This window comes from Vulpes vulpes, chromosome 11 (genome assembly GCF_048418805.1).
Source record: "Vulpes vulpes isolate BD-2025 chromosome 11, VulVul3, whole genome shotgun sequence".
Classification (NCBI taxonomy): Eukaryota; Metazoa; Chordata; class Mammalia; order Carnivora; family Canidae; genus Vulpes; species Vulpes vulpes.
In genome coordinates, this window is record NC_132790.1 from 18,311,430 (window position 1) to 18,372,377 (window position 60,948).

Here is a 60,948-nt window from a genome sequence, read left to right on the forward strand (position 1 = left end):
TATTTTAATGGATGCATTATTATATATATTATTGTATCACTATTCCTTTATTAAGTCAATCTTTCATTGATTTATCCTTATATTGCTAGTAACATTTTACTGTTATAAACATCATTATAGTAAATTATAAAATGCACAGATTTTGTACATTTCTTGGAGTATTTTCATCAAATAAAGTCTTATCTGGGAAATTGCTGTATCAAAAAGGTATTTAAAACTTTTGGTGAAAATTGTCAAATTGCCCTCTGGAAATTTTATACCAACGTACACTCCCCAAAGTAGCCTATAAGCATGGCTCTTTGCCTACACTATCACCTGCTTATTGATATTCTTTAATATCTTTGCGAATCTGCTAGGTGACAATCTCATTATTATATTAATTTGTTTTTCCTTGATTACTGATGAAATAGAATATCTTTTGCATATTTTAGGCTATCTATAATTATTAGTTTTAAGTTGTCCATTCATATCCTATAACTATTCTTTATTGATTTGTCTGTATTAATTCTGTCATATATACATTACAAATATTTTCCCACTTTGTTTTTTGTGTTTACTGATTAGTGTAATATAAACTTAAAATTTTGGTTTCACCAAAACTGTCACATCTTTATTTACAATTTATGACTTTAGTTCTCTTCTTAGAAAGGCTTTTCCTATTTCCAGACTAGCAAATATTATTTATGTTTTATTCCAGTATTTCAAAGTTCCATTTATTGTATTAAAGTCAGACTGATACTGAATTTATGTTGATAAAGGGCATAAGACAAAAAAGTGTGTGTATGGCTTAATTTGCTCTAATTGATTGATAAATTCATCATTTCTCCAGTGGTCTGAAATGCTGATATTATCACTCACTAAACTCACACATATGTGAAGGGGCAATTAGAAGTAAAGACACATCTTTGTACAAATGGCAGGTACAAAGTAATGATAAGGGCAATATTAAGGATGAAAGGAATAAATGCATAATATAGGAATACTGCATAAATAAATACAGTATAAATCTTATCTGTTCTTTGAAATGTGAAGATAATAAGAAGAGGTCAAGAGTAACAATAATTTTTTTGACCAAGTAACTGGGAGAGAGTTCCATGCACAAAACTGTGAAAAGCAGAAGTTGGCTGTGAAGTAGAAGATGATGATTATTTGATCATTGATGATTAATAATCTTGATCGTTAAGATTTTGAGCTTGGTGGTGCCCATGGAGCATCTATGTGATGATGATGATGATGTGTACATGTGAGAGAGAAAGCGGAAGAGGGGGAAGGAGAGAGAGTAGATTAAACCAAGATTCAGTTAAATTTTATTGAGCATCTACTGTATTTCATAGGCAATGTGGCAAAATTCTGGATGATTTGTCAGCACTTGAAAGATTTTCCTCTCTTCCTCAGAGAAGTAAGGCAATGGCCAGTGCCACCATGGAGTCTGAGAAATGGCACATCCGTTTCTCCCTAACCCTTCCCTCCTGCCCAGCCTCAGAGCCTCACTGTCTCAGGTTCCTAATCACCCTCCATCTGGTGTGAAAGAAAAGAGAGAATTCTCATTCCAGCAGCTGACATGGAAGGTAGGGGGCACTGGAGGGGGAAATGGTAGGGAAAGAGGCTCCTGCAGGACCGGAACTCTGGGGCTATTTCCTTGAAACTTCTTCCAGGCCCACTGCTAGTCCAAGCAGAGGCAGAGGAAAGGGACCAGGAGAAAGTGAGTGAGAGCCCTGACACTGCCCCACCACAGCCTCCATCCCACAGCTCACCTCTAGTTGGTCTATCACAGGTTGGGGTGCAGCCAGAGCAGCTCAGGGCAGTCACCATCATGAGCATGAGAATGCTGCCTTCCACCAAGGTAACCATAACAAGTACAAGGGGAGTTCCTAGTGGCCCAATTTGGAATTTCAGACCTTTATTCTATGGGAACACGTGAGCAGGAGTGGCTCAGGGTCAAAGCAATGTTAGTGGAGGTTCATTATGAATCAAGAAGACTTTCATGGTCTGTTCCCACATGCAACTGCATTTGCATGGACAGTGTGTCTGTGTTCCAAGTCATTGGCTTGAGAACAGACATTAGAACTGAGGCTCCTGGAAATTGGAAATGGGCTGTATTAAGCTTTCAATCAGGTAGGTGAAATAAAAACAAAACAAAACATTATTGGAGACATTGCAAACTTTCATGCCTTTGTACAGACATTTTTTTTCAGGCAAGAACTTTCCAAAAGTTGCTTCAAATCAAAGATCCTTAAAATTGGACACAAGACAGAAGTGGGAGTCTGGTTATTAAAGATAAAAGCTTTATACTTTTAAATGTTTAAAATATGTCTTACATACCCTATACTATTTGATCTTGTAGTAACCCTGCAAGAGAGGATTTTCCCCATTTTCTAGATGAGAGCTTACGCTAGGATGGACCAGCCCACTTGACTGATGCTTTGGTTCAGAGCAGACCTGGGACTTAAGTGAGAATCTTGTGTTCCACCTCCATTCTTCTCCTTACTACCCCACCAGCAATGCTACAGGCTTTGAAGCTCTGCCTTTTGAGATCACTTTTTTTTTCTTTTTGATAAGCATACATTTTTTTCAGGACTCAGCATGATTTATTTTGCTTGTTTGGCATATAGGCATATGTCACATGTTCCCAAATGTGAATTTACAGGTGTGATCAGAAGTCTGTTACGGGTTTAACAAAGCGATCACACAGGCACAGCCTCCTTTTGATAAATTTAACAATGTAATGTCCTGGGAACATGAATAGACCAGGATGGAAAAGCTTAGCAGATAGTGTTTTAACACCTCATCAGTTAAAGGAGAACAGAGCACTGTACTCTTAGATTAAAGCCCATAGTGTTTTTTTGTGCCTATGGATGCTTTAGGAGCTACCTGCGATTTGAGGTAAATATGAGAAGGAAAGATAGTCCAACATTTATGGAAGATACTTTAACATTTTTTAATAAAAATGACTCCTCTCAACATAAATAGCATTAATTAGAGTTTCTTTTCAAGTTGCTACATTACAACTACATGCATTTTACCATTAATTTTACATTACATTAGTAATCATTAGTAATTTTATTACTAATTTAATTACTATATAATTTAATTACTATACTACTTTTATCATTAATTTAAGATCTCTAAATCTTAATCTGAAAGATCTCTAAGGAAAGCTACTCGCTAGTTTTGTGAAGGCAGATGATAAGTAAACATACTATTTATGATACCAGCTTCCAGATGAAAAAGGAGATGATAGGGATAAGGAGAGTTAAAAATAGGTTTAAGAGGAAAGACACGAAAGATGGAATAAAAGCCTGTGGGAAATCCAGAGATGAAACTAGGAGCTCTCTCTACTCTTGTCCAAGTATGAGAAACCTACAAGTGATGCGGTGCACTGAGCTGAAGTGACCCAGGCGGGGCTGGAGCAGGCAAGCCTGGCAGGCTCCTTGTCCTATCTCTTCTCCTTGTACCATGTCCCATATGGTCAGCAAACAGGATTGACTGAAAGGAGCAACAGAAGCTGTAGGTTGGTAGGTATCCAGGTGCCAGAGTGGTCAACACAGCCAAGCAAAGAAAGTGAGCTTGTAGGAATAAAACATTTTCTTTCAGGACACAGAAGCAAACCTTCTGGGAATTGTCTGTTAGGACAGGTCAGTTGTTGCAGTGATATAACAGATAATCATTTGATTTTTAAAAATAAAGATTACCTTTTCCTCGCTGTAATTTGCTTTATCTTACCCGAGATGGAAGTTCTAGTTATTTTTTAAATGTTTGTATTTTTACAGAAAAAAAAAAGGAGAGCTTGAAAGAATAGGGCTAAATCTGTCACTTCCCAGGAGCTTACTAACCACCCCAAGTTCTGACCTCAGTGGCTTCCTTCCTGTCTCTCTGGTGGTTGCTCCACTTAATTGTAGGCAGGCAGGAAGCACTCTTGAGCACCGAATTAACATTTTCTTTTCTACCTTACTCTCCAAAGAATGCTAGAATTGTACGTCCAGGACAGAGTTGAATATTTGGGGGCACACATTTGAGATTTTAAAACACTTTTAAGTTTTTGAAATACGTACTGTATATCAAATAATACAAAAGAAAATGAATAGTGTTTGCCTTCTCACATTTTCTTTTTTTCATGATCAACATCAAAAAAATCCTTTTGGCCTGTTTCAAAGCATGCCAAATCAGTAGCATACTAAACAAGGAGGAATAAGACATCCAAACTTAAGCTTATTAAAAATTCAGCATCTATATGCAAAGGAGTATGAATTTATATTTATACATGTTATTTATTTATGTTTTAGTTACATATTACACTTGTTAGTGGAAATTGTCTATGTGGTGAATGCTGTCAAATAACATCCATTTTTAGGATTATAATGAGGAAAATGGATTTACATTTTATTTATATGTAAGGACAGTTGTATGTTCACTTGCAATGAAATGTTGGACTCAGAAAATCAAATTAAGGTAAAACTTTTTTTTGGTAACATTACACATTAAGATATTTGTTTATTTGGGGCTGAAAAATTAGTATAATATTTATGAGTACTGATTGAAATAGCCTCACTTTATAAGCAAACAAAGATGCATATTCATGTTGGCTTCTCATATGGCTTAACCATTGTTGTTTTAATACTACATACATGTGCAGCACACTAGATATTTTTTTAAAATGTCAGTAGTTGATTGGAGAATTCTGCACCTGAGACTTTTCTTACCATAAGGCCCACATCAGGAAGTTAAAGTTGTAAGACTAAGGGAGCTCCACTGGGAAAGGAAATAGAAAATATTACCTCAAATTCAGCTAATTCAGACCCTTCCTCATAACTGACTCTTTGTTTTTTAAGGTCCTTGGGAAATTTATGAACCATGGGCCTAAATCCTTCATAATCCATGAATACAATATCCTTAATTTTCTACTTTGTTTTATAGATAATCAAGGAAGCACATTGAACAAAGTCCACAAATTCAACATCTGGGAAGGTATTATGGAGAAAGCATTATGGCATATTTTCTTCAGTTTTCTCTAAAAATAACAGAAGAACAGAAGAAATTTACTCTTAGACCAAATATTCCTTTAAAGACATAAGTATAATTCAGTTGCCAAGAGACATATATTAAAACATGATATCTACTTACTATTTTTTTTCTTTCTAAACTAAACTGACATGTAGGTAGTTCCAAAAATATTTAAGAAATAGGTATGGCTTGGGACACCTGGGTGACTCAGTTGGTTAAGTGTCCTCTTGATTTCGCTCATGTCATGATCTTAGGACCCTGAGATAGAACCCTGCCTCAGGTTTTGCACTGAGTATGCAGCCTGCTTAGGATTCTTTCTCTCTCTTTCCCTCTACTGCTCCCTCCCGCCCCCCACCCTGCCATCATGTGCTCATGCTCTGTTTCTAAAAAAAAAAAAAGACCTACCAGTGTTTTCTGGATATAATTATAAATAAAATTAACCATAATGTCAAAATAGAGAGAGAGAGAGAGAGAGAGAGAGAGAGAGAAATGGGTATGGCTTTTTATTGAAAACATAAATTTCTCATCTACGTGTTGGTACTTGCTCATCTTCTTTATCTCAACTAATGGCAACCTCTTCACAGATAGTAATGGTCCCTTGCCTGTCGTGGTCCATTGTCAACTCTAGCTATTACCATCTTCCCAACAAAGCAACTTCCCCGATGCTTCTCTTTGACTGCTCAGGTTGCAGTTGCATTCGTATTGTCTTCCTGCCTTAAAGATGTTAGTCTCCCTTGTGACACTTGGGTGGTGCAGTCAGGAGAGCCACCAACTCCTGGTTTTGGCTCAGGTTGTGATCTTAGGGTCGTGAGGTAGAGTCTCACGTTGGGCTCCATGCTCAGCTAGGAGTCTGCTTGGAACTCTCTTTCCCTCTGCTCCTCTGTCACTGCCCCCACACTTGCTCTCTCTCTCTCTCTCTCAAATAAATAAATAAATAAATAAATAAATCTTTTCTAAAAAGAAAAAAAGGTGTTAGCCTCCCTGGGGGGCGGGGCAGGGAGGGATATAGAAAAATGGTGTTCCTGCCATGACTGCAGTAACTTCCTTCCCTCTGTACTTCCCAGCCACAGGGCCATTGCTGGGTACCATGTCCACCCATCCATTGGAGTCAGGAAAAAATATAGAAGAATTCAGTTTGGTTCAGCAGTTAATGATGTTTCTGTTCTGTGCTGGGAATTGTGGTAGGTGTTGGGACGCAAAGGGAACACATAACCTAACCATTTTAGTCTCAAGGAGGTCATATTTCAATAATCTGTCTCAAACTATCCTTCAGCATTATCCTACCCAATCTTGCTTGCTCCTCTCTTGTTCGTTATCTGTCCAAGCTCTCCTACATCCTGCTCTTCCTTCACACCTTTCCTCACTTTGTTCTTTAATCTTGGTAATATCTTTCTTCTTAACCACGGCCAACACCCCATCCCCAAGTGTTTAGAAGTATAGCTTGCAATGTCAGTCTCTAGAAAGGCTTTCCGAGCTAAGTAAAGGAAGTTATAAACATTTAACTATTTTTATTTTTCTAAGTTACTAGATCATGAGCAGCAATAAAACAAAAGATTGCATCATGTTATCTGAAGTGTTAATCTGGGGGCAACAGGAACCCTTTCATTTCTTGATTAAATTTAAATTTCTATATAATTGGTGATATATGTTCTTAGCTACTTTTTAAAAGAATTCAAAACAATAATCACATTAGAAAACAACCAAGGGAGAAAATCTAATGGTTTATGGGAGATTGTACATCTTAAGAATTATTTTGGACAAAGGATTAAAACTGAGTCTTGGAAAGACCATAGCCTGCTCATATTCTTGCCTAAATAAAAAAATTAAAAGAAAATGTTCTTACTCCAATCCTGAACAATAACAAGAATTTATAGGTTTATATAGATTTTTTTTTGTTTATATAGATTTATCTCTAAGAAAATTCGGTGGTCAGATCTGAACTATCCAAAATAAAGAACATGGAAAATGTTGCAAACTAAATTATTTCTCTAGATGATTCCAATTATTTAAGACAATAATTTCATTTCTCAGAAACATACATACTCTGGCCTGTTTACCTTGGGAGACTCTCCCTTTTTCCCTTTCTTGAGATCAGATAGGACTCCTTTCCCCCTCCTTCCCACTAAACTGCACTGTAGCTGGGCTTTCCAGAGCCTAGAGAAATTAAGCCCTGGTTGTTGAATAAATGACCAGTTTTAGCATCTCTGAAAATAGCCTAAACCTTATCACTTCTAACTAAACAAACAAAATCTCCCCACATTCCACTGATTCATAGTTTTTCTGTTCTTTCCTCCCCTTATTCTTGCTATAATACTATTACCTCTATTGTTCATTTTAAACATGCAGTATTTCAGCTACATTAAGTAAGCTTTTGCAATCTGGTCTTGAAACTTAACCACCATCTATAGTAATATGTTATGAAGAAATATGTTTCAAGACTAACAAATGATTTGCTACAACATAGGCTGATTTAAACTGGAAAATGTTTCGAGTAACACAGATATTCATGTGTGGGTTTTGTACTCAGGTTCATTAATTTATACTTTTACCCAGAATTTTGCTTTTTAGGATTTTTTAAAATTTACAACTTGGGATCCCTGGGTGGCTCAGCGGTTTAGCGCCGCCTGTAGCCCAGGGCGTGATCCTGGAGTCCCGGGATTGAGTCCCATATTGGGCTCCTTGCATGGAGCCTGCTTCTCCCTCTGCCTGTGTCTCTGCCTCTCTCTCTCTCTCTCTCTGTGTGTGTGTGTGTCTCTCATGAATAAATAAATAAATAAAGTCTTTTAAAAAAATAAAATTTAGAACTCATGTTATTACCTAGTTGGTAGTAAGTGACTTCATTTTCAACACATGAAGGATGTAGCTTTTAACAGTGTCGGTTGTAAATCGATTCTGATTAACCAATGATAATTGGTTGGATTCAATATCATCAAGTCAAGCAAGTGGCCCCGGTATTTTTGGTCTTTAAAAAAATCCAAGCTGGCTTAACTGAACGGCAATGGACCTGCTAAATTTCAATCACGTTGGTTATGCTGTCTCAGCGTATTGTACTTTCCCAAAGCTACATTCTGACAACTCACTGGCTATGGCCCTCTGCCCTGTAGCATCTTTTTCAGGGTGTCCTTTACTTCTGTGTTCCTCAGGGTATAGATCAGGGGGTTGAGCAGGGGAATTACAAGACTATAAAACACAGAGACCACTTTGTTGTACTTCCACGAATCCCCTGCTTTAGGTTGCTGTAGATACATGAAAAACAACGTTCCATAGAAGATGATGACCACAGTGAGGTGAGAGGCACAGGTGGAAAAGGCTTTACATTTGCCTTCGGAAGACTGGATTTTTATAATGGCAAAGAGGATGCAAATGTAGGAGATGAGGACAGTCAGGAGGGATCCAGTAAGATTCACTGCAGAGAAGATCAAGAGCTGCTTTTCTTTGTTGCCGGTGTCAGAGCAGGAGAGGGCAAGGAGAGGAGGGTCAGCGCAGTAGAAGTGGTGGATGATGTTGGAGTCACAGAAAGACAACTGGAATGTCAGAACTGTTTGTATTACAGAGTTTAAGAAGCCGTAGGTGTAGACCCCTACCACCAACTCCTTGCAGACCCGCTGAGTCATAATGGCTGTGTAAATCAGCGGGTTGCAGATAGCCATGTAGCGGTCATAGGCCATCGTGGCCAAGAGGAAGCATTCAGTAGTGGCCAAAGCACTGGAAAAGTACAGTTGGGCAAAGCAGCCTGAGAAGGAGATGGTTTTTTTCTTCACCAATAAGTTTTGTAGCATCTTGGGCCCAATGGAAGATGAGTAACAGATATCGATGAATGCCAGGTGGCTGAGGAAATAGTACATGGGGGTATGGAGCCTCCAATCCACCTTGATGAGAAGAATCATGCCCAGGTTCCCCACCAAGGTGATGAGATACATTGCCAGGAACACCACAAAGAGGGGAAGCTGAAGCTCTGGGCGGTCTGTGAATCCCATAAGGACAAATTCTGTCACTGTGGTACGGTTGCCTCTTGCCATTTTGTTCTCTCTCATGTTGGAAAAAAGAAGAAATATGGCTTCAAAATGATTAGACCAAAAACAAAAGCTTCTTACCTCTTTGTTCCAGTACCTGATGACAGAAATTTGGCTTTACCATCCCAATGGTTAAAGACCATCATTAGCCATGGGGCTTTAATCTGCAATAACAGACTCAGAGAAGTTGGAGCTCATTCATTTTCTCTTTTGATGGAGACTGAACAATCGACCTCCAAGTAAGTTGCATCAAGTCACACTCCCAACAATACTGTACACAAATTCTGGTTTTCCCATAGACCCAAAATCTTATCAGATTTTAAACCTTTGTCACCATGATGGGCAACACATGTCCTCTTGATTTTTAAAAATTATGAGTAGGGGTTAGTATTTTTTCAAACAATTACTTACATGTGTATTTCTTTTTCACGACTGCTCAGTTCAGTCCCTTTGTTAATTGTCCTATTAGGTCGTTGGTCTTCTAAGCATTTTATATACAGGGTCTCTTTGTTAAGGAAATCAACTATTTGTTTAATATGTGTATTGCAAATTATTTCTTAGTCTGTCACTCAACATCGATGTAGTATTTTTTTCTTTGTGTCACGCAGTGTATTTTAAAGGGTTTGGTGTCAACTTTATCAATCTTCTTTTTGAATTCTGATCCTTGTGACATAGTTAGATAAACTTTCCTCAATTTAAAATTATATTTAAAATTGTCTCCTGAAAAAAAAATAAAATTGTCTCCTGGTCTATTCTAGGGCTTTACTGGATTTCATTTTTACATTATAATCTTTGCTCTCTCCAGAGTTTAATTTTGAATAAAGAATGAGGTAATCAACTCTTCACTTATTTATCCAAATAGCTAGCCAGGTGTTCTAATGCCATTTGTTAGTGAAACAATTTTCCAGCTGTTTCTGTTGATTTAAAACTCCAGCCTTATACTATAGTAAAACAGTCATAAGTATTTGGGTCAATTTCTGATTCTTTTTTTTTTTTTATAGTCTCTTCTAGAACAAAGACCAAACATTTAAATACAATACTGTAAAACTGATTTTAATATCTGGTAACAAAATATCTGGCTATTCTCACATGTATATTTACCAGATGAGTTTTGGCATTATTTTATCAAGTTCCAAAAAATAAAAATAATCCTATTTTCACTTAGAATGCTATTGTAATTGAATTAGTATATTAATTTGCTGAGAATTGACAGCTTTATAATCAAAACTTCTATAAGTAAGGTATGTATGCCACTTATCAACCACTTTCATAAGCAGTCTTAAAATTTTCTTTAAACTTTACAGATAAACATCTATTTACAAATGTTTTATCTTTTTGCAAGTACTGTAAATGAACCTTTTTTTCATTTTGTCATTTATTTGAGGATTGTTTACATACAGAAAAGCTGATTTTTATAAATTAATTTTATAATTATCTTCTTTACTACAGTTTCCTATCATTTAAAAATAACTCTTAGTCAAATCTTTTGGGTTTTTCAAATACAGATTCATATAATATGAAAAGGATATGAACTTCTTGCCTTACTTCGATCTCTCATTCGAAGAGATCTCTCATTCTTTTTTCTTTTCAATGTGTATTGGCTAGTTCTCCTGGGCTAATAGTAAAAATAATGACAAAGGTGGTAATTTTTGCCTTTCAACCTCTTAAAAAGCACAAGGGGACTCTCAGGCATTTAGACATACAGAATAACCTGTGCAATATAACTGATGTCTGAGAAAGACAAGGCTTTAAAGAACTGCACATATTTGGTGTGGTTAAAATACAGCAGGAGCAAGCCTGCTTTTGACACTGGGAGGGTCCAGGGCAAGAATAACAAATGGGGCCGCACATATCTGTGCCTTAAGAAGTAAGAGTTAAAAGTAAAGACAACAAATTAATAAGATACAGAATTCTAGCTTCCTCCTTGACAAATATACTTTATAATAAGCTGGAAAGCAGAATCCTTGGGGTTCCCATGCTGCAGTGAGGTGGCATGAGAACCTACCTCTAGCCCACATAAGTGGGCTGCACATGTATGAACATGCCAATCCATGTGTATGCATCTATTCACACCCTTGCAAATAGCCATCCCTTGGCTGCCCTTAAGCCCTCAGTATGTGAACATCAGCATTATGGTTTACCCTTATAAGGGTGATCGGGGAACGAGAACTTGTAGACTCTGAGAGCCATCTGGGCAAAGAATTTTAGGGTCTTGGTACCCAGAAGATGGTCTAGAAGAGAAGGATAGAATGAATGCCGTTTGGTGGGGGGGCGGTGGGGATGGGGTGGAGGCACACATCTATTTGGCCTTGTCCCATGGAGCGTGGTGTAGTAGGAAGAAGTCCAGAATCGCCCAAAAGAATGTGGCCAAGGTTGGGCCCCTTTCGTTCAGCCATAAGGGTAGTACTGCCTATAACTAACCACATGGCTGGGCTAGATCATTGAGGGCTCACCCATTTTGAGGAGTTTGGTCTGTATCTTATAGAGGGAGTAGGCAGCCTTTGGAATTAACTGGGATGGTCATTGGAAATTGGAAAGAACCTCAAAAGATGAAAGATGGGTTCAAGGAAAGCATTTTAGGAGGGAGGATTTGAGCAAGAAGTTATGTCAGAACAGCTCAGAGCATGTTTGGGGGACTGTGAGCATCCTTTCTGCTAAGAGCAAGGACATCTGAAAGAGATTGATGAGAAACAAACTGGATGGAGGAGGGGAACCAAATTGTGCAGAGCTTCCCATGTCAGGGAGGTTTTAATAACTAGATCAGTAGTAAACATGAACCCATTAAACATCAGAGCAGAATGACATGACTGGAGTTAAGCTTTCAGGGAGCTACTCAGGGTGGATTAAAGGAAGTGAGCTGTCAGTAGTGACACCGGCTAGGATGTTAGGAAGGAGAGATACTCCAAAGACAGAGTCTGTTGCTTGATAGTTTAATTAAATTTACCTTGTCTCTTTCTTCAGGATCTGACACAATTTGAATGCACACACACACACACACACACACACACACACACACACACACTAACAAAGTTGAGGACATATTGAGGGAAGATAAAGAAGCAGATTTCTCCCTGTATTTATGACAAAGAACCATGAGACAGTACTTGTAGTAGAAATAGAAAGTCTGGGCCAGGAGTGGAGTAGGAAAGAAGGGTGTTGAACTCAGTTTGAGGGGATAGTGGGCAGTTACACACAGGCACAGCTGGCGGTATTGATTTGGGAGTCATCAATGGAAGGAAGATGGTAAAAGCTGTGGGAATCAATGAGACCATTCAGGGACAAAAAATAGGTAACAGCAAGAGTTAAGGACACATGTTTGGGAAAATTGTATCTTTAAGGTCTGGGGACAGGCACAGAGGTCTTAGGTGCCCTAAGAGTTTCAGGCTAGCTCATATCAGGAAATGGCAAGGAGCCTTTTAAGTATGGGCCTTTCTAACACTCCTGGCTTATTGATGATAGTTGTGACCTCTTTTGCTGTGGTCTTATTTTTCTCAATAATAGCTTATAGAAAAACCAAACACAGATCTTCAGGAATTACACATAAGCAATCTTACTCAGTAAAATTGTTGTTCTGGATTCTGTGCCATCTGAAGGCAAGAAGACATTCTTTTGTATTTATTTCTAGAATGAGTCAGGACTGCCTACCTCCAAAGTATAATGGTTCTTATTTCAACTATGATGCAGAACAAGTTAGTAGCTCTAGAAGGACCCTAAAGGCCAGCAGCTGTCTAGCTGTATTATCAGCTATGACAGAGTATTTTTCCTATGTCAGCTCTTATTAACATAATTGCACATTCGCCTATTGCCAGTTTCTAAGTCATGATTAAAGCATTCTAATTTCTAGATTTTTATAAAATTTCTTTTTGAATAGCAAAATATTTATTCATTAGTAATCCTATGGAAATGCTTTATTTTTTTTTTGCATTAAAAAATCTTCTAATTGAATGTTCTTTCTTAATAGTTTTCAACCCAGTATGTACTCCGATTTTCTTCATGGGCAATTAAGTTTGAGGCTTCTGATAATATTAATGTTTAGTCTATTAATTCTTAGAGTATAACTAGACCTGATGATAAATTCCAGGAAGAACAAAATAATAAATTTCACAGAATAAATATTTGACTTGTAATTTTCTACTTAAGAGAAAACGTATGGTCCCTTTAAAAAATAAAATGCTGAGCATTCTGATTAATTACTCTCAAACTTAGTGATAATAACCAGTGATTATATAAATGCTTTTAATGTGCCAAAATTCATTCGTTCTATTTATACATTATTTTATTTAATAATTATTATTTCCCATTTTTTCTAATGGGGAAACAAACACAGAAATATTCAGTAGTTTTTTTCCAAATTCACAAAGAGGCAAAGTAGATGAGCCCGGATTTGAAACCAGGTAGGCTGATTCCAGAGCCCTCAGCCTAAACTATACTATACCACTATGATTCCTTTATGATATGACTTAAGCATGTAAATTAATATCTAGTTATTTGCAAATCTACATTTCTATGAAAAAAATTAAAATGATGTCAGTAATGTTTCTTCTTAGTTTTTTGCAGGTACTTTTAACATTTACTGTGTTTATCTAATATTCAATACTATTGAATATTAGTTTGAAGTATTGGTTTGTGTTTTACCACTCACTGTTTGAATAATTTGAACAACTTTGTTCAATCTAAGAAATCTTCCTAACCCCTGGGAAGGGAGGGGCACATGAACTACTTTGAGAATCTGCTAAAAACTAAGTATCCGTTTCTAGGTAAGTTTCACTCATACAACATTCTGAGTGTGATTTCATTGGTTTTTGAGTCTATCAGGCACATGCTATGGTTTCCTAATAGAATAATACACTGACAGGGATGCCTAGGTAGCTCAGTGGTTAAGTGTCTGCCTTCAGCTTAGAGTGTGATCCCAGAGTCCAGGAATCGAGTCCCACATCAGGCTCCCTGCATGGAGCCTGCTTCTTTCTTTGCTTATGTCTCTGCCTCTCTCTCTCTCTCTGTGTCTCTCATGAATAAGTAAATAAAATCTTAAAAAAAAATACACTGACAAAAAGATTCCAGCTTTTCCAAGTAAGAGTCAACCAATCCTTCCCCATTTATTTCTCTGATGGAAGCAAAGCATACCTGTCCTAAAGCCCTGTCCTTTTCACAATCCCAGAACTGAAACCCTTCTCTTGAATGCCTTGTCATTTTTACCATAGCAGCCTTGGAAAGGAATACAACTTACCAAGCACCTATCCAGCAGTCAGTCAGGATTTCCAACGTTCTGGAAGCATCCACTTCGAGTATTTCCAGTAAGACAAACAGACTTCCTCATGTCTGACTGGAAGACTTGGTTTCTGTGTTCCATACCGACAAACCTGTGAGTATTTATAAAATGTAATGAGTCTGTTATCTCTTGTTATTCCAGAGCTTCCTGGGTACCAAGGGAACAGTATATACAGAGTTTCTGTGAGATATTTTACATTTGATTTAAACCACCCTGGGGAATAAAATCCCTGAATCATCCTGGTAACTAATGATGACTTGCATTATAATGCTTTCGTGCATATACTCAGGATGATTCAGGATCACACAAGTCCAGAACCTTTGGTGTGATCCTTGGAACTGTCTTCTTGCCCTTGACAGGGCGTATGCAGTGGATGGCCTTGAAGTTGTGGCTGTGTTGGGGTGGGTGCCCAGGGAATGTTTTATAGAGGACAGGTAAGGTTATGCAAAGATTACACGACTAGGATACACATGTGGGACATTTTTGTTTGCAAAGAAAAGGTGGCCTTGGCTAGCATATTTATTACAATAGGCAATATTTCCTATGACTATATATTTCCTGTTGAACCTAATTAATGAATAAAATTATATTCAAAGCCAGGTCAGTGACTAAATATTCTAATAGTTCTGTAGGCCTCCATCCCTTTCTCTCTCCCTCCCCCAACCCCTCCAGATTGAAATTGGGGCAATCAGTATACCTGATATGGCTAGGGACAGTTCTCCAGTTTTTGGAACCTGGCCCTCTAGGCCATTAGTTGTAGTGATTTGACATATCCAGTAAAGGATTGCTTCAAAGAACACTGCCCTCAATGTTGGCCCTCAAAACAAGGCAGAGCTTAGGTAAGCATGGTCTTCAATTGAACAGTGCATTTGCCATCTCTCAGCATTTCCCAAGTTCATGAATTCACACCAAAGAGGAGGAAGCTGGAAGAGAAATGTGTTTGTGTCAGACCTAGAGATACGGTTCCTGTGGCCCTTCCTAGTCAATTTTGCCATTTTTAGTAATTTGTAGCAGGTAAATTAGGATTTTTCATTCTACTTAGCGGAAAGAATTTCTAGGCTATAGATGGCAAAGAGTGAAATGTAAGTTTAATTGGTTAAGTCGAAGAAGTCCGTCGTTTTGCAGATGCCGTATCTGATCACAAGCAGGTTACCCTAACGCTAAACAACAGGACTTCTATTTTGAGAGTCCCTAGGACTATAGGTCTTTTGTGAGTAGTGACCAAAAGGGCTGGAGTAAGGGACAAAGGAGTCAGCTGAACTACTGCCTTCCTGTCACATCTCATGTCTAGTCCCAAGTCAGATGATAATCAATGTGCTTTTTATCAAGAATTGGCTTTTCTATGGAATTCTCATTCTCAAATGAGCCAATTATAGGAATTAAATATTTGGGGGGTGGGAGAAAGGGACAGTTAGGTCTCCTAAAGGCTGTTCTTGCAGAAAGCAGGTGACACTTATATCTTATCTGAGCAAGTACCCAGTAGGGGGAAGGTGCGGAGAGAAACGGATACCGACAAAGCTCGGGAAAACTGGCCATGGTTCTTTTGAGCCGGAACTTACACTGTGCCCCATTCCTCAGCACAACCGGGAAAGAAGTTCTAGATCAAGGAATATCAGATAGTCACCAGTGAGATTCCAAAGGGGAAGGTATCTGGAAGACTCTCCAGGTTATGAGATTTAATTGCCGTTTTTAGAATGGACTTGTATTAAAGGAAGGTACACAATGATTCATGCATTCAGCTGGTGACAAATTTTAAGAGCGAGCATTCTCTAGAAAAGTCTTGGTAGGGCAGCCCCTGTGGCGCAGCGGTTTAGCGCCACCCGCAGCCTAGGGAGTGATCCTGGAGACCCTGGATGGAGTCCCATGTCAGGCTCTCTGTATGATGCCTGCTTCTCCCTCTGCCTGTGTCTCTGCCTCTCTCTCTCTCTGTCTCTATGAATAAATAAATAAAATTTATTAAATAAAAAAAAGAAAAGTCTTGGTAATGTTAACATCTGAAGGGGGGGACTCTTAGTAAAGGTATGGGAGGCAAAACTCAAAATAGCTAATACTTTGTTCTGCCAAAGCCAGGAACTCCTACAGATGTGATGATTCCTTCACTGAACTGTGAGTTGGTAGGTGCTCTTAATTACCATGTTCGCCTAGGAGTAGCTGTTGCATTTGGTTTAAGGCTTAATTATACATTTCCTTGGTGGAAAGTCCCCATATGAATAGTGTGAAGTTAAGCAACTGGGAATGTTCCCTTATAATTCTGTCCTAATGTTACCAAAATTTAAATCAGCTTGGAAGAAATGTGGGTGTTATCATCTGAGTGGAAAATTTCAAACTTTAGAGTAAAGAAAGGCTTCTTGGGGCACCTGGGTGGCTCAGTGGTTGAGCATCTGCCTTTGGCTCAGATTGTGATCCTGGGGACCTGGGATTGAGTCCTGCATCAGGCTCCCTGCGGGGAGCCTGGTTCTCCCTCTGCCTATATCTCTGCCTCTCTCTCTGTTCTCTCATGAATAAATAAATAAAATATTTAAAAGAAAAAAAGAAAAAAGAAATACTTCTCTCTTATATTTACTGTCCTTGTATTTGTGAGTTATGCTCATGCTGTGGCTGCCCAATAAAAGTTTGACTGTCTGGCTTGAGGAAAGTTTCTCTATGACCTGAGAAAAGAGATCCTTTGGACTGTGATTACACTGGGGATATTGCAATTCAGATGACTGATTGATTTCATCTGTCTGTGACTGATTTGAGTGACATCAACATATTAACTTGCAGGATTTGTTCAATAACATGCTTAAAGAGAAAATTATTTTGCAATAAAATGATGCACCTGTATTTGGAGATTATAATTAATTTGTTATGTATTTTCCTTCAGGTAGAAAAGCCTGCAGATGAGAATAACTCAGGATTTTTGCCATTTACTTGTAAGCTCAAAATAAACAAGGTATGTTACACAATCTGAGAAATGATTGCCTTCTGTATTTACCACCCATGGACTCCCAGAGAGTGCAACAGAGAAAAAAGAAGTGGTATAAAGAAGATTTTTATTTGAGAAAACAATAGATAAACAATCACTAAACAAGATTTCTAACACAGACTGTTACTCTTGTTTTATGTAAAACATTTTGGTTTCCTGCACTTATAATTATTTTTGCAATTCAAACATAGTATCCCAGTTTCCAAGGCCATGTGACACCAATTCAGCTTCATTATTAATAGCAAGAACTGCTTTTCTTTGAAGTACATTCAACAGTCTTTTTCTTTGGCACTGTCTCTGGGAATTCCTTCTCTAAGAATGCCTTGAGGTATGTGACAGGGGTTCAGCATGCTGATGGCCATGGTCACCTGGTCCAAATCAGGACAAGGCTTGGGCCAGTTTGTTTTGGAATCTCAAACAAGAAATTAGGATAGATCCAGGAATGAGAAGTGGAAGATATAGCTAAAAAAAATTTCAGAGGAGGAATCATTGGTATGACAGCCAGGTTAGATGCCTGGGAGATGGAGACAATCCTAATAGCACTAGGGATCTTTACAGAGACATACTAAAAACAAGTTGGTTCTCTGTTTAGCAAAATCCCTAATCCCTAATATCCAAGAACTAGAGTCTGTGGGGCTGTGTAAGACAAGAGATGGATGATGGTTCAGTCAACAAGCAGCAGTAGAGAGGTTACCATTGCATGTGCCCTTGAACTCAAGTGAGTCCTGGCCAACAGGTTATTTTGGATTTCTTTAGACAACATGATTGCATAGTTCATAAGGTGACTTATGGACATGGATTCACTGTAGGATGCTCTGGCTGGGAGACAATCATCCCTGGTGAGAGAGCATGTAAGAAATGAATCTGTATAAAGGTGCCCATTGTGACAATGGTTGTTCTCTGTAGCAGGAGACTGTGCAGTACACAGAGAGAAAGGCAGTGCCCCCTGCAGACCAAAATGTGCATGAGACAAGGGGAATTCCAACCAAACTGGGCTATCAGAATTGTCTCCTGTTTCCATGCCAGGATGAGGACATTCAATGCCAAGAAAAACACAAAGAAGGGCCTCTGATGTTCTTGATCTTCTGGGAACTCAGGGAGGAGGTGTTTGAGCCAGGTGCACTGAATCTCTTCAGTCATTTTGTTTTTCTTCTGGAATTTTTTTCTTCTGGAGGAGGATGAGAAATGAGAAAATAGTAGACACTGAGGAAAACAACAAATAATCAGAGGGATTGAGATTAGATGCAAATAGTTTACCCTCAGCGCAGTTTTGGGGTAGTTCCATAAAGGGAATTCTCACATTGTTAGTATGTACAAACAACAGAACATGATTTTTAAAAAAATGACATTTGTTCCTATAAATCTTCTAAGGCCTATTTTCTCACACTCTTTCCTTGAATTACATCACTACAAGCATGCATTCCAATAACAACTCACCTACATAAGAGACCAACTGTAGCAACTGATTTTTTTAAAAGATTTTATTTCTTTATTTGTGTGTGTGCGTGTGTGTGTGTGTGTGTGAGAGAGAGAGAGAGAGAGAGAGAGAGAGAGAGCCTGCACTTGAGAGATAGGAAGGGAGCAGCAGAGGGAGAAGCAGACTCCCTCCTGAACAGGGAGTTTGATCCCAAGACCCTGAGGATCATGACCTGAGCTGAAGGCAGATGCTTAACCAACTGAACCACCCAGGTATTGTGCCCAAGATTGCGAATCTGAGAAACCACCAAGGAGCCAACACCAATGCAAGTACCCAAGGGTTTATTTACAAGCTCGAGCTTGGGTCCAAGTATACTCCATACAGCAGAGCAGGGGCTTGGACCCCGAAGTGGGTTACAGCTAGTTTTTTATGGGCTGGTCTAGGGGATTTTCAGAAGGGGTGGAAGAAAATTTTTTTTTCTTTCCAATATGGGGAAAGGGTGGGGGAGTTTCTTAAGATCTGATATGGGATTCTCTGCCCAGGGCATTCTGCAGTTTTTCCTGTAAAGTTCAGCTCTTACTCCCAGGGGCCTAAGATGGCTGTACTTGTGCTAATGCTAAACTTGAGGTGGAATGGCCTTAATTTTTCTCTTCCTCCACACCAGGCACCCCTGATTTCCGAAGAATAAAAATATCTGGGTGAAAAGATGGTCTAAAAATATTCAGTGGAAGGAATTCTAATGATATATCATGGTTTGATCTTTACCTAAGAAGATACTAAAATATTGGTTACCCACATTCGAAAGTGCAAGAAGTCACACACCAAATAATACAATCATAAAGTTTCAAATCCTAAAAACTTTGCAGAGAGAGAAAGATTTTTAAAATGGTATTAGAAAAGCATCAGCACACTTTACAACAGCTACACTAAAAACTGGGAGATAATACATTGGTTCAAAATGCTGATGTAAAAGTATTTCTATAAGTAGCCAAATTATTATTCAGGTGGGAAAGGTAGAAAAATAAATGTCTTTTCAAACTTGAAAAAAAAAAAAAGAAGATAAGAAAGTACAACTGGCGTGGGCACTGTGGACATCCTCATAGGATTTAAAGCATGATGGTGGAATTTGGTATTCCAGTTGTATCCTCCCCCATCTCCCCCCATAGACCCTCAAAGAGCTCACTGTATATTCATTGCTAGACTGAACCCTCATATCCTTTTCTTTCCTACTCTTTTCGATACCAATTTATGTGAAAAAATGTCCTTTGTTGACCAACTGAATACCCAGAATAGCTAATTCATGCTTCAAAGCTACTGTTACATACTTAACTTTATAACTGTCTCCAGTTATTCTACTTTCAGAATTATTTTTAGCTTACTCACAAGCACATGTAGTAAAATGAGACGACCTGTTTACTTCCATTCATGTACTTACTTATGCCCAATTTCAAATTTCTTTTTTGCACATTTCATATTGCTTTTGCACTTGTTTTTGTACAATTATTAAGTGTTTGGATACTCCTCCCCCAACTACTTAATTTGTAAATGAACAAGCTTAAAATACACTTGTGTGTAACTTGAAAAGCAAAACAAAAATCGAAATGCTCACTGCTTTCAATGTTTGAGAACTCAGCTGAGAAAAGCAATCTGATAAAACAGGACAGAGTAGGCCATCCGTGATGACAGAGTGTGGATGTCAATAATTAAGTGTTTCACTGTACAACATAGTAAAAGATTCAGTATCTTTTTGGCCATGGGTTATTTCTACAAAGGTAATTTTTTTATATGAGTTTAAAAATGCCTTCTTTAGCCTCATCTATGCTCTTCTGGCTTCACTATAAGTCAGATTCTAGATCCACCATTCCTAGAATCTTCTTCATCTCTCACTCAGTCAACATGGGTACATGTGCCAGAATGTGGCTGATGTAGAAAATTCTTTTCAAGCCTGGGATCGATTCCTGAATGAACCCTAACCAGATGGCCCCTCTCATTGGTGGGGCACACTTCAGATTCAGATGGTATTTACCAGTCATCCATATAGCGATTAATAGAGATTTTAGGAATTTTATTAAACATGCCAGTTTTAGGGGTGCCTGGGTGGCTCAGTCAGTTAAGCATCTGTCTTTGGCTCAGGTGATGATCTCAGAGTCCTGAGATCCAGCCCCATTTCAGGCTCCCTCCTCAACGGGGAGCTTGTTTCTCCCTCTCCCTTTGCCATTCCCCCTGCTTGTGCTCTCTAGCTCTCTCTCTTTCTCAAATAAATGCATAAAATCTTTTTTAAAAATATGCCAGTTTTAATTTTAAAAAGCTAGCTAGATAGTTTCAGGCCTGAAAGTGGGAGAAGATGAATTTCTCTAGTATTTGCAATTTCTGTTTGAATACATGTATATATATAGTTAAGAACATACATATATAGAGAGAGAAAGAGAGAGTTAAGAATTAATAACATTCCCTGTTGCTCTAATGCCCCCATTATCTGGGTAAATGCTATGATATTTTAGATATATTTAGATGTATTACCTTGAGCTGCTGGGGAGACAGAGATAGGCAGAGACAGTGTCTCATCTACCAGGTCTCTGGGGCTAGTCTTCAATTCTGTACCTCAGCTTCAGTTCCAAATATAGGAGATGTGAATCCTTGAACTAATCCTAAGACTCAGTGTGGTCTCTGAAATTGACTATGAGTGAAGACTGCCCTGTTCCCTGAGGAGTCATTAAAACCATCTACTCTGAGCCAACTAATCCAAACCCAAAGTCTAGTTTCAGGAAAACAACTTCCACATCAAAGGCAAGTAATTGTTCTAATGAGCTTGAAAATGTATTTGCTTATAATTGCAGTAAGAAAAGTAAGCCTTGGCCTCATGTCAGAGCCAGACTACTAGTCAGACTGAATAATAATAAAAAAACAAGAGTAGCATCATAGTAATAGCAGTAAATTAATTCTAGTACAAACAGTCTTTCCTCCTTTGCTATGGAAAATAGTGAGTGACAGAGGCATCTGTTACAGCTGGAACAGTGATGGGGCCAGGGTCCTAGAATAATGCTCATTTTATTATTTTATTTTTTAGAGAGAGAGAAAGTGGGAGGAAGAGGCCAAGGGAGAGGTAAAGAGAGAATCCCAAGCAGGCTACATGCCCACCACCTGTCCCCTCCATCATGACCTGAACTGCAGTCAAGAGTCAGATGCTCAACCAACTGAGCCCCACAATGTCAACTTTAAGTTGAGTAACTTGTGGGTTGGCTGGCTGGCTTAGTAGATAGAGCATGTAACTCTTGATCTCAGGGTTGTGAGTTTGAGCCTCACATTGGGTATACATATTACTTAAAAATAAAATCTAAAACAAATTGAGTTATTTGTATTGAATTGTAAGTATCCTTTATAATCTGATACAAGACCCTAATCAGATATATGACATGCAAATATTTTCTCCTATTCTGTGTGTTATTTCTTCGCTGATTGAGAGTTTCGTTTGAAGCACAAAAGTTTTAACTTTAATGAAGCAAATTTACCTATATTTTCTTGTGTTGCTCATTTTTTTTAAACATTTCACTTATTTATTCATGACACACAGAGAGAGGCAGAGACATAGGCAGAGGGAGAAGCAGGCTCCCCATGGGAGCCCAGCACAGGACTCAATCCCGGGACCCCAGGATCACACCCTGAGCTAAAGGCAGATGCTCAACCACTGAGCCACCCAGGAGTCCCTGTTGCTCATGTTTTTGATATCATACCTAAATATCCATTACTAAATCCAAGATAAAGAAAAACCAAAGGGGTGGAACATCAGTGTGTATGTGTGTGTATATTAACGCGAATGGTGGAGGTGTGCAGAATGTCAACTGATGACTATATAAAAAATTTGGACCAATAAAGAAAATGGTATAAGCTGTAGAAATACAAATTTTAACCTCCAAGCTACTTAATTCAGCCTTGATTTACAGTTGCAACTTATATCAATAGCTGCAAATTTGAAAGACTAAGAAACCGTATTTTAAAGTAATCTTTGAGATGAAAATGAACTGAATTAGCCATAATATCATGTTGCATAGATATGAGTAAATGTTAAAAAAAATATTTTTTACATATATATAATTAAAGAAACTAAAGACCTATCTTGTGGGGTAAGATTTATATTTCTCACTTGTCTAGAATAAAGTTGAGACTTACTTTTAATAAACTTGCCTGTGAGATTCCACTTTAACTCTACTTATTTATTGCTATATATCTTTCAAACTTGATACTTGCTTGTCAGTTGTGAGCAATTATTAATTTTTGTTTTATCTTTGCAAAATATCGAAATAAATGCATTCTCTTTTTTGATACCTAGCCCTTCATTATTCTGTTCTGACCTTGTTACAATAAACTCAACCAATAACATCTGTGGTAATTCTCAGGCTTGGAAAATTACTGTTTTTCTCCTTGTAACAATTATGTTCAAATTAAATAAATAGGGAAAATAGCAGGAAAGGTTCTGGTTATTAATTCCAATTTGAGGGGGAGGATCCTCCTCAGAACCAACAAGTAATTCTCTGGATGCTGACACTATCATACAGTTCAACACAATTCTGATGCTATCTACCTGGAAATAACATCAGATCTTACAGATAAAGGCTCAGTCCCACAAAACTACGCGTCCCCCATCACCTAACTTCAGCTGCCAATCCCAAACCCAGGTATCACCTGTGTGTCTGACCCACCAGCTATAGATTAGAGCTTTCTATAACCTGTTTGTACTTCAGACACCAGTCACAAACTCAGGTTGTTGCCTTATTTCTGGCTCTAAGTTGTAAGTTCCCACAACTCCCACCTCAGATTTGATTAATTTGCTATAGCAGGTCACAGAAACATTTTACATGTTGGATTAGCCATTTATTCTATAAGGATATAATTCGGAATAGCCAGATGGAAGAGATGCATAGGAAAGGGATGGGGAAATGTGAGGAGTTTCCAAGCTCTGTGAGCATTCCCACTCTCCCCAAATCTCCATGAGTTCACCAACTTGGAAGCTCTCCCAACCCCTCCCTTTGGGGTTTTATGGAAGCTTCATTATATGGGCACCATTGTTTACCGTGGCTGACTCAATACCCAGTCTGTCTCCTGCCCAGAAGTCAGCAGAGTGTAACTGAAAGTTCCACCTCTCTAATCTTTATTAATGTTAATGCTTTGCTTGCTTATGAGCCCCAATCCCTACACGGAGCCAAAAGTCACCTCATTAACATAACAAAAGACTCCTTGGTTGCTCTCACCACTTAGGAAATTTCAAAGGTTTTAGGAGCTCTGTGCCAGAAACCAAGACTAAGACCAAAAGTTTATTTCTTATTATTCATCACAATATCACAAGCAAAACACAGAGAGAATACCTAATTTTTATTTGGGAAGGCATATTATTAACAGACACTGAAGTATCTCAAACATGAACTAGTTTAGAGTCCAAAGTGGTTCCCTGCTGGGAGTCAGAATTTGGATTTGTAAAGAACTGGTCAGTGGGCCATTGTTTTCTTTATGAGCCATCTAGGGCCATATAATTATTTGATAGTGCAAAAAGTGAATAATATTAAATCCTTTTAATAAATAACTCTCCCTGGCTGTTGTGTGGAAGGCCAAATATGCGTAGAGAAAAATCAATAAGAACAGCTATTTCAGTGTTAAGATGCAAAGAAGCGGACACATTCAGGAGGTAAAATCAACTGGAGCTTGTTATTGATGAAAACAGGACCAGAAATTAGTATCCTGAATACTGGCCTGATGCTCAGTGACGTGGGAAATAAAGGCAGAAGGAAATGTAGATAAAATTAAATGTCCTTATAACCTGCAGCCCTTTGACAAATACTTAAGACAGGCAGAGTATCCAGATCATCCAGGAAGCTCCCAACTTTCTTAATGTTAATGCCTTGCTAGAGGGTTAAATAACCTTAGTTTGACAATAGCAAGGCCTCCTGCATCCCGTGAGTCTTTTTTTTTTTCTTAAAGATTTATTTATTTATTCATGAGAGACAGAGATTTAGGCTGAGGCAGAAGCAGGCTCCATGCAGGAAGCCCGATGCGGGACTCATCCCAGACCTCAGGATCACACCCTGAGCCAAAGGCATATGCTCAACTGCTGAGCCACCCAGGCATCCCTGTAAATCTTTAGGATATGAAAATCCTTTTGGAACCTCCCTTATCTTTCCCCCCCCCAAAGTATATAATCAGTCACCTCTCACAATCCTGAGGCAGCAGCTCTTTCTGCCCCTGGGTCCTGTCCTGTGCTTTATTTATTTATTTTTGAAAATTTATAGCACTAAAATGCATGTTTTTTAATAGATTATTTTATTTATTTTTTTATTGAAGTTCAATTTGCTAACATATAGTATAACACCCAGTGCTCATCCCATCAAGTGCCCTCCTCAGTGCCCGTCACCCAGTTACCCCAACCCCCTGCCCACCTCCCCTTCTGCAACTCTTTGTTCATTTCCCAGAGTTAGTAGTCTCTCACAGTTTGTCTCTCTCTCTAAGTTTTCCCACTCAGTTCCCCTCCTTTCACTTATAATCCCTTTCACTATTTCTTATATTCCCCATATAAGTGAAACCATATTGACTTACTTCACTCAGTATAATACCCTCCACTTCCAACCATGTCGAAGCAAATAGTGGGTATCTGTCCTTTCTCATGGCTGAGTAATATTCCGTTGCATATATAGACCAGGTCTTCTTTATCCATTCATCTTTTGAAGGACATCATGGATCTTTCCATAGTTTGGCTATTGTGGATATTGCCGCTATAAACTCATGGTGTAGATGTCCTGGAGTTTCACTACATCTGTATCTTTGGGGTAAATACCCAGTAGTGCAATTACTGGGTTGTAGGGTAGCTCTATTTTTAACTTTTTGAGAAACCTCCACACTGTTTTCCAGAGTGGCTGTACCAGTTCGCATTCCCACCAACAGTGCCAGAGGGTTCCTCTTCCCCACATCCTCTCCAACATTTGTTATTTTCTGTCTTGTTAATTTTCACCATTCTCACTGGTGTGAGGTGGTATCTCATTGTGGTTTTTATTTGTATTTCTCTAATGGCAAGCAATGCAGAGCATTTTCTTTTCTTTTCTTTTTTTATATATTTTTTTTGTCCGTTGTTTTAATAAAACCACCATTTTGCAGTAAAGATGTCTCAAGAATTCTTTTTTGGCCATTGGCTTCCACAAACCTCACCAACATTACAAAAACTACATCATCACTCAGGGCCAGACTGTTTGCCCTGCCAGTTTTAGGGAATTAGGCAGAGTGTTAAAGGTAGAGAGAGAAAACTAAATCAAGGATTGGCTGGGAACCAGTGGTCATCTCAGAAGCACTCAAGTCTCAAAGTTGACTAGACAGCCGTTCTAGTTAAGTGTACACATTCTAGCATTTAGTCTGACCTGAATCTTGAACCAGGATTTAGTTTAACCATTTGAGCACATCTGGACAAGTCTCTTAATTTAAGCCTCAGTTCTTTCTTGATAAAGTTAAAATAATGGAAATACTTAGTTCATCAAATTATTATGAGCATTAAATGAGAAAATATAAGTAAAAAATCAAGTGCACTGCTTGGCAAGGAGTCAAGTCTGAATGAAGATTGGTTAGTATTATTACTGGAAAATCTATCAAGGGTGCATCAGGAGGATGAGCTAGGATTTTCTACAATTCAGTAGAATTAGATTGAGTGTTGAGTTGAAGACCACTGTTTCTCCCATCATCCTTCTAGCTGGATAAACAACTAGCCAGTAGTCATTCCTTTGAGGCATGCAGGCTAAATCTGATCTGGAATTCATCCCAAACATCTTTTCTCTTCACAGCTCCCTATGTATATAATTTTAAAGATACTCATTTAATACTTTTTGCTAGAAAAAAATGTATACATGTCTTAAAAATTGTGTTATTTAAAATTCAACCTTACATGGCATTTTATCCTACATTACCCCAGGCACCCAATGAAGTGCCTTACCTATATCACTATTAATTCTCATAAAATGAACACATGTTGAATGAACAGAACTAACGTTATATTTTTAGTATTCCTTAATCTGAAATATCAAAGTACACTTTGAGCCAATATTTAGCCATGAGATAATTTATTATATCACACTCCCAATAATTATCAAATGAGAGTGCACCAATACCTAGATAAAAATTAAAAGTAAAGAGATCACTTGAGAATTGCCCGAATCTAAGAAATTAGCTGTGTCTGTGTGAGGGGAACTGCTCAGTATTCGCTAGAGAATGTGATAATGATCCCTGATGCTTTCAACTTCACATTTGAATGTCTAGAATCTTCAGAGATTTATTGCCAAAGGCAATAATATAAGATAGCATGGCTGCTATATAACAATGACTTTGAATTTCTTGCTTTAGAATGAATGAATTCTTATTTCAAGAGGTAGGATTTTGGCTTTTGTGACTTAATACTATTCTCTAAAGGTATCTGTACTTTCAAGTCATTGTGGAGAAACAGGGCAGATGTAACCTAGCAGTCAGCTAACAAGTGACCTTAACTGAATTAACCTACATTTCTGCGGTCTATTTAGTGCATATAAATAGGCATACTTCCAAGTACCGGGATTCATCATTTATCCATTTCTAAGACCAGAAACTCACCTGGTCTTCCTATACCGTCAAAACTTGGAACTCTGCCATAATGCTAATAAATTCACTAGCCTTGAGATGCTTTGAGGATTTATTGTTAGTAAGAATCTTGTGGGTATTGTTAGTAAATATCTTGTGGGGATGAGGGTTAGGTGTAGAACAGAAGGGGAGCTGAGGACAAAACTAAAGCTGACCCCTTCCTCGGCCCCCTCCTGCTCACGGGTTATGTGTGACATTCCTCAGTCACTCTGGCTGCCCTAAAGCTAAGGAAAGGAAAAACAAATAGTTAATTTATAGAGATCACAATCCTGCAAGATATGTCTCCCTCAGATTAAAATGTCTTAGTAAGTTATAAGAACAAAGCATTTTTATCAATAACCTAGCTTCCAGAAGGAAATGTAGATACAATTAAATGTCCTTATAACCTGCAGCCCATTGACAGATACTTGAAGCAGGCAGAGCATAATGTTCCTCCAGGAAGATCCCAAGTGTCTTGATGTTAATGCTTTGCTAGAAGGAAAAACCTTAACTCCATGATGGCAAGCTTCTGGTGTCCTGTGAGTCTTCTTTAATGTATGAAAATCCTTTGAAACCTCCCTTTTCCTTACCACCCCCCAATCCCAAGTATATAATCAGCCACCCCTCACAACCGTGGGGCAGCAGCTCTTTCTGTCCATGGGTTCTGTTCCTGTGCTTTAATAAAATCACCCATTTACACCAAAGATGTCTCAAGAATTCTTTCCTGGCCATCAGCTTCCAATCTCAACCCTACATTCCAAAATTACATCAGAAGGACATTATTTACTGCGCTGAATACTTTTAGCTTATAGACAAGCAGATACTATGAAAAAAGTCTAGAATATAAAGCCAGAAAACATAGAGGGGAGATCCAATCTGGCCACTTGCTGGGTGGACGTGGATAAACTTCTTAACTTTTGAGGTTGAAACTTCATTCAGCTACACATTATGTCAAAAATACAGTTATTTTACCCTATAATTCTCCAGTGAGAAAGCATGGCTACAGTAGGAAATGATTTGATTTGTTTGAATAAATGTAGTTTATATCCTAGATATTTATTAATCATGTTTTGCATAGTAATTAGATTGACATATCAATCTACTTGATAAAGCAATATTTTAATTATAATATTGAATGTACATAATAAATTTATAATAAGTGACTTTTCATTTATAACCTTAATTTGAAATTCCTTCCTATTTGTTCTATCAAGATTAGGTTTCTCCTTTTTATTTTTTTTTTAATTTTTATTTATTTATGATAGTCACAGAGAGAGAGAGAGGCAGAGACACAGGCAGAGGGAGAAGCAGGCTCCATGCACCGGGAGCCCGACGTGGGATTCGATCCCGGGTCTCCAGGATCGCGCCCTGGGCCAAAGGCAGGCGCTAAACCACTGCGCCACCCAGGGATCCCCGTTTCTCCTTTTTAAAAAATGGTCTTGTTTTACCGTGCTGTAAACTTTGTAACTAGTACCTTTTTTATACACTAGCTATCCTCAAGTAGAAAGTGTAAATTTGTTAACCATCCATTTCCAAGAGACTCTGCTTTGTCCTAAGTATTATTTCATTTCATTTATAGCATAGTTACCAAAGGAATGAACTAGATCCAAACTGTCTGGGATTCATATTTTGATTCTACCTCATGGTATGTAAAGATGAATTACTTAATATTTTCAAGGTCAATTTCTTCATTTATAAATCATAAAAATGCTTACTATTATTTCATAGACATTAACGTAGAACTATATATACAAAATTCTTAACCCTGTGCCCATTGCTTAGTAAGCGTTCAATAATGTTAGCTATTACTCAAGACTCCAGTAAATAGGCCAATATTTATACATTTTAATCCTTCCTGTTATGTTTACCATCCCTTTTGCTCTTTAGGTAGGTCTTATGTTTTTCATCTTTAGCTTTATTTTTTTTAAAGTATTTATTTATTTATTTATTTATTTATTTATTTATGATAGACAGAGAGAGGCAGAGACACAGGCAGAGGAATAAGCAGGCTCCATGCAGGGAGCCTGACACGGGACTCAATCCCAGGACTCCAGGATCGCACCCTGGGCCAAAGACAGGCACTAAACCGCTAAGCCACCCAGAGATCCCCTATTTATCTTTAGCTTTAAAGCTACTTTAAATAGATTTTATAAATAGATACTATTAAGAGAAAAGGATATACATTACTTGAAGGTTTCCTAGTTTCTGCTCAAAATAGTTCTTAAAATACTCATATATGTAAATAATAAACTTTTTGCTCTATATGTAAAATAAATCTTTTACTCTAAAGTAGAAAAAAGAAGTCCAAACTTAGTTTGAATATTTACTCGTTTATAATAACCTCTTTGGGAATTAATGAAAATGAAGCCATCTAATTTATAACTCCTGTAATGTTTTCACCACAGGTTCTGTGATGCTATTTGGGTAACAACTCCATTTCCTCATGGATTCCCTGGTGGATGGGAACCACACTGCAGTGACAGGGTTCATTTTATTGGGCATAACTGAGGACCCTGTCCTTCGAGTCATCCTCTTCATGACCATCCTCTGCATCTACCTGGTGACCGTATCTGGCAACCTTAGCACGATCATTCTGATCAGGTTCTCCTCTCAGCTCCACCACCCCATGTATTTTTTGCTGAGCCACTTGGCCTTGGCTGACCTAGGCTGTTCCTCTTCTGTCACACCCAACATGCTTATAAACTTCCTGGTGGAGAGAAATATGATCTCCTATCTTGGATGTGCTATCCAGCTGGGTTCAGTTGTTTTCTTTGGGTCAAGTGAGTGCTTCCTTCTGGCTGCAATGGCATATGATCGCTTCATGGCCATCTGCAGCCCACTGCTTTATTCAACCAAAATGTGCACACAGGTTTATGTTCGCCTACTCACAGTGACTTACCTAGGTGGTTTTCTCAATGCTTGCTCTTTCACTATTTCCTTCTCTTTTTTACTCTTCTGTGGACCAAATCAAGTCAATCATTTTTTCTGTGATTTTACTCCTTTAGTTAAACTCTCCTGCTCTGATAGTACAATCCCTGCGGTTGTCCCCTCATTTACATCTGGCTCCATCATTGTGGTCACGATGTGTGTCATAGTCATCTCCTATATCTGTATCCTCATCACCATCCTGAAGATGAGCTCCACTGAGGGACGCCACAAGGCCTTCTCCACCTGCACATCCCACCTCACAGTGGTGACTCTGTTCTTTGGGACCATTACATTCATTTATGTGATGCCCAAGTCCTGCTACTCGACTGACCAGAACAAGGTGGTGTCTTTGTTCTACCTGGTGGTGGTCCCCATGTTGAACCCCCTCATCTATAGCCTCAGGAACAATGAGATGAAGGGGGCTCTGAAGAGAGAGCTTGGCAGAAAAATATTTACTTAGTCAAGCTTGTTATTTTATGGTATCAGATAAAATAATATACCATATAATAATAAAAAGGATATAGGGTGTCTGTGGTCTGAATAGGTCAGCCAGCATGGAGCATTTTAGTGAAGTAGGAGGATGGATTTTCTGATATCAATTGTAATTCAGAGGCTTATAGCCAGTTACCTTTAACAAAATTAATTTAAATTTAAATTATAAATACAAACTGGTTTATGTGAAAATATACTTAACTGAAAATCTTTCATAGCTTTTTAAAAAAGATTTTATTTATTTATTCATGAGAGACAGAGAGAGAGAGGCAGAGACATAGGCAGAGGGAGAAGCAGGCTCCCTGAGGGGAGCCCAATGTGGGACTTGATCCTAGGACCCCAAGATCACGACTTGAGCCAAAGGCAGACGTTCAACCACTGAGCCACCCAGGCATCCTTCGTAACTTTTATCACTATTTTTTCAAAAGCTGTTCCCTGTGTTACTTAAGTTTATTGTACCTCTAAACCATTAAGACTGTGTCCATTTTCAATAATATTTTATCCTGTAATGTGTGTGATAACACTAGATATGATTGAGTACCTTTGAGAGGAAGTGACCAAATGGAACCAGACAGTAAAACTACTGGAAACATTTTTTTTTGCAGGAAGGTTATCTGCTGGGGATGGGTTCTGTGGACTCATAAATGCTGGTCTGTATTCCTGATCTCTGGTTTCAGCCTAGTTGCAGCGAATCTCATAGAACAAGAGGGTGAGATGCCCCTGACTAACCTGTGAATGCTTCTGTCAGGTCAAATATGTGACTGCTCTGTGGGAGTGAGCAGGACTCCTGAATTCCTCAGGGAATCAGTGAACAAACAACTCTTAGAGTGATGTGTTCATGGGTAGACTCACATCCTATGAAGGAAGTTGGAAGGGACTAGATTGTGTTTCCTCCATGGAACTAAACCTACCTTTATGTATTGACAACTACCACACTTCTCTTTTCCAGTCCTCTCTTTAACATTTTAGACAAAAATATTTTTGTCTAATGAAACTCAAGCACAGATGATCTCAAACTGAAGTGCCATTTCCTATCCCAAATTGCTCCCTCCACTATTCTGTATCCCAAAAGAGGCACCTCATTCAATCAGTTTATGGATTCCTGAACCCTGAGAGAAATGGATATTTCCCCCTTCACATTCCTCCATCAGTCACAAAATGTTACACCACCAGTCACAAAATGTTACACATTCAGAGTCCAATATTTACTTCCTACTTCTTTTCATTTCCATGGTTAGCACCTGTATTTCAAACTACCGTCCTGTACATTTATTTTACAATAGGACTCCTGTGATAGCTAGTTTTATGTGTTGACTGGGCTATGGTGATCAGCTGTTTGGTCAAACACCAGTCTTGGTGTGGCTGTGAAGGTATTTTTTGGGTGTGACTAACATTTAATCAGTAGGCTTTGAGTAAAGTACATTAGACTCCATAATGGGGGTGGTGCTCAGTTGAAAGCCTGAAGAGAAAAATCTGAGGTCTTCTGAAAAAGAGGGATAATCCCTTTGGATTCACGACTATAACATCAACTCCTACGGAATTTGTTCTGCTGGACTGCACTGTGGGTTTTGAAATTGCCAACTCCAACAATTATTTGAGCCACTTCCTTAAAATCTCTGTATATGTATTTATATATTCATATAGAATTTTTTTATTGGTTCTGTAATCTCTGGAGAATCCTAACTAATACAATCCTAACCAGCTTTCCTCTACCTTCTTTTACTCTCTTCCAATTCATTCTCCATATAACATGATTAGAAATCTAAGATCTTTTTTTTTTTTTAATTTTTTATTTATGATAGTCACACAGAGAGAGAGAGAGAGGCAGAGACACAGGCAGAGGGAGAAGCAGGCTCCATGCACCGGGAGCCCGATGTGGGATTCGATCCCAGGTCTCCAGGATCGCGCCCTGGGCCAAAGGCAGGCGCTAAACCGCTGCGCCACCCAGGGATCCCCATGATTAGAAATCTAAATAGATGACTTCTTTCATTAATATCTCCCAAAGAGTTCAGAAAAAGGGCAAAATTTATTTATTTTAAATTCCAGTATAGTTGACATACAGTGTTATATATTAGTTTCAGGTGTACAATATACTGACTCAACAATTCCATACACCACCCAGTGTTCATCATGACAAATACACTCCTTAATCCCCATCACCTATTTCACCCATCCCTCCACCCACATCCCCTCTGGTAACAATCACATTATTCTCTATAATTAAGAGTCTCTCTCTTTTCCTTTGCTCATTTGTTTCTTAAATTCCACATATGAGTGAAATCATATAGTAGTTGTCTTTCTCCTTTGGTTTATTTTACTTAGCATTATACTCTGTAGCTCCATTCATGTTATTACAAATGGCAAGATTTCATTATTTTTTATGACTAATATATACATATGTATATATTTCACCTCTTCTTTATCCATTCCTCTCTCAATGGACACTTGGGCTACATTCATAATTTGGCTATTATAAATAATACTGCTATAAACATAGGGGTGCATGTATCCTTTTGAATTACTGTATTTGTATTTTTGGGGTACCGAGTAGTATAATTACTGGACCATAGGGTAGTTTTATTTTAACTTTTGAGGAACTTCCATACTGATTTTCCATAGTGGTTGCACCAGTTTGCATTCCCACCAATAGTGCGCAAGGGCTCCTATTTCTCCAAATATTCATCAATATTTGTTGCTTCCTGTGTTTTTGATTTTAGTCATTCTGATGGGTGTGAGGTGATATCTCATTGTGGCTTTGATTTACATTTCTCTAATGATGGGTGATATTGAGAGTCTTCATGTGTCTGTTGGCTATCTGGATGTCTTCTTTGGTAAAATGTTCATGTCTTCTGCCCACTTTTTAATTGGATTATTTCATTTCTGGGTATTGTTTTATAAGTTCTTTATATGCCTATATATCAGGTATGTCCTTTGCAAGTACCTTCTCCCATTTATTAGGTTGCCTGTTAGTTTTGCTCATTGTTTCCTTTGCTGTGCAGAAGCTTTTTCTTTTGATATGGTCCTAACATTTCATTTTTGCTTTTGTTTGCCTTGCCTCAGAAGACATATCTAGAAAAATGTAGCTATGGCTGATATAAATATCAACATATAACTATGGGTTGTCTATTCTGTTCTACTGACCTATGTGTGTGTGTATATATATATATATATATTTTTTTTTGTGCCAGTACCATAATGTTTTGATTACTGCAGTTTTTGTAATATAACTTGAAGCCCAGAATTGTGATACCTCCACTTTGCTTTTCAAGATTTCTTTGGCTATTTGGAATCTTTTGTGGTTCCATATAAATTTTAGGATTGTTCTAGTTCTGTGAAAAATATGCTGTTAGTATTTTTTTTTAATTTTTATTTATTTATGATAGTCACACACAGAGAAAGAGAGAGGCAGAGACACAGGCAGAGGGAGAAGCAGGCTCCATGCACCGGGAGCCTGATGTGGGATTCGATCCCGGGTCTCCAGGATCGCGCCCTGGGCCAAAGGCAGGCGCCAAACCGCTGCACCACCCAGGGATCCCATCTGTTCTTCCAATCCATAAGCATGGAATGTCTTTCCATTTCTTTGTGTTGTCTTCAATTTCTTTCATTAGTGTTCTATAGTTTTCAGAGTACAGTTCTCTGACTTGTTATGTTCATTCCTAGGTATCTTATTATTTTTGATGCAATTGTAACTGGAATTTTTTCTCAGTTTATCTTTCTGCTGCTTATTAGTGTATAGAAGATTTCTGCACATTGATTTTGTATCCTGTGACTTCATTGAATTCATTTATCAGTTTTAGTAGTTTTTTTGGTGGAGTCTTTAGGGTTTTCTACATATAATATCATGTCATCTGCAAATAGTAAAAATTTTACTTCCTCTTTACAAATGTGGATACCCTGTCTTTCTTTCTTTCTTTCTTTCTTTCTTTCTTTCTTTCTTTCTTTCTTTCTTTCTTCTTTCTTTCTTTCTTCCTTTCTTCTTTCTTTCTTTCTTTTTCTTTCTTCTTTCTCTTTCTTTCTTTCTTTCTTTCTTTCTTTCTTTCTTCCTTTCTTCTTTCTTTCTTTCTTCTTTCTTTCTTTCTTTCTTTCTTTCTTTCTTTCTTTCTTTCTTTCTTTCTTCTTTCAAGATTTTATTTATTTATTCATGAGAGATACACAGAGCGAGGCAGAGACATAGAAAGAGGGAGAAGCAAGCTACCTGCAGGGAGCCCATTGTGGAACTCTATCCCAGGACCCCAGGATCATGCCCTGAAGGTAGATGCTCAACCACTAAGCCACCCAAGCATCCAGTTGCCTCTTATTTCTTTTTGTTGTCTAATTTGCTGTGGCTAGAAATTCCAGTACTATGTTGAATAAAAGTGGTGAGAGTGGACATCCTTGTATTGTTCCTGACCTTAGGGGGAAAGCTGTCACTTTTTTCACCATTGAGTCTGATGCTTGCCTTGAGTTTTCATATGGCCTTTATTATGTTGAGGTATGTTCCCTCTAAACCCACTTTTATCATGAATGGATGTTGTACTTTGTCAAATGCTTTTTCTGCATTTATTGAGATGATCATATGGTTTTTTAATACTTTCTCTTATTGATGTGATGTATCATGTTGATTGATTTGCAAATATTGAACCACTTTTGCATCCCAGGAATAAATCCCACTTGATTGTGGTGAATGATTTTTTTAATGGATTGTTGGATTCTGTTTGCTAGTATGTTGTTGAGGATTTTTACATCTATTTTCATCAGAGATATTGGCCTGTAGTTCTCCTTTTGTGGTATCTCTGGTTTTGGTATCAGGGTGATAACTCATGGAATGAATTTGGAAGATTTCCTTCCATTTTTGAATTTTTTTTCATTTTTGAATAATTTGAGTAGAATAGGCATTAACTCTTCTTTAAATGTTTGATAGCATTCAAAAAGGCAACAATTCTTAATAACTCACAGAGTACTAAATACAGCCCATTTAATTCTCTCACAGTCTTCCCTTGGTCTCCAAATGCCCAAATTCTAAGAATCAATCATTTGGTTTTCTTTTACATCCTTAAACATGTCCATAGCCTTTGCTGCCACAGCGCCCTCTCACATGCAGTACCTGTACCTGAATTAATTATCCTCCTCACTTTGATAACACCTATTTATGCTATAGATACCAACTTGAGTGTTGTTTCTTATTTGGGAAGCCTTCTTGAGGCTTCAGAACAAATTAAGTACACCTGTAGAACTCTGCATATTTTCCTCTGAATATTCAGTGCATTTACTAGTTACAGATTTAGTATTTGTTTTGTCCACTGTGTTGGAAGCTCTGCATAGATACCACAGTGTCTTTGCTCTTTCTCCATGCACCTAATTTATACACGATAAGCATAAATGCATATTTGAAATGAATAAGTGAGTGGATGACTGAATGAGTTTTTGCTCTGGCATAAACCACTGACTCTGCTGCCATAGAATCCTGGCCACTGATCTACTGAGTGCTTTAGCCTGACAAAAAGGCTGAATGTTTGGGGTCAGATCCTGCTATGATTGTGACAGGCTTCAACACAAATTCCTGCTCAACACAACCGCACCACTGCTTCCACACTGTTTAACAGATTAGGAACTGGAATCCCAGTCTCGTTTAATAAAAGTTTTGTAATCACCCTCTGCTGAATAATGTCTCCCTCATGTCTCTGCATGGCTGGAGAGTTAGAAAATCTATAAATCAAATGTTAGTGAGAGGAGTAGTACCAGTGTTAGCAATTGGAGTTAACAGTAAGATTATTTACTACATTCCACGTACTGAAATTTACACGTATTGATCTGATTAATCCTCAGAATAACCTTATGAAGTTTTTTTGTCTAATCTGTATTTTACAGAGAATGTAACTGAGACACATTAAGAGTAAGCAAAAGGTCCAGGTTACAAATATCCTTTTAGTATTTTGCTTTCTTTTAAGGCATATACTCTCTGACCTGCTGGAGTGAGGGACTCTTCAAGACAACTTTACCACTAGAGGACTCTCATCTGTCCCAGATACATTCCTTTCCAGGCAACCCTTACTGTTGAGATTTCGGGGTAGAAATTTCTGTGTTGGATATGTCAGGCTAACATGGTCTAATGACCAACTCTCTGGCACAAAATAAATAAGAAGGTAGATAAATGTCTTTAAATTTTTGAAAGCATAGACTTCTGGTTCCACAAAGATGAAGTAGCCCCATTCCTGTCAGGTCCTTCCCTCTTGTTACACACACACACACACACACACACACACACACACACACACACGACAAACACAAAAAATCCCTTATAGATAAAACAAGCATATGAAGACTCTAAAGGTTGAAAGAAGAAGGCAGACTCCTAGGGATTTTGGTATCTGAGTTACAAAACAGCAGAGAGTTCCTGGGTTTCTTTATATCCTGGACAGGGTACTGCAGAAGCCTGCCATCCAGAACCACCAAGAGACATAGATAAAAAGAATTCTAAGAAAACCCAGTTTCTCCTAGCCAAAGAACTGGAAAAGAATGGCCTTAACAGAGCCAAAAACCTTTTGGCGACACCTACCTTGCTCCAGACAAAGACCTATGGAAAATCATACCTGCTACTCACCCCCAGGTTTCAGTGGGGCCATGCAGGTTGCTTATGTTCACCCCAACTGCCTTACAATTCCCTTTCTGGGGTAATGTCAGTGGGGTCCAGTGGGGAAACGAGCATCCACTGTCACCTGACAGCATGAGACTAAATGAGGGTGTATGAGGTGGGGCTAATGGGTACTCTGGTCCCCTTGCCTCCAACCCTACATGGGAGTGCAACCACTGAGCTGAACTTTCACCCACACCTTGCAAAGATAAGGCAGGGGGAAACATTCTCTACTTCCCCCTTCCCTAGTGGCAGTGAAGCCTGACAAGGAGCTGGGCTTACTTGGAGGTGAGGAGGAATGTAGCTAGTGTCACATTATTACTGAGAAAGCACCATCAGGGCAAAGTGGGCATTGAACTTCTATCTCAACCATCTGCAGGGAGGCATTTTGCTAGAGGAAGCTGCGTACACACACACACACACACACACACACAGTGCTTGCAGCTACAGCTAAAAAGGGCTGAAAAGGCATTTCATACACCTAGCCTACAGAATATCATAGCTTAGCCTTACTTAAATGTGCTCAGAACACTAACATTAGCTTACATTTGGGCAAAATCATCTGACACAAAGCCTATTTTATAATAAAGTGTTGAGAATCTAATGTAATTTATTGAATACTGTACTGAAAGTGAAAAACAGCATGGTTATGTACGTACAGAATGGTTGTGTGTATATCAGTTATTCACTCTCCTGACTGGGTGGCTGACTGGGAGTTATGCCTCCATGCTGCTGCCCAGCATCATGAGTGACGGGAAGAGATCAAAATTCAAAATTTGAAGTATGGTTTCTACTAAATGCATATTGCTTTCACACCAATGAAAGTAAAAAAACCACAAGTCAAAACCATTTTAAGTGAGGGAATGACTGTACCAAAAGCAAAAAGTTGTCAAATGTAAATTTAAGACTGGCAAAATATAGCCTTCAGAAATGGAGTGATAAAGACATTTCACATGAAGGAAAGCTATGAGAATTTGTTCTTAACAGAGCTATCTTAGGTAATTGCTAAAGGAAGTTTCTAAACAGAAAATGGATTTTAAAAACAACCTGGGACTTCAGTATTCAAAAAAATACATACAACAAATGAAAATTAAAAGGCAACGTATCAAAACATGTGAGATTCAGGTAAAGCAGTGCCGAAAGGGAAATTTACAGCACTAATACTTATATTACTAAAAAGGAAAGTCCTAGAATATATAAAATAATTTTGGAAGAGAAGGTGGGAAGAGTCGTTTTGCCTGATATTAAGGCATACTACTTAGCTCCACAGTTATCAGGACAGTGTGGGACTGGTGGAAGCATAGACACATATCACTGAGGCTGACTAGAGAACCCAGAGAAAGACCTACACAAATGTGCCCAACTGATTTTTTTTAAAAGGTACAAAAGTAATCCAATGAAAGAAGGAAGGCCTTTCAACAAATGGTACTGGAGCAATGAGACACCCACAGAGGGCAGAGGCACCTCAACATAAACCTCACAAAAATCTTATCTAAGGATTAATTCAAAATACAACATGGACCCAGATGTAAAATGTATAATTAAGAATCATAAACCTTTAGAAAAAAGTAGGAGAAAATATTCACAATATTGGGCTAGTCAAAAAGGTCTCAGAAAGGACACCAAACTCCTATCATAAAAATACTGTCCTACAAAACATGTGGATATGCTTAGATGTATACATGCATACACCTTTACACATATTTTAAAACTACATATTCTTTATACCAGAAAAATGGTGATGTCAGGATATTTCAGGTAATTAGTTAATACTTTAAATGCTTTGTGCACAAAGTGATGATTCTATTGGAAATATTCTACTTTTCCCACTTTTATTTATCAAGAGTCTGCACATTTTTAACTGTGCGGTGTTCGTTTATTCACCATCTGAGGGATGAACCTATCTGTCCTGCCTAGAACCTTCCTTAGGGCAGTCTGCATTTCTTTGTTTCTGAGACTATAAACAATCGGGTTAAGCAGAGGGGTCAGCACTGTATATGTGACAGCCATCAGCATGTCCTCACGGAACGAGTCCCTGTCCTTGGGCCTCAAGTAGACAAAGCCAGCAAATCCATAGTGTATGCACACCACAGTGAGGTGGGAGGAGCAAGTAGAGAAGGCCTTATACCTCCCCTTGGCAGAGGGCATCTTCACAACGGTGGACACAATGAAGACATAGGACATCATAATGAAGACAAAGCTGCCCACCAACACAAAGGCAGAGAGCACAAAAATAGCCATTTCTTGATGGGAGGTGTAATCACAGGCAAGGCAGACCACAGGTGAGATATCACAGAAGAAGTGCTGGATGATGTTGGAGTCACAGAAAGACAAGTTGAATACAATGATGACGATGCACAGAGAAACCAGGAACCCAGCCATCCAAGAGGCCATGATGAGCTGAAAGCAGCTCTTATGGGTCATCAAGATGGGGTAGTGCAGCGGGTTGTGAATGGCAATATAACGGTCATAGGACATGGCAGCCATGATGAAGCAGTTATTGGCTGCTAAGCCAAAGAAGAAAAACATCTGTGTGGCACACTCAGGAAGAGAAATGGCCTTGCAGTCTGCTAGCAAGTCCACTAACATGCGGGGTATGATTGCCATCGTGGTACACGTTTCTGAGAAGGACAGGCCGCAGAGGAAAAAGTACATAGGGGTGTGAAGGTTGTGACTGAGCCTGATGGCCACCATTACGGACACATTTGCGGCTAGGATGGTCACATGGGAGAAGAAAATCATCACAAAGAGGAGAGCCTGCAGGTCTGGGAAACTGGAAAACCCCCACAGAAGGAATGTGCTCACTGTGGTATGATTGCCCATCTTCCTGGTACAGGCAGCAACGGTCTTCCAAAGATGCGGAGCTTCTTGAGGCTAAAACTTGGAGATGATTGTAAAAAGCTGCTGCAGCATAGATATCACCTAGACTTTAGTCAAGGGAACTGGGGCAAGTTTCAGGCAACTCTCCTCGAGAGAGACTGAGAAAGGGATGCTAAATGTACCTGACTGAAGTCAAGGTCAGGAGTCAAGTGATGAGAACGATGCTAGTATGAGAATCCGTGAAGCACTCAAGCCCATTAGAAAAGCAAGCTGATGTCTGGGTACTTAGGGCCAAACACACCTGCTAATGTGAATAAAAGTATTTTGATTTAGAGAATCCGTGTAAATGACTTAGGGTGGGAATGAATATCTTCTCAGATTCTACTCATAAAAGCACTCTTATCTCTCTCTTTTCCAATCAGGATCTGCATGTAAGTGGGAAAACATGAATAAAATTGCTTTGTTCTCCCCCACTGGATTTTGTGAGGCCACATTTTCTAATGCTTTTTGAGATCTATCGGTAATCTGGTACTTAGGAGTGCTTAATAAGCTATTGCTTGGGCAGCCCGGGTGGTTCAGTGGTTTAGCGCTGCCTTCAGCCCAGGGCCTGATCTTCTCCCTCTGCCTGTATCTCTGTCTCTGTCTCTGTCTCTCTCTCCTCTCTGTGTTTCTCATGAATAAATAAATAAAATCTTTAAAAGAAAAAAAATAAGCTATTGATTGAATGAGCGATATAATTCAATCATTTAAATTCTTTAAAATTAATATGACATTTAAAACATTTAGGGAAGTCAATGCAATCCTTTTTCATCAGTGTGTCACCATGAAGTGGATCCAAAGGTAGTAACTATAGGAATGACTAGACCATAAAAATGAATGCAACATGTTCTAACTCTTGCTAGGTTCCTATCCACAGCACTATTTGGAGTTTGAAATATATGATATCATTAGCTCTTAATACATATCCATACTTTTTAAATTCTTAAGAACTTCTCATTGAAGTTTTTTTCGGATGCCTAATGTACCAGTCTAGTTTGAAGTCAAAATGATTTTGAAGGTACTGTCTCATTCTAGAATGGAATATTCTGACCATAACGTTCTAGTCGACTTTTGAGTTTTTAGCACAACATCCAGGACATTTTCTATCAGGTATACTTGTCATATGGTTTACTTTGAAGTGCAGATCTGAATAGAATCAGCTCAAATGCCTCAGGTCAATTTGGAAAATCATATTTCTATTTAGATTGTCCATTCAGCATCTGATCTTATATAAGAGGTGAGAACAGAAAAGTGATAGGAAGACATGCAAGAGAATTTAGAATTTTAATTTTAATTTCAGTCACTTTTAAAGGTGAAGAGAAAGAAAAATAGTAAAGAATCAGTGGTGGAAAATGAAGGACGGTGTGTATAAGAGAAAGAGCTGAACACTGGCTGAAATTATTCTGTAGGATTCACAAAGATTAAAAACAACAACAAAAAAAGACAAGTACATTGTTGGTTGAAGAGTTGCTATTTCCTCTTTGCATTGTAGTTTGGGCAAAGAATACAAGAGGATTCAGGCCAGGTAACCAGCACCCACTTAATATCTATAATGTGCTGGGGTTAGAGTTGGGTCATAATAATCCTCACAAGTCTGTGTGGAATTTTCGTTCTGATTTCTAAAAAGATGAAAGCAAGGTACAGAGTGGTTAAGTAACTACAGAATTCATGAATTCATTCAATACATACTGACTAAATGAATATGATGTACCAGCCATTTTTACACATGGGGGAACAACATATAGGTTCTGTGATGCAAGAGTGAATGACTGTTTTTTTCTGTGAAGTCAGAGAAGCCCCCTGCTGAGGAGGTGACACACTTAAATGGAGACAAGAATGTCAATGAGCCATCAATAAGTGAAGATCAGAGGAGAGAACAGTACAAGTACAGTTCATCATCAACACATAGATCCTACCTGGCAAACTCATCCACCCGAGCAATCTTCCACCTAGGCCCATATGGCTTGTCTTCGAGACCATACCATACTCCCCTTCCTCAGAAGGTTTCCCTATTTACCTCTAAAGGAAATGGTTTTCCATTCTCTTTGCTTTAGCTACCACTTACCTTGTATGACTCTCCAGTTTCTGCCTCTACCAAAAAAGAATCTCCAGTATTCTCTAGCACATTTCCAGTGCCAGAGTGTCTTCCAAGTATTGAATGCAAGGTTTTCAGAACAGACCAGCCATATTCCTATCACATGTTAGAGTTGCCTTCTGTATTTCCTGATTGAGTTATACACAACAGAGAGCCACCATCAGACCCAATTTTGACCCCTTCCTCATCTTTTTACCAATAAATCACTTCCAAAATTCCAGACATCTGTTTGCCCTCATCTTTGTTGTTTTTTATTCCCCCTACTATAGTCCTGGATCCTTCCCACAGGATGAATAGGGCACCTGCATGGTTGTCTTAGTCACAAATCCATTGCATTTTTTTTTTCATTTACCACCCTGTGAGCCAATGCTAGATTCCTAAACACAGGCTAGGTTAAGTCACCGATAGTGACTTAGCTGCACATTCTATATAGGAGGAAATCCAAGTACTCCTGTATAACATCCAATCCCCATCACAACTGGTCCCTAAGTACTGCTCCTGGCTCAGTTTCTATCATCTCCTTCCACCCACCCTCCCTTTCCCATGCATATCACCATCCTCATGCTACTGTGCCTTTTTTACATGGTCTTCCCTCTGTCTCCATCTCCCCTGTACCATTTTATTTCCCATCAGAATTTTACTCACTTTTCAGGCTCTAGCTTAATTTGACTCCTTGTTCTCTCTTGTCTACATTTTCTAGATTCTAGGATCCTAACTACCACTCATTTGAATTTTTGTAACAGCTTCACGTTTTCCTCTTGTAGTTCTACCCTTCACATAGTACCAGATTTTCTTTTTTAAAATATTTATTTGATGGATGCCTGGGTGGCTCAGTGGTTAAGTATCTGCCTTCAGCCCAGGGCGTGATCCTGGGGACCCGGGATTGAGTCCCACATCGGGCTCCCTGCATGGAGCCTGCTTCTCTCTCTGCATGTGTCTCTGCCTCTGTCTCTGCATGTCTCTCAAGAATAAATGAACAAAATCTTTTAAAAAATTATTTAATTAAAAAAATTATTTAATTGAGAGCAAGAGAGAGTGTGTGAGCATGTAGGGGGAGGGGCAGAGCAAGAGAGAGAGAGAGAGAGAGAGAGAATCTCAAGCAGACTTCCTGCTTGGAGCCCAATGCAGGGCTCGATCTCTTGACTCAAGCCAAAACCAAGAGTCAGACACTCAACTGACTAAGCCACTCAGGTGCCCCCTACCATCAGATTTTCTATGTTCTATCTATAATCATGCTACATCTCTTCAGTGTAGGTTTCATATCCTCTTTGCTTACATATTAGATAATTCTAATAACTTCTAATCTTTATTGCATGAGCCAGTTATACAGTCTCCTACACAGCTATCCTAAGAAATAAGTGCTATTATTATGGCCATAGTGAGGAAACTATGGCTTAGCAAGGTACTTGATTTGCTGAAGGTGATACAGCTCTAAGCGTGCATGCACAGTATATTTATAGCAAGGCAGTGAGAATCTGGAGACTCACTTGCTTGATAATAATAAAGGTTAGTTGATAATAAAGCCTCCTTTACTGAAAGTGCCCTAGCATAGCATTCAAGGTCTTATCTGTCTAGCCTCATTTCCTCCTGCTAACCTTCCTGAGATGGGAAACATCCCACTGTTTCCAAAAAATAATATGTCCTTCATGGCTCTTCTGCTTTACAAACACGTTGTTTTCTATAACTTACAGTGTTCTTCTTGCCCTCCTCTGCCTGCTAAAAATTTAGCTGTCATGGACAAATGATTTAACGTCTCTTCCTTTGAAGCCTCCCCAGACCTCCCTGGCTGTGTTGGTCATTTCTTCTTTTAGAGTCACATCCTATTTTATTGTGAAGAGATGAGGAGGTTTTTTAAAAATCTTAAATAAAAAAAAATTTAGCTTGACTCTTATATTAGACAGGGAAGAGATTTGTTTTAAAATTTTATATCCCCAACTTGCAGCCTAAGCCTCATGAATGCACAGGTTTTACTAAGATGAGTTCTGAAGGAACTGGAGGAAGGAATCTGAAGGAAAAAACAGAATAGCATATTCTCTGGAAAGCCTCCATGATTCAGTGTACTCATCAATACACTATTTGGTTGATTTAGTATTTATTTGGGCATGTAGTGAAGATGGTTGGTTGCTCTCTAAAGAGATACTAAGAATAATGTCACCTATTAGGGGCCCCTGGAGCTCACTTGGGTAAGCATTCGACTCTTGATATTGGCTCAGGTCATGTCTCAGGGTCCTGGGATCAAGCTCTACATTGGGCTCCATGCTGAGAGGGGAATCTGACTTGAGGATTCTCTCTCCCTCTTCCTCTGCCCCTCTCCCACTTGCATGTGTGTTAATAAATAAATCTTTAAAAGAATAACATCAACCTTTAAGTAACATCAATCTTTAAAAGACTAACAGTTACATGTATAGATGCTTTCTATATTCTTGCTTATTTACAAGGACGAACAAACAAAATATTTCTCATAACTCTAGCAGTGGTTGCTGAAAGACTAGGAGAAAGGGACTACCATCTGTGAAGTCTAGACATGATCCTTATTTACTGCAGTACTGAATCACATTTGACCAACATAAGTGATCAACTACTAAGGGGCATGCCAATATCACTAGAGGAGCCTTATAAAAACAGCACGTCTCTGCTCATATCCACTACAAGTTTTTTGCAAGCCCTCTCTGAGAAATGTCTAGGATGTGAGGGTGTATGTACCCTGCACAACCTTTCTCATTGTTTTTGGTTGAAAACATTTGACTTTCATGATACTTTCTTGTCATGTATGTTGATAGTAAATTCTGGATTTTTTTCATTCTAGTATAGTAGTGATATAAGATTATGCCAATATGAGATTATTTCCATTCTTCCTGGTGACCCTGGTAGGAACTGGAGAGCAAGATGCTTAGCCAGTTTTTCAGCCCTTCTCTTTGTTTTTCCCAAGCCTTACCCTCTTTATTAACCCAGTGTTTGCCTTGAATTTACTGTCCTAGTCTCTGTTTTCAGCTGTCCAAATCTTCCTCTGTGGAGTTTTTTGGATTCCCTACCAGGAGTAGGGAATTGATAACATTCTTCATTTCCAGCTCTTCTGAGGCCACAGTTACTTTAATACCTTCTAAGAGGCTATTAACACCATGGGTACTTAATTACTAGAGGAAATAGGAAAATGTTCATTGTAGGGAGGGAAACAACTCTAAAATTCCTACCTTCCACAGAAGGAAGATCACCTTCCAGTCCTTTAAAATCATAAGGTATTAAGCTGGAGGAAGAACGTACAATCTTGCAAATCAAATATGGTTTTTTGCAGTTCTTCCTGTGAGTTCATGTATCTCCTAATTCAGGGATAAGTTTTCAGGCAATTGTCCCGACATTAGAGTCTCCTATTACATAAAAGGCTGTGTCTTCCCCACTCCTTAAGCTGGAGCTCAGTACTGTGAAGATTTTAGTGAGAGTTCTTGGGCTACTGGAGTCCATTATCTAGAGATCACAGCTTTAAACAGCAGAAGTCTTGTGCTCTGTAGATCTAGTATCCAGTGTGATGCCCTCAAAAAGGTTTTTAAATCTTGACCTACCAGAGAGGCTTTCCAGTGATGTTTGCACTTCTTCTGAATGACAATCAAACTGATAGAAACTCAACTAGTTAAAAATATACCTTGGGGGGTGGGGTGCCTGGGTGGCTTAGTTGGCTAAGCAACTGCCTTTGGCTCAGGTCATGATCCCAGGGTCCTGGGATTGAGTCCCACATTAGGCTCCCTGCTCAGAAGAGAGCCTGCTTCTCCTTCTGCCTGCCAGTCCTCCTGCTTGTGCTGTCAAAAAAAAAAAAAAAAAGTCTTTAAAAAAATATATCTTGGGATGTAGATATCCCCTCAGGGGAAGTATCTTTACCAGAAGTAAAATATCATTATTTTATCAACCTGAAAATTTGCCAAGTCCCTCAGATCTCCTCTGCCCTAAACACAGGACAAGGGAATGTCAGGTCTTGGGAAGCTATTGCCTGGGGAAACATTCAGAAGAAGGCAAGTAGGAAGAAAATGAACACGTAGCATGAGCACTGTGATTTTTTTTTCTCATGAGGCCACTCTGCTGGGGAGGACCTTGCTAAAAAAGAAAATCCCTAGTCACTGCACTGCCATTCATGAGAACTTGGCAGAAAAACATTTTCTTAATGAAATCTATTATTATTTCATATAATAATATACCATAATAATAAAAGGATGTAGTGTCTATGGACTAAATACATATGTCCATGTTATTAGCCAGTGCAGAGCTTTCTAATAAATGAAGGAGGTGAATTTTTTGATATCAAATTATAAATCAGAGGCCCATACTGAGTTACTTTAATGAAGCGAAATTCATAATTAGAAACACGTGTTGATTCATGTGAAAAAATACCTTATCAGTTGAAATCTTTTTAAAATTTAATTCACATATTTTCTGCAAACACTGTTCTTTGCCATAAATTAGGATTATTGTATCTTCAAACCTTGAAGAGTGTGTCCATTTTTAATAACATTTTATCCTCACCTTACACCAGTGAGAATGGGGAAAATTAACAAGGCAGGAAACAACAAATGTTGGAGAGGATGCGGAGAAAAGGGAACCCTCTTACACTGTTGGTGGGAATGTGAACTGGTGCAGCCACTCTGGAAAACTGTGTGGAGGTTCCTCAAAGAGTTAAAAATAGACCTGCCCTACGACCCAGCAATTGCACTGCTGGGGATTTACCCCAAAGATTCAGAGGCAATGAAACGCCGGGACACCTGCACCCCGATGTTTCTATCAGCAATGTCCACAATAGCCAAACTGTGGAAGGAGCCTCGGTGTCCATCGAAAGATGAATGGATAGAGAAGATGTGGTCTATGTATACAATGGAATATTACTCAGCCATTAGAAACGACAAATACCCACCATTTGCTTCAACGCGGATGGAACTGGAGGGTATTATGCTGAGTGCAGTAAGTCAATCGGAGAAGGACAAACAATGTATGTTCTCATTCATTTGGGGAATATAAATAATAGTGAAAGGGAATATAAAGGAAGGGAAAAGAAATGTTGGGAAATATCAGGAAGGGAGACAGAACATAAAGACTCCTAACTCGGGGAAACGAACTAGGGGTGGTGGAAGGGGAGGAGGGCGGGTGTTGGAGGGGAATGGGTGACGGGCACTGAGGTGGACACTTGACGGGATGAGCACTGGGTGTTTTTCTGTATGTTGGTAAATTGAACACCAATAAAAATTAATTAAAAAAAATAAATTAAAAAAAATAACATTTTATCCTGTAATGAGTGTGATAACTCTAGTTATGACAGAGTAAATCTGAGAGGAAGTGACCAAGTGGAGCCAGATAGAAAATAGGTGGAATTGTTTATCCTGAAGGAAGGTTATTTGCTGAGGATGGACTCTGTGGACCCATGAAATTCTGGCCTGGTACCTAATCTTTGGCCCAGTCACCATATGGGGGTACCCAGAGGTGAAGAGGATGGGATGCCCCTGACTGACCTGTGAATTGTGTCGGCCTAGGACAGGTGGCTCCTCTGCAGAAATGAGTAGGGTTCCTGGCCTCCTTAGGGACAAGGAGTGAACGAAGTCTTGGAACAGTTCATGGTCAAGTTCATCCTGTTTAAGAAACTGGAGGGAACTGGACTGTCTCTCTTCTGAATGTTTGCACTCTTGCAGAGACTTAACCACCTTTATAGGCTGACAACAACCACATTTATTTACTTTTCCTGCCCCCTCTCAGTAGTGTTTCAGACACAAAATCTTTTTGCTGACTAACTCATAGGGCATTAATCATTTCATTCATTATTCGTTCTTTATCACAATAAAAAATTATACTGGAATGATCTTATATTCCGGGGTTTGTCCTAGGCTATGGGGAATATAAGCGACAAGCATGCAGAGAAACCTGCCCTCATGAAAATCATCTTGTAGCATCTTATAGCAATGATATACAGAAGTTGGTGATTCAGGTTATCAGGAGAGCCATGCTTGGAGAAAGAAAAAGCAGAGCAGAGTAAGGAAGACTGACATGTCAGGGGCTGAGAGGAGTCAATGCAGGTCTTCTGGGAAGATAACATCAGAGCAAAGATGCAGGAGGTGAGGGCATTCCTTATCTTATCAGGTAATATGGCTACCTGGGTACATATGTGCAATTGTAATCTTCTACTCATATGCATATTACCTTTGGGGCAATGGCAGGCTTAATAATTTTAACCAATCCAATGGTAAACACAACTAAAACAAATGATAAAATGTTAAATATATCTTATATACCACATTAGAGGATAATAAGGAATTGCCTCACCAAAAACTGTGAGAACCCAGAGAAGTAGACCTAATACTTAAAAATGCTTTTTGGGGTGCCTGGCTGGCTCAGTCAGTGGAGCATGTGACTCTTAATCTCAGGGCTGTAAGTTTGAGCTCCACATTGGGTATAGAGATTATTTTAAAATATTTTTAAAAATCCTTTTTTGTTATACGTGTTGCATCTCTATTTGTTAAAAATGTATCAATATATTGTTGTAGTAAATAATTTTCATAAAAAGTATTTTTAAAAATGTTTATAAAAATGTTTTTGCCATAAGAGAATTTGGCAAATCAGAAGGAAGTGTTATTACCAACTCAGGCTGTGGATCTAGTGTTCTTTTGGGATGAGAGGAGGATAAGTCAAAACCTAGGACATGCCCAGGTGACAGCTCTGAATGATATACCTCACATATATCCTCAGGATAAGGGGAACCTTGAAATGACCAAGTCTCGAGCAGATTTGCAGCCCTGGAGATGTATTTCAAGCCCTGAACTTGGGTATAAGATGGTCAAGAACAGATGGTGCCTCAAGGTGAACTGAATAAGCCAAGGAGTCAAGTCTCAATGATTCCTCTCAACAATTATTCAAATGCAATAACTAGCACACAGTGAAAGATAACGACTAGCAAGAAAGGAAATGAAGTAGCAAATGTGGGAACAAGTGCAAATGACAAACAGACCCACTAAGATTTAAGATATGGAAATTAATAGACACAGACTGTAATAGTACTTTGTTACAAAAAAGATAAAGAAAATTATAGCAATGTCAACAGCAATATTATACAATAATTTCACAAGATGTCCCCATTAGGAGTCAGTGGGTTGAGAGTACATAAGAACTCTGTATTACTTAACTACAACTGCGTATGAACTGACAATTATATCAAAAAGTGTAATTCAAAGTGGGGGGGGGGGGCACACAGGTGGGAAGATCCAGGCACAGGGCATCCTGAGAAGCCATTCCTGCTTGTCCTTACTGCAGCACTCAGCCAGTGAAGTCCTTGAGGTAAATACAGTGTGACTAAAATCTGGCCTCTCTCAGTAAAGTTCAGCATATTAGTTGCTTTGTAAATGCTTATAAACAAGAATTTCAAGGAGAATTATAGCCAAAGGAAGTTAGTGTTAAAAGTAAACAACTTGGGACACCTGGGTGGCTCAGCGGTTAAGCTCCTGCCTTTGGCCTAGGGCAGATCCTGGAGTCCCAGAATGGTGTCCCACATCGGGCTCCCTGATGGAGCCTGCTTCTCCCTCTGCCTGTGTCTGCCTCTCTCTCTCTGTCTCTGTGTGTGTGTGTGTGTGTCCCTCATGAATAAAATAAATAAATAAATAAATAAATAAATAAATAAATGTAAACAACTGGGAGAGTTCTCTTGAGAAGAGTGGGAAATGGACAGCACCCTCATTAAAAATGTTGAAGATATACAAGGGCTGCAAAAGCAAAAAAATAGCGTAAGTGTCCATGATCCTGGGAAGCAAAAAAAAAAAAAAAAAAAAAAAAAAAGAAAAAGAAAAAAGAAAAAGAAAGCCATACTCAGAGCTCACCATTCTGTATCACTTTTTATTTATCTTGAGGAATTTGCTAAATGAAAAATAACATAAAGTTTAAAAAGCATCTAACTCGGATTACTTGCTGATAAGCCAAACAGATTTTTAAAGCAGTAAGGCTGGGGAAATTGTAGTGCAGAGTCCAGCAAAGAGGAAAGGTCCTAGTAAAAACCCTGTGCTTTCAACTGGAACACTCAGAGCAGGAGCAAATCAAATCACAAAGACTGAAACCCAGCATCCAGTAACCTCAATACCATTTTGGATTAAAGTGTTCTGCTTCATCCTAAATGCCTGCCTAAAGCAAAAAATAAATAATCTCTGGATGAAATTTAAATCATCCAGATTCTCAAGTTTTCTCTATGATTTGTTTTCAATACTCAGGTATAATTAACACATAGAAATTGTGTATATTTAAAGTTTAAGACTTTATGATTTGACATATATATATATATATACACAATTGTGAAATAATCCCTGTAATCAAGTTAATTAACATATCCATCTCCTCCCATCTTAAATCACACAGGAGTAAGTCTTCATGATTTTTTTTCATGATTCTTTCCTCTTTACATGTTTCATTTCTCTTTCCATGGTTCCTTCTCTCAGCCCTCCATTTTTCCTCTCTCTTTCCTTCTTTTCTCCATCCCTCCTTTCTTGTATTGTTAGAACCAACTGATATAAAATTACTATTCATTGTTATTAATTTTCTAAGAACCACCTCCCAGGGCACCTGGGTGGCTCAGCCAGTTAAGCAGCTGACTCTTGATTTTAGCCCATGTCCTAGTCTCAGGGTCCTGGGATCAAACTCCCCTCGGGCTCTGTGCTCAGCAGGAAGTCTGCTTCAGGATTCCCTCTCTCCCTCTGCCCCATCTCCCATTCACTCTCATACTCTCTGAAATGAATAAATAAATCTTTGAAAAAAGTAAGTTCTACCTTTTGAAGTTCTCTGTACAAAATCCAGGAATCTTACTGTATATTTAGATAAAACAGAATTTTTCATGATAGTTTATTGTTAGTATACAGAGATACAACTGATTTTTATATGTTGATTTTGTACCCTGCAACTTACTGAATTTATCAGTTCTAACAGTTCTTTGATGGTCTTTAGAATTTTCTATCTGTAAGATCATGTTATCTAAAAATAGTGACAGTTTTATTTCTTCCATCCATTTGCGTGCCTTTTATTTCCTTTTTAAAACATTTCTTTCTTTTAGGGAGAGAAAGAGTACTCACACAAGTGGGGTGAGGGATGGGGGTGGGGAAGGAGAGGGTGAGAAAGAGAATCCCCAGAAGACTCCATGCTGAGCATGGAGCCCCATGTGGGGCTCGATCCCATGACCCTGAGATTATGACCTGAACCGAAATCAGGAGTTGAATGCTTAAATGACTGAACCACCCAGGCACCTCTGGATGCCTTTTATTTCTTTATCTTGCCTAATTGCTCTGGCTAGGATTTCTAGTACCATGTTGAACAAGGAGTACTAAGAGTCGCCTTATTCCTATTTCTAGAGGAAACTTTTCAATCTTTCATCACTGAGTAGGATTTAGTTATGGTCTTGTCATTTATGGCCTTTATTACATTGAGGTAATATTCCTTCTATTCCTGATTTGTGGAAAGTTTTTATTATAAAACTATGTTGAATTTTGTAGATGCTTTTTCTGCATCTATTGAGATGATCATGAGATTTTTACTTTTCATTCATTAATTGCTGCATCACATTTATAATCTGTATGTATTGAGCCATTCTTATATGCCAGGGATAAATCCCACTTTATCACAGGATATAGTCATTTTAACATGCTGTTGAACTGGTTTTGATAGTATTTTACTGAGAGTCTTTGCTTTTGTCTTCACCAGGGAATTGGCTTGTAATTTTCTTTTCTGTAGCGTCCTCATCTGGCTTTGATATCAGAGTAATGTGGGCCTCATAAAATGAGTTTGGCATATTCTCTTCCTTGAAGGTTTGTTGGAATTCATCAGTGAAACCATATGGTCCTCAGTTTTTCTTTGTTGGAGGGTTTTTTGATTATTGATTCAGTCCCTTACTCATTGGTGTTCAGATTTTTTATTCATGTTCAGTCTTGTCAGCTTGTAGGTTTTTAGAAGTTCATCCATTTCTTATAGATTCTCCGATTTGTTGGTGTATAGTTGGTCATAGCAGTCTCTTATGATCCTCTATTTTTGTGGGTAGTATCAGCTGTATTGCATCCTTTTTCATTTCTATTTTGAGTCTTTTCTCTTTTTATATTAGTTACTCAGTGATTTGTCAATTTTATTTTTCTTTTCAAAGAATCAAATCTTAGTTTTGTTGATCTTTTCTATTATTTTTCTGGTCTCTATTTTATTTCTGTTCTTATCACTGTTATTTCCTTTCTTCTTCCTAACTTTGGGCTTACTTTGTTCTTCTTTTTCTGGTTCTTCAAGGTGTAGTGTTAAGTTTTTCAATTTTCTTAGTCTGGTCATTTTTTTGAGATATAATTAACATATAACATTACATTAGTTTTAGGTATACAATATAATGATTTGATATATGTATATATGGTGAGATGATCATCACAATAAATCTAGTTAACATCCAGCATTACAGTTACAAGTTTTTCTCTTGTAATGAGAACTGTTAAGATTTACTCTTAGCAAATTTCAAGTATACATCATTATTAAGTGTAGTCACCATGTTGTACATTAACTATAATTTTGTACTGTATGACCAATATCATCCCATTTCTACTACTCCTTAACCCCTGGCAATGACTACTCTACTTTTAATTTCACTAAGTTCAGCTTTTCTACTTTCCACATAGATACCATGTAGTATTTCTCTTTCTGTCTCTGGCTTATCTCACTAAGCATTATGTCCTCTAAGTTCATACACAGTATTGCAAATGGTAGGATTCCTTTTTTTTCCTGAGAGTTGAATAATATTCTATTGTGTAAATAGATGAGTTTCTTTATCTGTTCATCTATCAATGAACACTTGGGTTATTTCCACATCTTAGGTATTGTGAATAATGTGGCAATGAACATGGGTGTACACATATTTCTTTGAGGTATTAATTTCTTTTCCTTCGATATATACCCAGAAATGAGATTTCTGTTTATATAGTAGTTCTGTTTTAATTTTTTAAGGAAGCTCTATACTGTTTTCTATAATGGCTGTATTAATTTATATTCCTGCCAACTGTGTACACGGGTTCCCTTTTCTCTACATCCGAACACTTGCTATTTCTTGTATTTTAGAGAATATCCATTCTAACAGGAGTATGGTAATAGATTGTGCCTTTGATTTGCATGTCCTTGTTGATTAGAGATGTTGAGCACTCTTTTTATAAATCTATAGGCTATTTGTAGGTCATCTTGGAGAAAGGTCTATTCAGTTCCTTTAACCATTTTTAATCATTTTTTTTGCTATTGATTTATGAATTACTTATATATTTTGGTATTAATGCCTTATCAGATATATGGTTGACAAATATTTTCTCCCACTCCACAGATTGCCTTCTCATTTGATAATCTGAATCACTATACTAAAATAATGGAGGATAAAAATGATAAGATCATCTCAATAGATGCAGAACTAGTCTTTGACAAAATTCAACATCCTTTTATAACATAAAACTCTCAACAAATTATATATAGAAGCAATAATCAACATAATAAAGACCATGTACGGCAGGCCCAGAGCTAACCTGATACTTAATAATGAAAAGCTGAAAGGTTTTCCTGTAAGATCAGAAACAAGTTGGAGATGTCCAGTCCTACCACTTCTATTCAACACAGTTCTAGAAGTCCTAGCCAGAGCAATTAGGTAAGATTAAAAAAAATAATAGAAGGCATCTGAACTGTAAAGGGATATAAAATAATCTGTTTTTAGATAACATGTTTCTATATATGAAAAATCCTAAAGACTCTATAAAAAACTGTTACAACAAACAAATGGATTCAGCAAAGTTGCAGGATACATATATACTAAAAAACAAAAATCATGAAACCTTATAAAAGAGGGTGTGAGGTTTGATTCCATTTATATGAAGTTCCAGAACCTGCAAGAAAAGCCGTGGTGAAAAAATAATCAGGACAATGAGTGTCTCTATCAGGGAGAGCTAGGGCTCACTAGGAAGGGGCCTAGGGAAGTTCCCAGGCTGCTGCTAATATTCTACATAATGAGAGGTGTTTGAGTTGCACAGGTTGATGCATTTGCCAATTGATAGTGATTTTACATTTAAAATTAGCATATTTTACTTTACATAAATTTCCATAGAGTTCCATAGAATAAAAACATGTAAGTATTAAACTCTAGTCATTGATATGTGTACTAAAGTATTGAGGAAGTGTACTGATGTCTGCAATTTCCCTTGACATGTATAAGATGAATTAATAGATGGATGAAGTACAAAAGATATGTGATAAAGCAAATATAGTAAACTCTTAATGTGTGGTATAATGTATTTTCCAAAAATGATGACAGCAATTACTCCAGTTCCACATGCTCTTCCAGAACTTTGTCACTGTTCCATCAAGGGTTGTAATTTCTTTTCATCTCCTAGAACCCTGGTGTTACTTTAAGGCTGTCTGAATGAAAAGAACACAGTACAAGTGAGATAGGGCACAAGAGTTGATTTGGCATCCGCTTGGCTGTCATGGAACACTCACCCACAGTACCCAGTCACCATGCACATGCAGAAAGGCTGAATCCCAATATAAGTTCTCAGACAACAGCTAACCATCAACATCCAGATCAGAATGAACAAGATGTTCCATGTGTCTGTTATCTCTATTGAGCCCAGCCTGCAGGAATTCAGTTAAGTCCAGTAAGATTTGGGATTGTTTGTTTGTTTGTTTATTTGGGGAGGTTGTTAATTATACTACAGTATAATACTCAGAACAATCTATAGACTGGATACACAGATGCTGACAAGATAATTGATACAGCATATCTTTATGCTTTACAAATTTCATGAAATACTGGGAAAAAAATTTGAGTGGCACTGTAGTCAATGGACGTTTAAATTTCAACGGATTTTCCTCTTCAACAAAGCCTTCTACAGAGGAGCTACTTCATGAGGAAGCACTTGCAACAATCATTCTGTATTCATCCTTTTCCCCCACCTTTCTTCTGACTGATTCCCCGGGCAACAGGCTGTATGATAGGTTCCCTTCCTAGCCCGCATATAGGACAGAAGACCTCCAGGACTTGACATATTTTCAAAACTATGAAAATAATGGCATTGAGCAGCAAGTAAAATAACTGAGGGAGTTGTTCATATTCCAAAATGTATTTGAACAAGTTGAATTTCAAATACTTAATTTGTTTTTTCATGTAAGAGCAAACCTCATTGAAAAATCACTATGCTAGATCAAAATGAAAACAATGTTTTGTGGACATCACAATGAGCTCTAGGTCCACAGAGAACAATCCTCTTGGTATCTAATGGAAAGCAAGAAACTCCAAGCAGTGTCAAGGGGTAACAGTCTCAGGTGACCACAAAACTCTCTTTGGAATGTTTATGGAACTCAGCTCCAACCGTAAGGCATAGAGGAGATACTACCCTATGGATATAAGAGACCTTGTAATTTCAGACAGAGTGAACTCATCACTATCATTTAAGGAGCAAATTGCCTTAAACACTAATCCCTAAATGACATTAGAGAAGGAATTGTATAAAACGGTGCAGGAGCATAAGTTACTCATACAGCTTACTGTTTTCTTCTTTTTAAGAGTTTGAATGGGACTCTTCTTTGACATAAGATGGGAATTTTATTTTATTTCTATTTATCATGAACATTGTGCTCTACCCACCAATAATAAAGTAGTTGTGGGGGTTGATAAATGTACTGACTATACTAAGGGTACAAGTGGATGGAGATAAAGGCTGTTGTTTTCTATTCCTGGCACAATTAGCACACAGATGAAGCAACGAAAGGCTAGAGAGCTGCAGAAACAAACTCCACCCCAAGGCAAGTGTGCAGCCCGAGAGGGATGGACTTCATACAGCTGCTTCAGCAGAAGAACAGGAACAGTGTTACAGGTAACTTGTGAGCAGGCAAGTATTGCTGAGCCTCTGCTAGAAAAGTTGCCCCTACATCACGTAATGTTTTAGCAAATGGGAATGGAACTAGCAGGTACTGGGCACTTATCTGGTAAGTGTATGTGCATAGCATTGTAGCCCCTCAAGGAGGTGTATTTACGGCCACGTTATAGAGGAGAAAAGTGGTTACTCGCACATAGGAACAGAGTAGAAGTAAAGCTTGGGTTTGAACAGAGGTTCCTTTAATTCTGCTCAATTCCCTACCCCATTACAAAATAGATCCTATTAATTCCAGGTCTAATTTGAAGGCTAATTTGATGATTTTATTGTATCAAAAGAATTAAGCAGGAAAGAATAAAAAGCATTTATACTGTCCTGCAATTTCTGTATTTTGCCTATTATGTAATTGTACATTTCACTATAAACCATTGGTCATTTGATTCTTTGCGTGTCCTCCTCACATATATTTTTCCCTTTGACCATTTGGTGTGACCATTGGGCTTCACATTTAACAGCTGTGATTTTTAAAAACAAGTATTTCTTTGGTGTATATACTATAGCCTCATTGAAAGAACCAAGGAAATAAGTTTTCTCACACATGCATGTGTATATATACATATATATGAGCTCAGAAAGCCATTTACAATCAGAGAAAATAAACCTATGAACCTCTAAATTGTGTATATTTTATTAAATTTCCTATCAGAATTCATACCTGTAAGTCAATAAAACACTCCTTTATTTTCCCATTAAAATATCAATATCTTCTCCGAAAATTGTAGAAAACCTGACTCAAAGTTGAATTTTACTCTCATTGGGTTGGAAGAAAGTTAAATGCACTTTCCCAAAACTTGGTTATAAATATTTACCTTTGAACATTGCCCCATGGGCACAAATTAAGCATAGCTACCAGGAAAATTCTCCATTTCAGGCTGGTGGGGAATGATGAGTGACACACATGGTCCCAGCAGTCCCCAGATTGGCCATGGTTTTGATGTACATCTTGGGAGGTAGACTGGTTTACAGTGTCCACAGTACAGGGTTTCGATATGGTGGTGGGACAAAAAAGAGTCTGTCAGGTGGCTTACATCAAGAAACATCCTCAAATTCTTGTAGATCTTACTGCTAACTCAGAGAAATTAGACCTACTAAATCCACGAGATCTCTAGCAAGGGTGGGGGCATAGATAAACCAGGAAAGGGGTTTTTCAGGAAAAGAATTCTATGATGTCTCTTTCAGTCTACAGAAGTGCTGTAGCCCAAGGAGGGTGAATTAATCACAAAACCCTGAGCCAGAAAACATCTCCTTCAAACTCTCCCCTTGGAGAGTGACTGGAAGTAATGGGCATGATGCCATTCTGACATATTCTCAAAGAACAGTTTTCCAGAGAAATGAAATGATGAGATATGAGAGAACTGTAAAAAGAATAAATATCAATAGAAAGCTCATAAATGTAATCAAATAACAAAGATCTTTTGCCTAAAGTCAGTTTTTTTGGGGAGCACTAGTTCCCTCACATATTATGAGGAAAGAAGGATTTATAATCAATACAAATGGAAAAAGAAAGTAGCAGAATCACAGTCAGTTTCAAAATCTACACGTGCCAATTTCTCCTGAAGTTTTTCTTTTCTCCTTTTGCAAACATCTGCCATAAACTTGGGATGGATGTGTGGCTATGGAACTCTCGAGAACACTCCCCTGGTGACCCAGATATGCTTTCTATTATAGGAGCAGTTATGGCAATTGTGTGTTATGTGATCAAATAAATATTTGTGGGATTAATGTATTGGCTTTTGATAGCCAATTAAGCAACCTGAATCTTAGTGTCAATTTTTGTAACATCAGGATCAACATATGTGCCACATAGAGTTGCAGGAAGAAATTTGGTGAGAAAAATTCTATCAAATGCATGGCATATAGACCAGCATATTTCAGATGCTGAGTTAATACTGGTTACCTGATTACTCCCTTGTATTTTTTTGACCCACTAATTCAGTACACGAAGAGCATACACACTTTTTAGCTAAAGATATATTTTCTTTTATTCTCCTCAAGCTTTGTGGATCCTACAAAATGTGTGTCCCTACCATTCTTTCCCCAACCTTCAACTCCATACTGATGTCTTCTCATTGTTTTCCTTTCCTTCCCAGACAATAGTGCCTGAAACCAAACCCCACATTGTATGGGAAGTCTCTGGGTGACTTTCATCCTGTCATCTCACACACAGAGTGGATAGTTTAAGAAGTGATGAAAAGAACCTGAAGAACTTGAGTTCTAATAATAGCTGTGCTGCAAGGCAGCCCTTTCCATCAGTGGATCAGTTAGAAAATGTCCTGGAAGTTTTCCTGAAAGCTCAAGAATTCATCAGGACATTATGGACACCAATAAGCCATCCACGATGGGATAGTCTCTCCATTACCATGTTGCCTCTAAGATCTGCCTGAATGGGAGACAGTTATTGACACCTCCTGCTTCAGCTTACTGTTGTAAATAGGAAACCAGGACAAACTTCAAGATGATGAATTCATTTATTAGATCTACTCATTGGCATAATTGTTAGCTAAGTAGCCACTGCCTTCTGCAGAGCAACTCTAGAGATTCCAAGAATGTTTAGAAGCCATTCAAAATCTTTTACCTCTTAAAGTAGTATTATTCAGTCGACATCATTAGGCACTTCTGTACGCCAAGTTAGGATTAGATCACATAAGCATTTTTTACCTGTTACTTCTCATATACCTGTAGGTGAGAAAACAAGCATTTTTTCCTTCATATTTCTCTCTTTCTTGCCGATTCTGACTGTAGGGGACAGAAAGGAATGATAAATGAAGGGGTTCCTCGAATAATTTTTCAGTGTACTCTAGGGTATTTATACAAATTCTCCTACTAGAATCTTTTTCCTCATCACTCTGGCTTTGAATTCAGCCAGGTTCATTGAACTCCCATTTCTCAGGCTCTCTATATTAAGAGTTGTCTTGTCAGGAGACAGGAGCCCTGGATTAAAGGCCAGGTGACCTCAGTGCTTTTTATAATCTTGAATCTTGACCTCAAGAATGTCTACACCTGTCGGAGAAAGTTACTGAGCCTATTGAATGATGGGCAATCATACCACAGTGAGCACATTCCTTCTGTGGGGGTTTTCCAGTTTCCCAGACTTGCAGGCTCTCCTCTTTGTGATGATTTTCTTCTCCCATGTGACCATCCTAGCCGCAAATGTGTCCGTAATGGTGGCCATCAGGCTCAGTCACAACCTTCACACCCCTATGTACTTTTTCCTCTGCGGCCTGTCCTTCTCAGAAACGTGTACCACGATGGCAATCATACCCCGCATGTTAGCGGACTTGCTAGCAGACTGTAAGACCATTTCTCTTCCTGAGTGTGCCACACAGATGTTTTTCTTCTTTGGCTTGGGAGCCAATAACTGCTTCATCATGGCTGCCATGTCCTATGACCGTTATATTGCCATTCACAACCCGCTGCACTACCCCATCTTGATGACCCATAAGAGCTGCTTTCAGCTCATCATGGCCTCTTGGATGGCTGGGTTCCTGGTTTCTCTGTGCATCGTCATCATTGTATTCAACTTGTCTTTCTGTGACTCCAACATCATCCAGCACTTCTTCTGTGATATCTCACCTGTGGTCTGCCTTGCCTGTGATTACACCTTTTTTCAAAAAATGGTTCTTTTTGCATTCACTGCCTTTGTGTTGGTGGGCAGCTTTGTCTTCATTATGATGTCCTATGTCTTCATTGTGTCCACCGTCGTGAAGATGCCCTCTGCCAAGGGGAGGTATAAGGCCTTCTCTACTTGCTCCTCCCACCTCACTGTGGTGTGCATACACTATGGATTTGCTGGCTTTGTCTACTTGAGGCCCAAGGACAGGGACTCGTTCCGTGAGGACATGCTGATGGCTGTCACATATACAGTGCTGACCCCTCTGCTTAACCCGATTGTTTATAGTCTCAGAAACAAAGAAATGCAGACTGCCCTAAGGAAGGTTCTAGGCAGGACAGATAGGTTCATCCCTCAGATGGTGAATAAACGAACACCGCACAGTTAAAAATGTGCAGACTCTTGATAAATAAAAGTGGGAAAAGTAGAATATTTCCAATAGAATCTTCACTTTGTGTACAAAGTATTTAAAGGGCATTCTAACTGCCTGATATACACTGGTCTCACTCCTTTCTACTACAAAACTAAATGTCATTTTAAAATATTTTAAAATGAGAAAAATATTTTAAAATGTTATTACATATATATGTACATATATACCTATACATGCATACATATATACACAAGCACATATGTATGTAGTAAACATATTGAAAACAGCTTGGACTTGTTGCTTTTGGAAGAAGGAAAAAAATTATTCTAAAATGGAAAAGGAGGAAAAAATGAAAAGGAGAGTGAGCAAATGAAAAGGAAAATCACTAATCTACTAAATCAAAAAAGGAGAAACTGCAAACACAATTTAGACTTGAAATGAGTAAAAGACCACAATACAGAGAACTTTGAAGGAATTTTAAGAATGACCTTATTCAACTCTATTCAGAGAAATCAGGAAACTAGATGGGAATGGATGAATTCCTGGAAAAAATAAACTGATGAAAATTACAGGAAAAGAGACATTTTAATATGCCAAATTTCAGGAATAATATAGAAAAGTCTGCCAAAGAACTATTCTTTCTATTCCCCAGGAAAGGAGTAGGCTAGATCGTTTCATAATTAACTTTCTGAAGTCTTCAAAAAGCAGATAATTCAAATGCTATTTGAGTTAGAGCATGAAAATCAATAGCTCCTAGTTTAAGAAAATCACAGAA

At 38.3% G+C, this 60,948-nt stretch overlaps 4 protein-coding genes across 4 annotated transcripts; 2 read left to right on the top strand and 2 right to left on the bottom strand.

Moving 5' to 3' along the window:
* Nucleotides 1-8,084: 8,084 nt before the first annotated feature.
* LOC112927013 (olfactory receptor 5M5-like) lies at nt 8,085-9,035 on the bottom strand. Its single transcript, XM_026008150.2, has one exon. It carries the CDS (start codon nt 9,033-9,035, stop codon nt 8,085-8,087), a length of 951 nt encoding a protein of 316 aa, XP_025863935.2.
* Nucleotides 9,036-29,724: 20,689 nt separating this feature from the next.
* LOC112926987 (olfactory receptor 5P76-like) lies at nt 29,725-30,669 on the top strand. Its single transcript, XM_026008130.1, has one exon. The coding sequence runs from the start codon at nt 29,725-29,727 to the stop codon at nt 30,667-30,669; it is 945 nt and encodes a 314-aa protein (XP_025863915.1).
* Nucleotides 30,670-39,168: 8,499 nt separating this feature from the next.
* On the bottom strand, nt 39,169-40,134 carry LOC112927015 (olfactory receptor 10T2-like). Its single transcript, XM_026008151.2, has one exon. It carries the CDS (start codon nt 40,132-40,134, stop codon nt 39,169-39,171), a length of 966 nt encoding a protein of 321 aa, XP_025863936.1.
* Nucleotides 40,135-59,219: 19,085 nt separating this feature from the next.
* Nucleotides 59,220-60,188, top strand: LOC112927016 (olfactory receptor 10T2-like). The gene has a single exon (XM_026008152.2). The coding sequence runs from the start codon at nt 59,220-59,222 to the stop codon at nt 60,186-60,188; it is 969 nt and encodes a 322-aa protein (XP_025863937.2).
* Nucleotides 60,189-60,948: the final 760 nt, after the last annotated feature.

What these genes read in the sequence shown, in the direction of transcription:
- LOC112927013 (XM_026008150.2), bottom strand. Translation starts at nt 9,035, where the DNA reads ATGAGAGAGAACAAAATGGCAAGAGGCAACCGTACCACAGTGACAGAA.
- LOC112926987 (XM_026008130.1), top strand. Translation starts at nt 29,725, where the DNA reads ATGGATTCCCTGGTGGATGGGAACCACACTGCAGTGACAGGGTTCATT.
- LOC112927015 (XM_026008151.2), bottom strand. Translation starts at nt 40,134, where the DNA reads ATGGGCAATCATACCACAGTGAGCACATTCCTTCTGTGGGGGTTTTCC.
- LOC112927016 (XM_026008152.2), top strand. Translation starts at nt 59,220, where the DNA reads ATGATGGGCAATCATACCACAGTGAGCACATTCCTTCTGTGGGGGTTT.